Genomic DNA, 70,107 nt, shown 5'->3' with positions numbered 1-70,107 from the left:
CAGAAGGGTGGGTTGCTGACAAGATTAGGGTGTGTGTGTGGGGGGGGTCTCAGGTGGACCCTTTAATCTTGCCTCAGGTGGTTTCTGGCTGCTCCTCCCTTGATTAGCAACTGTTCAGATCTGCCCTTTGGAACTCAGGGAAGGTCCTTTGGAGGCTGGACTCTTGCCTACAAGAAATGGGCAAAAATCCTCCATGCCCAGGAGACCCACAGGGCCCTGCTCGGCATCAAAAGCATTAGAGTTCGCTTTCCTTTGCTGAAATTTGTATTTAGTGGCCTTTGAAGTGTGGGTAAGAGCCTACACAGCTTTTGGGTCTAGAGAAAGTGACTTGTGTGTGTGCCTGACCCCGCTTCAGGTAAGCCAAATATGTGGCAGGCCCTTTGGGAAGCATAGTCAAGGAGGTTTGGCCCTCTTGAGTGTTGGCCCAAGTCAAGTATCCTGGTCACTGTGCTCCTGAAGCTTATGGAATGACTTGACTGTGTGTCTCAAAGACACTTACATGGACTAGATTATGAAAGAGCTGAGTCTGATCAAGAAAATTATCTTCGACTCACCACCTGCCACCACAGCCTAATGGTTATTCCTGAGGATAAAGGAGCTTTCACAGTGGACTTGGCTTGACAAATATATTAAAAATGAAAAGGAAAACCTGTGGTTTATTTTAAGGAGGTATATATGGAGTGGGATATTCCATCCAATTTTTTTTTTTTTTTAAGATTTAAAAAACAAATTTTGGGGTTCACAGCAAAATTGAGAAAGTACAGAGGTTTCCTATATGTCCCCTACCCCCAAATATGCATAACCTCCCCCATTGTCAGCATGCCCTACCAGAGTGGTACATTTGTTAAAATTGATGAACCTACATTGACATAATCATCTGGAGTCTACATTAGGGTACACTCTTGGTGTCCATTCTATGGTTTTGGACATGTATAATGACATGTCTCCACTATTGTATACAGAGTATTCTCACTGCCCTAAAAGTCCTCTGCTCCACCTATTCACCGCTCCCTCACCCCACCCCAGTCTGTTGCATCTGAGTGAAATAATTCCTCCTCTTCTCCCTGATAGCCGGAAATGATTTTTTAGTATTTCTGTATGTGAGAAATGTCCCTGGTATTTTACTCTTTGATTAAACATCCGGTATTTTGTATAAGACTTGGAAACTAGTCAGTTGTTTAGGCTTTAACAACGAGAGTAAATGGAAGCTTCTGCTAGCTTTTCATCACCTGACAATCTCCCCACTTTTCTGAAGACCATTAATTTGTCATCTTTGGGAGGAGCCAGAAGCCAAGAGCAAATTACTTTCTTGTCTGGTCTCCTGGTGCCAGTTAACCATCCACAAATTCTGATAGGGAAGACCTGGCTCTACAAATACTGCCCACCTCTGATCTGTATGGGTGCTCCGGCTTGGTTTTTTTTTTTTTTTAGTTGATCTTTTATTATAAAATAATACTTGTAGTAAAGTCAAGCAATAAGAGATGTATACAAAAAAATGATCTCCCCCACCTTATGCCTGTGAAGTTCTGTTAATGATTTGTGGATACCTTCACAGTCATACATACCAGCACATAAAGCATGCCTTTGGTATGGTGGTCATGCTCTATCATACTTACCTCATGATCGTGAAAAGTAAATTGCCTCCCTGGGAGCAACCTAGGTTAATTTTACATGTGTCAGCACATAGGTACTCTATGTGTGTGTGTTACTCCTGGCCCCTTTACAACAAATGATAGCCGACACTGTTCTGTACATGGTTGGCACGGTATCCAAGCATCTTGGATACCGTGCCAACCAGTATGAGCTTTTAATTATTTTACAAATAACAGCAGTGAGTTGGCAAAAGTATGTTGGGCCCCTAAAGTAGCTAAATTTTAAACAGGGAGGCAAAGCGAAGTTAACTCCCAGGGTTGTTTGAGTGTGGTCATAGTTGTGCACAGCTCAACGTGGGGTGACGATCGTCTCGGCTCGCCAAGTACTTAAGGGTTTCCCAGGAAGCAGAGCTTTCAATTCTCAAACTGGGACAGTTAGTCCCCCCAGCATGGGGTTCTGTGCCTTCCTCTTGTAGGTACAGAAAGCCTTTCCCACCCTCACCAACTTGGCAGAATCGAGGCTCTGCTTTGGCTCTCATCTGAGTTTTTGGTGGAGGAGTGCCGGAGGTTGTAGCTGGATGAATCGATTCACACCTGAGTCCTAAGTCCTGTTGCTTGGACTGGTCAGCAGGAACCAGTCTGCATTGAAAAGCCTATGACTCAGGACTTCCCTGGTGGCGCAGTAGTTAAGAATCTGCCTGCCAATGCAGGGGTCATGGGTTCGATCCCTGGTCCGGGAAGATCCCATATGCCGCGGAGCAACTAAGCTCATGCGCCACAACTACTGAGCCTGTGCTCTAGAGCCCGCGAGACACAACTACTGAAGGCCGTGTACCTAGAGCCCGTGCTCTGCAACAAGAGAAGCCACCGCAGTGAGAAGCGAAGCCCGCGCACTGCAACGAAGAGTAGTCCCCGCTCGCCACAACTAGAAAAAGCCTGCGTGCAGCAACGAAGACCCAACACAGCCAAAAATAAATAAATTTATATTTTTTAAAGAAGTTTTTAAAAAAAAGCTTATGACTCTATTATTTGTAGTGAGGTGTTTGGACCTAGAATCTGTTGTACAGAGTGAAGTAAGAAAGAAAAATACTGTATGCTAACGCATGTATATGGAATCTAAAAAAAACGATACTGGTGAACCTAGTAACAGGGCAGGGATAAAGACGCAGACGCGGAGAACGGACTTGAGGACACAGTGGGGGGAAGGGGAAGCTGGGACGAAGTGACAGAGTGGCATGGACATATATACACTACCAAATGTAAAATAGTGGGAAGCAGCCACATAGCACAGGGAGATCAGCTCGGTGCTTTGTGACCACCTAGAGGGGTGGGATAGGGAGGGTGGGAGGGAGATGCAAGACCGAGGGGATATGGGGGTATATGTATGCATATAGCTGATTCACTTTGTTGTACAGCAGAAACTAACACAACATTGTAAAGCATTTATACTTCAATGAAGATGGGAAAAAAGGCCTGTGACTCTAGGGCTTGCTGACTCCCCAACATTCCAAGCCTTGTGCTTTATTGATGCTCTTGTTTTATGAGAGAATTTCAAGGCTTTCCAAGTCTTGAGGCAAAGGACAGAGATATTTGTCTAAGGGGGAGATCAGAGGTAGGAATAAATAGACAAAAATGGGAAGAAAGGGGGAAAGCAAGGATGAGTGTGTGCTGTGGGGTGGAATAAGGTATATTGATACTAGCAAGAGGGTTTCGTTCTCTCAGAGTGTAGTAAGGGGTTGCTGCCATTTGGGGGAGCATAGCAATGGGGAGTGAAACAAAAAGAGATGTTGCCATAGTGTTTGAGTAAAGCTCACGGGGTAGGTAAGCCACTGCCAAACACTAGCTGAACTGAGTGGTCTGGTAGAGTGCGGCTATTGGCTGGTTCAGGTGGTGTATCACAGGTACCTTGGGTGAGACAAGTGACAGGATGGCCTGGGCGGGCTTGGGAGCCATTTTGACTTTGTTGCAGCACCGGACTGTGTCCTATCCTCATAAGACAACTGCATGGTGAAGGAAGTGGAAGGGTATAGTGAGGACCCCGATGCTAGGTGTGTTGTCTTGGGTAACTGCAGCTTTCAAGTTTCTTCATTAGATACTTCTCAGTGTTAGGAGCCTTTTAAAATGGAACAGCATTTGAAAGGGCAAGCAGAAGGAAAGAGATTTAAACACTCATTCAGTAGTGAGTTCAGTAGTGCTTACATGTCAGGTGTTATTAGGCACAACACCAAGTGTCTATCCTTCGAAGCTGACACTTAATAAGAGACAAATATCAAAGTCAGATAGGATGCATGTGCTATGAAGAGAAATAAAGGAGACAGGAGGGTAAAAACAGGTGCCCTTTTAGCCAGAGCCTGCATATACTTTAGTGCAGGTTGTCTGTTGCACGACTCAAGTTTATGAATTAGGACAGTTTTCCTTGTACTAAGACATTTTGATGTAGTGGCTTTTAAATTTTTTGATGTAGATAAATTTTCATTAAATTTAACTGCACTGATTGGGCTAGTAATGAGGCTGGTGGTTTCTGAGGAAGTGACTGAGCTGAGACCTAAAGGATGGCAGGAACTATCCCTTCTTACCAGTCTGTATTAGACACTATCTCAAGATGACACTTATTTTAAATAAGAAAACTGCAGTGTGGTTTGTAGAGCAGCACTGCCCATGACCTGACAACATCCCCAGAAATTTCTCTCTTCACCTGCTGGGGTGGGGAGGTCGGGGGCAGCAGGAGGGAAGCTGCTGGATGGGAACCTGTTGTAGTCTAGCCTGGGATTTTCTGACCAGAGCCTGGGGCTGCACCTGAGCAGCAGGACATGGCTAGAGAAATTGACACAACTATACTGGTAGGGACCGTAGTTGCCACCAGACAATCCCCTTCGCTTCCTGAGATTTTGTTCTCAGCCATCAAAAGGACTCATGCAGGTTGCCAGCATCTCCCTTCCAGAACTCTGATGACCTTGCCTATTAACACTGCAGAGTCCAGTCAAGACAAGATCTCTCTCTTCCTTCTGCTACCACCTCCATCAACCTCTCTGTCTCGTGTTGATCTCCTCAATTGGATTATTCCCAGCAGCATAAACAAACATGGCTCCAGTATCTTCAATCCTAAAAACAAACTTCTTTGACCTCATAGCCCCCTTAAGTGTCTCCCCCTTTTCTATACTCTTCTTAGCAAAACTCCTTAAAAGAACTGTTCTCTATTCTGTCCACCTTTTCATATTACATTCCCTTCTCAGCACACCACTCCACTGAAATCATTGGCTTTATTAAGATTATTTTCATATTGCCAAGTATAGTAGATATTTTTTGAATATTAAATTCCAGTTTCTAGCATTTGAAGCAATTGACCAAAACAATTTCCTGGAAATAATTTATTCTTCCACCATTACTAGCATAGGGCAAATCTAGTGATTTGCTTGTTTTCCTCCTATCTTTTTGCTACTTCCCAGGTTCCTTTGCAATTTCTTCCTGTGCTCTAAACGTTAGGATGATTAAATGCTTAGGTTTCTGTTTCTCCTCTACCTAGGTGATTTTATCTAGTCCCATCTATATGCGGAAGAGCCCTAAATTTATATCCTCAGCCCAACTTCTCCCCTGAGCTCCAGAGTTACATTTCCAATTGCCTCCTTGATGTGACTCAATCTCTAACATACATCTCAAGCTGAATTCTGATCTCCTCCCACACCAACTCCTGGTGTTCCCTTACCTCAGTAAACAGTACCACCATTCATGCAGCTATCCCTCACATGTACTTCATTAGCTATACCTGCAAATACATCTTTCTCCTCAACTCCATTGCCCCTGCGCTAGTTCAAGCCTGCTAAAAAATCTTACAACTTCCCTTCTTTCCCCCACTACAATCCATCCTCCATATAGTCACAAGAGTGATCTTTTTGGGGCTTCCCTGGTGGCGCAGTGGTTAAGAATCCGCCTGCCAATGCCGGGGACACGGGTTGGATCGCTGGTCTGGGAAGATCCCACATGCCGCGGAGCAACTGGGCCCGTGCGCCACAACTACTGAGCCTGCGCTCTAGAGCCCGCGAGCCAGAGCTACTGAGCCCACGTGCCTCAACTACTGAGCCCACGCGCCTAGAGTCCGTGCTCTGCAACAAGAGAAGCCACTGCAATGAGAAGCCTGTGCACTGCAACGAAGAGTAGCCCCTGCTCCCTGCAGCTGGAGAAAGCCCGCGCACAGCAACGAAGACCCAACACAGCCAAAAAAAAAAAAAGTGATCTTTGTAAACTGTAGATCCCATCATGCCACTTGCTGCTTACCCTCCCTCCCCTGAGGTTGCTAAACGCAAATAGAAGAAAATCCAACTTTCTTATAATGTCTTCCCTGCAAAGCTCTTCATGTTCTGCCCCTTCTCTGCCTTCATCTCTTTGCACTCTCCCCCCATTCATTAAGCTCTAAGGATGCTGGCCTTGTTGTTCCAGGAATATGCCAAACTCAGTCTTACCTTAGAGCCTTTGCGCATGCTCTACTTGAACACTTCTCCCACTTTTTTCCATAGCTGGTACTTTCTTCAGCGGGTTTCTGCTTAAATGTATCGCTGCCCCCCCTCTCCCCAACTTCAACTCTTATTTTCTTCACAGTACTTATCTATTTAACATTCCCTTAATTGTGCTGGTCACATCTAACCCATTAGAAGAGAAACTCCCTGAGGGCAGAAATCCTTTATCTTTCTCGTTTACCACTGCCTGCTGATGACATGGGGGGGGGGGGGTGGTGGTTGAAGAGAGAGGGTACTAGATAAATACTCATTGATTAATTGACTGACACAGTCCACACACTGGCAGCTTTCTGGGCCAGTTAGTGAGTGGCTCAGTCATTGACTGAGTCAGAGATTCTCCTGGGGAAATCCTTGCTACTCAGTGGCCCCTTGGCTGACTGGCCTTCCTGCCTGGGCACTCAGTAGTCACAAACTGACACTTGCCTTGCAGGACATAATCAAGCTGCACTTGGCTTCACCTCACTGGTGCCTCCCTGCGTCTGGCTCCTGGAATGTTCAGCATCTCAGGGCCTGGCCTGGAGCTCCACAGGCAGACAGCTGGCAGGCTAGGCTACACACCTTTCGGACAGATTACCCTGCCTGGTGGTCTCTGCCCCGGTGTGCTGGCTGCAGATGTGCCACGTTGGTACTGGGGTCTTCTGATCTCCTACGGAGGCAGACAGTGGGAAGACACAGCTGGAGATTATAGGTCATACCTGTCATGGTTTTGTCATTTGCAAAAGAGCCCTCGATGCACTGCACTGCCCTGCTCCTCACTGAGCCTACTTGACTCCTGCTGCCAGGACTTCCTGTGTGTGAATTCGATTTCACAGAAGGACGCTGTGGCCCACAGGGTTGGAGTCTCCAACCACGGTGTGTGTGAAAAATCTGCACTGGCATTCATTCTCTGATGGCCAGACCAGGGATCTGGACAGGATTCTGGGTCCTGGAGAGGAGAGAGGGCAGCTTCAGGAGGCATCTCAGTGAGAGGGCAGGGCAAAGAGGGCGAACCTGGGAGGGGGAAAGCCTCCTTGGACAGCCATCTGGCCCTCTGGCACCATCTGCTGGCTAAAACCGATCAGTGTTGGTAGTTCTTGGGGATTGGCCAGGACCAACCTGTAGGGCAACCCCATACCTGTGCCTGCCTTTGCTGGGTCCATCCTGGCCACTCTGAGCCCACAGGGGGCACCCATGTATCTCCATAGACCTTCCCTCTGGGAGAGGGGGTGGAACAGAGAATAGCCCAAGTTCTTCTGGGAAGCTTTGATTCTTCTGTCAGCGACTTTGAGTCGGTCAGATCTAGGTTCAAATCCCACCTCCCCACTTCCCTGCTATGTGGCTGGGGCAGGTTGCATAACCAATCTCCATCTCGTGGGCAGGTCACTCTGGCTTGACAACCCTCCAATCTAGCCTGGGCCCACAGCTGTCTGATGGTGCTGGGTACAGATATGGGTCAGGAAGTTTTCTCCTGCACTGTTTAGGTTGGATGCCCCTTCTGCCAAGAGCTTCCATGGCAGCTTTCAGAGGGTGGGTCCATAGTCCACCAGGGGTGGGGGGTGCAGTGCACTGGCTGGCTGTGATAGAAGCAAGGAAGCTGATGAGGGGCCCTTTCTGCAGTGTTGTCTAAGGCCTCAGTTAGACTCTTCTTCCCTGAGCAGATAAGGCTCAGGGGCTTTGCAACAATACCCCGCCTTCCCTCCCAATGTCTTTCTTTACTCCTGCAGCCTTGGCTGTGGAGGGTTGGGCAGCCATGTGAAGGAGAGGCTACAGGGGCTCAAAGTTCCTTCTGGAATTGCCCCTGGAATCATGCTAATTAAGTAACATCCATTTTTACACTCCCTGCTTTTTTTTTTTTTTTTTTTTTTTTTTTTTGCAGTACGCGGGCCTCTCACTGTTGTGGCCTCTCCCGTTGCAGAGCACAGGCTCCGGACGCGCAGGCTCAGTGACCATGGCTCACGGGCCTAGCCGCTCCGCGGCATGTGGGATCTTCCCGGACCGGGGCATGAACCCGTGTCCCCTGCATCGGCAGGTGGACTCTCAACCACTGTGCCACCAGGGAAGCCCTACACTCCCTGCTTTTTAAACTGAGTTATGACTTGTAGGCAGTACACAAATATGATTATAGCTCAGTGAACTTTTATATGTGCATACACCCGTGAAACTACCACCTGGATCAAGATAGGGAATCGCCAGCATCCCAGAGCGTCCCTCTTTGATACCTGCCTCCCTGGCAAAGGGAACTATTATTCTATCTTCTCTAACCTACACTAGTTTTTGGTCTTAATTTCAATGGACTCATAAGTACTCTTGTGTCTACCTTCTTTCACTCAACATTGTGAGATACATCCATGGTCATATCCGTAGTTTCCTTTTCATTGCTGTTTAGTATGCCATTGTATGAATATATGACAATTTATTTTTTCATTTTACATTTGATGGATTTGTTACTTCTAGTTTTTTTCTCTTATGAATAAAGTTACTGGGAACATTCTTAAACATATTTTATGGACATGAGGACTTATCCCTGTTGGGGATTATTCCAGAGTTGGGATTACTGAGCCACTGGGTATATGCATGTTTAGTTTTAGTAGATACTGTCAATTTTCTGAAATATACCAATTTGTACTCCCACCAGCAACATGTGAGAGTTTCAGTTGTTCCGCATCCTTGTCAACACTTGGTATTGTCACTCTTAAGTTTAGCCAGTCTAGTGATTGAAATAATTTTCACAAAAATCCTGTGAGGTAGGTATTGCTATAAGCCCCATTCTACAGACAAAGAGACTGGGGTTAGAGAGGGGAAGCCACACATCCCACCCAGATCACACAGATGTGAGCAGCAAGTGGGCAGCAGCAGGTCTATATGATTCCTTTGCACCATGGCTGTATGAAATTTTAAAGTCAGAAAATTCGGGTGTGTGAAAATTATAGCTCTTTTACTTTCTATAGTACCTTTTCCAGATGATAGCAAAAACATAATCTGGTCACTTCAATCAAGTGGTTGTATGATCACTGTCATTTCAGGGGTACACTCAGTCAAGTTGAGGGTTTTGTCCCTCTTCTGCTATCCAGGGTCAAAACTACAGTCTGAGCTTATATGATCATGGCATGGAGTGGGAGTTGAGGGGGCTGGAGATTGTCTGGCTCTTGGTTATCATCCATCTTCCTCTACTGCTCAAGAAGGCAGGTAGACTTGACCCCTGCCAGTTGTGAACTGTCATCCTTGATTTCTGCTGTGCCCACGGATGTCCGTGTTTGTGCCATAGTCTCTGGCTTGGACTGTCCAGATTCTTCTAGGTTCATTTGGTTCCGTTTATTACATCCCACAAGCCCCTTGCTGCTTATCTAGCCCCTCTTTGAGCAACTTCCATGCTGTTTTAGGGTCTCAGGACATACTTCAATGCTCCTCACCAGCCTGAGATGCTCCCAGGCCCACTTGCCTAGGCACACCCAGGTGCCATTTCTACTTCACTGCTGCCATACTTTCTCATCATGGAAGACTTTAGACCTTATTCACAGACCAAGGCACAGATTCTCTTCACTCTCAGAGCTCCCAAACCTTTCTGGAGGTCCTAATCTCTCCGTATTCCTGGGTAGAGGGGATCGGGGGAGGGAGTGAGAGAGAGTCCCTTCTAAGAGGCCCACCGCAGTAGCAAACTGCAATGCTCACTTTGCCTTGATTTTTTTCCCCACCCCCAGTGTTTTAGAAAACTAGCTCTGGTGTCATCATACTTTCTTCCTGACTATGCTGTTGCTGATGTAAAATTTAAGATATGAGTCCTTCAGCCTCTTGGACTTTCATTGCTCAAAAAAACTTGCATTAAAAATCTTTGGGGGACCTCCCTGGTGGCGCAGTGGTTAAGAATCCGCCTGCCAATGCAGTGGACACGGGTTTGATCCCTGGTCTGGGAAGAGCCCACATGCCACGGAGCAACAAAGCCCGTGTGCCACAACTACTGAGCCTGTGTGCCATAACTACCGAAGCCCGCGCACCTAGAGCCTGTGCTCCCCAACAAGAGAAGCCACCGCAATGAGAAGCCCATGCACCGCAACGAAGAGTAGCCCCCTCTCGCCACAACTAGAGAAAGTCCGCGTGCAGCAATGAAGACCCAACGCAGCCAAGATAAATAAAATAAATAAATTTATTTTTAAAAACAAAACAGCTTTGGGTTTCAAGAGAGCATTTTGCTAATCAAGATCCAAGAATTTCACTCTTTATTCTTTGCATTCAGCACTCTCTCCTCTGGAGTAATAGGTAGTCTGATTTTAGATGGAAGGCTTTGAGTTTGACAAAAGGGAAGAAGGAGTGGCTAAGCAGAGGAACGTGAGGCTCAGAGAGGTGAAATAAGTTGCCCAAGATCATATAACAGTCACTGTGCTTACCACTGTATCAGGGGAGAAAGAGTGAGAAAGTTGACACAGCAGGAGAGTACAGCCAGGAGATCTCTGACCATGTAGACTGGACTACTTCTTAGCTTACATGCTGTCCTATGGGCTGGAACACACATCCAGAGCCTGAGGTCTTTTCCATGGGTAAGCACCTGACAAACGGAGTGTGACTGAATTCTGGGCAGCAAAGTTTGATTTTAGATCCACCGAGAGGGCCGGTCCTCATAGGAATGCTCCTGTGAGCCCTTTACATCAGTGAAACTCTATTTACAAAGGGTGATCATCTCTGGAAATGAATTCACCATAAAAACCAGATTTTCCCACCTGGACTGCTTGAATCCCAGGAGTTTAGCTCCCCTGGAGGTAGTATGCTAGGAATAGTTAATCAGAAAATATTCCTGGGCATTTGAGGGATGGGGCTAAAATCAGTATCTGGGCTGTGGTTGCAGAAGCAGAGCTGGGGCTGGAACCTCAGTCCTGCTCTGCAATGGTTTTGTGACACTGGAAAAGTCCCTTTTCTTTGGTTTTATTTTCTTCCTCTATAGCACAAGGAGTTTGATCACATGGTGTGTGGAGTGACTGAAGTAAGGATGAGACCTCAGCCTTCTTAGGGCTAGCTCCAGGATCAGTAGAACCACCGCCTCCCCACACCCTCAAAAAACACACTCACACCCACATACCAAGAGGACTCTGTCGGGGCCAGTCCTTTTTGACCTGGGCTGGTGATTACGGATAAATGAGTGGGGATGCATGTTCCCCAGCCCGCACCCTGCAGTCTTGCAACTGTCTTGTGTCTCCTGAGTGGAGGGTATGGTGGATTCAGAAAGTGTGAATCTATATGAGTCACCTTTGACAGACACTGCTGGCCCCTTCTTGGCAGTGCTTCATCAGTAAGTCCCTACTATAGTGGTTTCTCAACTTACCCTGGGTTTAAGAATCACTTGGGGGAACCTGTTCAAAGGTAGAAAAGCCTGCCCCCAGGGAGTCTGATTCATTACATCAAGAGCGGACCCGGGAATCTGTATTTTTCTTGAACTGATGCCAATTTTTTTGAAGTAAAGAAAATTTTGAATATGTAATACATACATATGGATCAAAATCCAAAAGGTAGAAAGGGTATAAAGCGAAAAATCACCCCAACCCTCTTCTCCAGTCACCTAGTTCCCCTCCCCTGTGGCCAAAAATTACTTGTGTATCTTTCCTGAGATAATCTATGCGTACAATAGCTGCATGAGTAAATAAAATGTACTTTTTAAAAACAAGAAGCTCTTGGTGACTCTAATATTGGGGGACCACAGACGTGTGGAAAAAAACATACACCTAGTTTATGCCAGGCCCCGTGCTAGATCCTCAGGCTAGATGTGTGATGTGGCACTGCTTATGATGCTCAGCCAGACTTTACAAGGTGCCACCTTGTATGCCATGGGCTGGGAAGCAAAGGGGCTCCAGTGGGTCTTGAGGAGGAGACCTGAAGCTTGAGCTGCTGAGGGCAGGGCGGTGTTGTGAGACAAAGTCTGAGAGCTGTAGGTCCTTTCATCTTCCTGTCATCAGCTGTGGCACCTGGCAGACACTGGATACCACAGCTAGTAGACAAAGACCTGGTAACCCAAGGAGCTGCTTGGCCTCCCTGCCCAGTCCCTTCCCAGAAGAGCTGTAGGCCTCTGATTTCTTTAGGGGGCCCTCTGTGGAAGTGTCTTTTGTTTCTTTGGCGTCAGGAATACCATCACGTGCCTGTTGGTTAGCTGAGCCTGGCGCCTTCGTCTCCTAGGGAGGGGTGGCGATGTTCCCTAAGCAGAGCAGGGTAGAGCTGGTCAGTCTCTGACTGGAGAGGATGGGGCGGGGGAGGGCGGGGTCGGAATTTTCAGACTAACCCCTTTCCCTTAATGGTTGGCTTCATCCTAGGGAGACTATCACACAGCCCTCAGGAAGCATCCCATACAAGAGTTCTGTGCAGGCTGGATCCTGGCTGCCTGGTTCGCTGCAGGATCTCGCCCGGTGGCTCTTCACCGCCCCGCTCCCCTCCACGCCCCCACCCCCGTCCCCAGTACACTTCTGCTGAATGAATGGATATTCACTGGCAGAGCAAGGCCTCCTCTATACACTTGGGGTTTCTCTGCAACAATGGTTACTTTGGACTGGAGGCCTCTTCAGAAGTCAACGATAGGCAATAGGGGTTAAGAATACCAAAAAATCCTTGCTCTGCCACTGAACCGTTCTGAACCTGTTCCCTTACAAATAAAAAAGGGTAACGATACTTCACCGCATGGATTATTGTGGAGAGTGAGCTAACTCCTATTAGGTTCAGGGGAGGATACTGAGACCCTGAGCAGAATCTCACAGCGCTGACTGGAAAGGCCAACTCCCATTCTTTCTCGGAGTCCCAGTTTCCCCGTCCTGAAATGGAGCCGTAGCCCCTCCCAAACACCACCCTCAACACACACGCGGGAGAACACCTCTCCCCTCCCTCCCCTCCCCCTCCCCCCTCCCCCTCCTCCCCTCCCCCTCCTCCCCCTTCCTCCTCCTCCTCCTGCGCTCGCGGCTTCCAGGCTTTTCAGGTCTGGGGTCTTTAGTTCAGCTTAGGACAGCCTCCGCCTGAAGGACCCTCGCAGGCCGTGAAGTACCACAGCCAGTCCTCCGTTCCCGCTTTGAGGAGACCGAGCCTAGCTTTCGAGGGAGGGGGTGAGAATCAAGGCCCGCCTTGCCTCGCCTTGCCTCGCCCCGCCCTGCCGCGTCTCCGCCTGGCCCGCCCGGCCTGCCTCCGCCTGTCGTCAGGCGATCTCGGCGGCCAGCCCCGCCGGCTCTGTGACGTTGACGGGCGCAAGGGTCCTCGGCGCCTGCGCCCGCTCATATATAGGTAGACGCCGCGCCGCTCCGCAGTGTTGGCCTCGTTCTCCGCTTTTCTGTGTTTTTTTTTTGCAGACGCCGCCCTGCTCTCCTCAGCCTCTGGCCCGCCATCTCCTTGAATCCTAACACTGTGAGTAGCCGCCGACGGAGCTGGGAGGGGCGGTGGCGCCGCGGGTTGCGAGCTGGTGGCAGCACCGCTGGTGCTTTGGCCCTGCTGGAGGCGGGAGGCACCTGGGCCTGGCCTTCCCTCAGGCTCTTTGGAACCCGTTGTCGGCCTTGTTCTCCCACCCCGCCCCTCGACTCGGCGAGGCCTCCTCTAGCCTCGCGTCTTCACGGCGCCCCTTGGGTGCCCGGGCGGGCGGGCGGGCGGGAGGGAGAAGGTGCGAGCCGAACCCGAGGTTAGGCCTTCTTTTCACGGGCGGCCGTCAGCCGTGGCGGAGCTCGACTGAGGGCCCAGGCTGGGGCCGGGGGCCTCGCTTGGCGTTGAGCCTGCCAGCCACTGGCACCCAGGGCGAGGGTGGCGGCGGGGCTTTTAATGGAGTTCCCGGGGCTGTCGTGAGCGTGGGCGTGTGTCCGTGTTTGTTGTTTTGGTGTCCGGAGGAAGCGTGGCGGTGGTAGTCCGGGAGCGCAGGATTCTTGGCACCCATCCTTTTCTCGCCCCTGTATCGAGCGTCGCTAGTCACCGGTCCTGGCTAACTGTGCTGGGTCCGAATCTTGGCAGAGAGCCGCCTGCTCCTTCGGAATATTTCTCTCCCATTACTTTGCCACAGCCTGGGCTTGCTGAAACCATTGTTGTAATAGCAGATGCCATAGTCATAGTGGTGTGGCTTTTAGGTGCTCTGAGTCCTAGCTCGAGGTGCCTGGTTTTTGAAGGGGTAGGACATTCACCTGCTTCGGTTTACTTTTTAGTGGAGACTTCAAGTTTAGGTTTTGGGTCATGATTTTTTTCATCAGAGCGTTACAGTAGAATGTTTTTCTGTCATAGAGCAACGCAGATTTCACTCTACCCGCTAAAAAGAGGTGTCAGAATTTCGGGTCACTTAAAACAGGTTTTTTCCTTTATGGTGTTGATAGAACCCACTCAGAGTGATTTACAAGTACTGGAGCATAAGGAATTGAAGGAATGGTCTTGAAAGCATGTCAAACAAAATTTCACCCATCATTATACGAAAAATTTGCTCTGAATTCCAGCTGTATAACACTAAAAAAGTTGTCTTTGAGTACCAAGTTTAGCGTTACAAAGTGCATCGAATTACAGATTAACCGATGGTTTCTCTGCTGTTTATTAAGATCTCAGCTCCCGTAGGAGTAACCTAATAGACGAATTTGACTATGACTAAGCAGATCTTGCTGTTTATCAAAAGTTATTTGAAATATGAAATGTTTGTCTTGCTTAAAAGTAATTTTATCAACTGTGTTGCCAGACTCTTGATTCTATAATGTTCACTCCAGTACTGTGGAACATAAAAAGATCATAGAATGTTTTGTAATTAAAAATTGAGCTCACGTTAAAATATTTCTTTTGGGGATACTTTTTGTTATTGCCTTGTCACAGAGAAGGTCCTCTGCTCTGGGTCTTTCTCCATGGAGCAGGACAACTGCATTATTGGCAAGTACTGAGCAACACGGAAAAGCAGACATATTTGTGAACTGTAAAATGAAATGTGATTCTCTCCACCCATGGATGGGTGAGAGCTGGGTATTTCAATGGCTGATTTTAAAACAGCTTTACCTTTTTGCTTCCTTGCCTTAACAACTTGTTGTTTGGGAAATGGAGACAATTGTCTGGGGAAAGCGGAATGAATATTTTAGCTGATTTAATGGGTCTTAAGTCTTGGGACCTAAAAAGGTTCGATCAGTGTTTTAAATGCCAGATTCTATGTTTTTAAGTTATAATGACATCGCAGGATTATGATGGACCTTTAAAAAATCTATATTTGAAATTTAAAGAGGTTTTGAATTTTTACAGTCAGGTATTGTTGCCATTCCCCCCTCCCCTGCGCCACTCCCCCAAGAATCTGAATATGGTAATAAATTGCTGGCTTAGAAGCTTAGAACTTTTAATTTTAAAGAGGTGTTTTTTTGTTTTTATGTTTTGTTTTTTTTTGCCAAAACTCAAGTCTTTTGAAATTAATTGCTTAATTAACTTTTATGTAAGAGGTGTCTTTTTCCTAATGACTCATAATTAATCTGAGTTAATAAATACATTTTTGGCGCAAGTAATAGGTTATTACTATGAGGACTTTGGCAGGAGATCTCAAACTTGGACACCTGGACAGTCAGTAATGAAAGGTAAAAAGGACTCTGAAATTTACTAGGTTTACAACATGTGCTTATCCTTAAAATATTTTATTCTTTTGTGTATGGTCTTGCATTGATCCAAACATAAATAAGTATATCCTGATCTACTCTTTGGATTTGAACTCATTTTTCACTGGTAAGTCTCACTGTGGGAAAATTACTATCTTATCTGGGTAGCTTTGTTTATTTTGGGCTCACCTCCCTCAGGTTTGCAGGTGGAGTAGTCAGTGTTCAGTGAGAGCAGAAAGGCAGGCAAAGAGTAAGTCCATTTTAGATACATTTTGCATCAAAAATATAAAGTGTTAATTCTAAAACTTACATTAGTAATGAATTCAGTAGGGCAGGCTTTAAAAGCTTCTGTTCCTAGGAGTTATACTTTCACAAAATTTTTATAGAAACACTTGTGTGCTAGCCTGTGAATAATCACTTAGTGTTTTATAGGGTTATATACTATAGGTCCTTAGGGTTTTACGGTTAATAAGTTGGAAGGTGTCTAACAGACTGTAGTTTGAAATGTAGTTTGTATAGAAGTAATATCTCTTAAATTTCAAATTCAATATAATACCTTTTTTTAGATGCCTTCAATTAAGTTGCAGAGTTCTGATGGAGAGATATTTGAAGTTGATGTTGAAATTGCGAAACAATCTGTGACTATTAAGACCATGTTGGAAGGTAAGTTTATTAGAAAACGTGGGTCAGAGGAAAGGGAAAGAAATGAGTAGCTTGATATAACCTGTGAACATCAAATCTACAGAAGTAACAGTGTCAGAAAACTCTCAGGGGTATGAAGGGGTAAAGTTTACTTTTTTTTCTTTAAAGTATTAACTGCATTTCTTTTGGTACAGGTCAGTTTTTTCTGCATTTTCTGAATTACTGACTTTTTTCCCTTATTAGGTAGATAATACCATAAGCTAATACTGAAATGACTTCCAAGCCTCAGACAATGGCCCATTTCTCTTTCAAGTAAATTTGCGTTCGTAATTTCTAATGACAAAAGTAAAGCCTTTGGAAAAGAGATACCTTATATATGGTAGCTAAATAGAACACCTTGTTTCAACAGCCGGAGTAAGCTGAGTAGATTGTAAACTGAGTAGATGTCTGTTTCTTTCTTTTTTTTTTTTTAACCAAGTCTTCCTTTTTGTCTGTTTTGTCATTGCTCTGAAACTGCTGCAAAGCATGTATGCAGTGCATCAAAGGAGGAAGGCAAGAAAATAGGTCCTGAAATGTTCTGGAACTTTTACTAGTTAACATGGATCTCTCTCTCCTTTTTTTTTAATTAATTAATTACTTTTTGGCTCAGTTGGGTCTTCGTTGCTGCGCGCGGGCTTTCTCTGGTTGTGGCGAGTGGGGGCTACTTTTCCTTGTGGTGCGCGGGCTTCTCATTGCGGTGGCTTCTCTTGTTGCAGAGCACAGGCTCTCGGCGCACAGGCTTCAGAAGTCGTGGCTCGTGGGCTCTAGAGCGCAGGCTCAGTGGTTGTGGCGCACGGGCTTAGTTGCTCCGCGGCATGTGGGATCTTTCTGGACCAGGACTCAAACCCACGTTCCCTGCGTTGGCAGGCGGATTCTTAACCACTGCACCACAAGGGAAGCCCTGGATCTCTAATAGTATTATCAGTGGGTTGGTAGACATTAATAGTATATGGAGACTTACAAATCAGTTTCTAGAATTGGTGGGAAAAAAACAGTAGTAATAAGAATGTTCTTCAGTACATTTGTCTCTATATCTGCAGGGGATTGGTTCCAGGACCCCCTATGGATACCAAAATCCATGGATACGCAAATAACTTACATAAAATGGTGTAGTATTTGCATATAACCTACATACATTCTCCCTTATACTTTATGTCTAGATATTTATACCTAATAACATCATAAATGCTGTGTAAATTCAAATTTTAGCTTTTTGGAACTTTCTGGAATTTAAAAATTTTTATTTTTTAATACTTTCTATCCATGGTTTGAATCCGAGGATGTGGGACCTGCAGATACGGAGGGCTGAGTGCATTCAAATATCAAAAGTTTTTGTTTATCTGTAGCTTATAGATATTTAATTAAAGAGTTGTATGCCAAGCATTAGCAGGAGATATAGTAGTCAGTGTTCAGTGAGAGCAGAAAGGCAGGCAAAGAATAAGTCCTGGTGCTGGTGAAAAGAAGGTAAGTGAGAAGTGGTCTTTGCTCTTGAAGGATTTATAAACTAGGCAGGGAGATAGACACCAAACAAGGCTAATGGTCACATGGTATAATTAGTGCATTAATAAAATTGTGCCAAGTGGGGTGCTATGGGAACTTGTTGGCTGATGTTATTCTTTAGGCTTGTGGAGAGAGTGCAGTGTGTAGTACTAGTGAGGTGATATTTCAAATCTAGTAAAATTAAGATGTTTTGGGAGATCATTCTGAGGTAAAGTAGACAGGATGTATTTAAAAAAAAATTGAGGTTTTTAGTTGGGGTTGTGATTGTGATACTTGTAGTTGATAGAGCTGAGCAACAAGTTTGAGGGGAATGGAAAGAAAATGACTTTGAGCTTGAACATGTTGTGTATGTTAGAGATTCTCTCAAAAGATCTTTGTAATAAGCTACTAGTCAGTTGAGTATGTGGATCTTGGTCCCTGAGTTGTAGGCTGCCGGGGATAGACTGACTTTGTATGGTGGGTTATAGGAGTATATATATATATATATATATATATATAATATATCTGTGGAAGTAAATGAGCTTGGCAGGTAGCCATGTTGGGGCAGGATGGGCTGTTAAGAGTGAAGTCAGAAGTAGAGAATATGTGGAGTAGGAAGCCAAGGGAAAAGGGAGGCATTTTGAAGTGACCAGAGTGATTATCAGATTCATATACTGCAGACTGGTCACTTAGGATTTCAGGGATAATAAGTTAGAAGACTTCTAACAGCAAGTATTAGGTGTGGTAGAGGCAGAAACTGAGCTGCAGGTTTGTCTTCTGTTTTCTAATAGAAAATAAAAGCTGAACATATTCTTTTCGGTTTTCTTTTTAGTTTTTTTCCTGGTTTCTAATAGAAAATAAAAGCTGAACATAAAGTTGTTTTGGGTAATTGACACCAGTTATATGGCACTTACAGTCCTGCACCCTGGTGACTTACATAGATTACTTTTATTAAGTTGTAAACCCCTTGGTACAACCCACAGTCACTGTTCATCAAGTACGTGTTGAATGAAGAACTATAGTATGGTCACTGATAAAAGAGTGTGAAAGTTATCCAGGTGTCCCTAAAGGCAGGTGAATAAGGCTTTATCTAGAAGATGTAGAAACTGATAACAAAATTGCTGCCTGAATACTTGCTTTATTTCATCTTAGTTGGTGCCTGGCACACCAGTCTCTCCTGTGCTGCTTCAAAGAAGCATTTGCCAGTGTAGGAACATAGGACTGCTTGAAGGTTTTCTGCCAACTTTGATCACTGAAGCAAGTGGATGATAGACAGCAACAATTAAAATGTTTCTTTCCTTTCATAGCTTTGGGCATCAGAGGTGAATGGCTTTATCTTAAGTACCAGTGGTTTATATAGAATTCTAGCCTCTTGAAGACTGGAGTGTATTGAAATAAAATCTTCTAATCAGTGGACAATCAGAAGTGAAAATCTTGGCATGTGTACACATGGATTGACTCATTTCTTCAGGTCCAGGTTGTGGTATCAGGATACAGGTGTCTTTCAGAAGTCCTTGAAACTAAATAGCTTAAAGGAATGACTGTTGGTACTTGTGCATTTAGTCTAAAAGCAAAAACCATTTCAAATCCTCGGTTTAAATGCTGGAGAAGTGATCCTTTACAACTGTAAGGCCCTTATTTTTAATGTGACTTAAGCCTTCTTCCAAATAACATTTGTATCTAAACAAGCTGGTCTTCTGTATTTCATTTCCTCTAATCTGTCCATTTCCCCAAACACATGTATTTTCCATAGTATAACTTCTTTTTCTCCCCTCTGAGTTAAAAATACTTCATACTAGTTCAAGAAAAGCATAAGTGGCTTGATCCAAATTGAAATATTGTCATTTTATAGTTTTACTCTCAGCAAAGATGGGATCAGGTAAAGGCATTGGTGGGGAGGAATAGAGGGGAGATGAGTGAATGTACCCATACAGGAAAATAGAATACTTTTTGAATATACTCTCATATTTACCACTCCACTGGAGAAGCTTGTTAAACTCATTGATCTCCATGTTGTCAAGTGCATTGTTTCATTTCTCATCTAGACTTATTGATAGCCTTTGACAGTAGATCAGTCCCTTCTGCATTTGGCTTTCAGGATACTTAATACTTAGCTCACTGACAACCTGTCTCCCCATCTTTAAAGCCTTCAGTTCCTGGGAGTTTGCTTAATCATTGTACCTCTTCACTGTGTCAATACTCAGTCAGTCCCTCAGCTAGACTCATAGTGTTATAAATCATTTATACATCATTTCCCAAACTTACCTACAGTTCTATTCTCTTCTTTTGATTTTTAGACTTGCATATTTAACTTCTTGGTCAACCATTGAATATCTAATAGGTATCTCAAACTTATTAAACTAGAATTGTTTTCTTTTTTTAATTTATTTTTGGCTGCATTGGGTCTTTGTTGCTGCGTGCGAGCTTTCTCTAGTTGCAGCGAGCGGGGGCTACTCTTCTTTGTGGTGCACAGGCTTCTCATTGCAATGGCTTCTCGTTGCAGAGCACGGGCTCTAGGTGCGTGGGCTTCAGTAGTTGTGGCGCGTGGGCTCAGTAGTTGTGGCACATGGGCTTAGTTGCTCCGCAGCATGTGGGATCTTCCTGGACCAGGGCTTGAACCTGTGTTCCCTGCACCGGCAGGTGGATTCTTAACCACTGTGCCACTAAGGAAGTCCCCAAACTAGAATTCTTGATTCCCTGCCCTCTAAAACAAGTTCTCTGACAACTTTCCCCATATCAATTAGTGGCAACTCCAATGGCAGCTCCATCCGTCTGGTTCCTCGTGTTATAAGCCTTAGCTGTCGCTAACTCCTTTCACATTCTGCTTTCCATCTGTTGGCAAATCCTGTTGCCTCTCACTTCAAAATGCATACAGAATTGGACTATTTCTTCTTCCATAGCTATATACCTTGTACAAGCCACTTGTACTTGCCTGGGTCATTGCTAGCCTCATAATTGGTTTCCCTCTTTCCCCTCCTGCTCTCTGCTATCTCTTACCAATATAGTAGCCAAATTGCAGAAGGCCCTATTAGGGCCCTGTCTTCTCCTTTCAACCTGGCTAACTCTGCTCTTGTAACACTAGATTCCTTAGTGTTTTTAGGACACTATCAGAAGGCCTTTGCATTTGTCATTTCCTCTGCTTAGGTGTTTTCTCCTTTAGGATTTTAATTAAAATGTCATCTTCTCTGTGAGGCATCCTGAGCAACTCTATCTAAAGTTGCAACAGTTCCTCCCATCCTCCTGTATTCATTGCTGATTCTTCCCTGCCTAGCACAGCTATATATTAGGGACTCAAATGTATGCCTCAGCACTTAACCATGTCAACATAACTGGTGCTGTGCTGCAACCAGTATAGCAATGCAGTACTTTTGACCTCTGATCTTGGTACTTCTGTTACATAAGTGTCTTTGGCAGCTCTTTTTTAGTCCTGTAGAAACTGAAGGATGGACCCATTTGGTTTGAAAAATACTCTTATTTAGAATCTTTAAGTAACATACGGATTTTAAGTTTTCTCTTTGGAGCTCAGCAACCACTTTGATAGTCTAAAAGTTAGGACTTTTTATTAGAGAAACCTATATATTCAAAATTATAAGTAGTATGTATGTGATGAATAACACTAAAGGGTATATGTTGAAACTACGTCTCTCAACCCATGTTCTCATTAATTACCTTGGACATAATATTAACAATTCCTTGTATATCCTTTTGAAGATATTTTAAATATAAATATATTCCCATTTTTATTCAGGTAACATTTATCTTTTATACTTGGCTTTTAAAAACTTTAATCTTGAAATCATACCAGTATGTATGGAGCTGCCTGCCTTGTTTTCTGTCAGTGGCTGCACGATCTGTTGTGTGTGTCTGTGTGTGTATATATACATTTTGGGGCTTCAAATTTTAATAGATTGAGATTCTGTTACTTCTGCAATACCTCACATTGTTTTATTTTCCTAAGTGCAGTCCATTTAGAGTTTGGTATAAAGAGTAAGGGTAAGTGTCTAGCTTTAATTTTTTCCCAGGTGGTTGCCCAGTTATCTCAATCCCACTTATTAAATCACTTTTCCTCCTAATTAAGAAAACCCTTTTTATATAATCCTGTATTTGTCTTCTCACACATTTTTATATAGTTTTGGGTGGTTCATGGAGCTGTTGCTAGGAACCGCCAGTTTTAAATACTTTCAAGAGAACTATTCTTAGTAAAGTACTTTTTATAGTCTTCCAGATAACATGTCTTACAAGTTACTTGTTTGAAACAGCCTGGTTGTTATAATGGGGCTAGAAAATAATGGCAACTCTCTTCTGGTTTACTTAGATTTGGGAATGGATGATGAAGGAGATGATGATCCAGTCCCCTTGCCAAATGTTAATGCAGCAATATTAAAAAAGGTAAGGTAGAAAAAAAAAAAAAAAAAAAAAGGTAAGGTAGCAACTATACCCTTTTATATATATATATATATATATATATATATATATATGTATATGTATATACCCTTTTTCTCATTAACAATATCCTGGTGATATTTCTAATTGATATATAGATAGCTTCCTTAAAAACAATAACTATATAGTAAGATTATGACTAAGATATTTATTTTAGTTTAACCAGGCCCTTTGAATGTTTAAGTTGTCTAGTCTTTTTCATTAACACATTTAAATTATTGAAATATAATGGTATGTGCTTAGCAAAAAGGGGAATTTTTTTGTATTGCTTGTCTACTGAATGGGTATGCCTTAAAAGGAGTTTGAGGGACTTCCCTGGTGGTCAGTGGTTAAGAATCCGCCTGCCAATGCAGGGGACACGGGTTCGAGCCCTGGTCCAGGAAGATCCCACACGCCACGGGGCAACTAAGCCCGTGCACCACAACTGCTGAGCCTGTGCTCTAGAGCTCGCGAGCCACAACTGCTGAGCTCACGCGCCTAGAGCGCATGCTCCGCAACAAGAGAAGCCCGCGCACCACAACGAAGAGTAGCCCCTGCTCGCCGCAAGTGGAGAAAGCCCACACACAGCTACGAAGACCCAATGTAGCCAAAAATGAAAATAATTTTAAAGAAAAGGAGTTTGAGAACAAGATATGTGCTTTTTTTGGTTTGTTTTTTTTTTTTAGTTGATCACCTTACCCTGTGTCTAAGCATAAACAGTCCTCTACATATTATTATTTTTTTGGCTGCACTGTGCGCGGCTTGCAGGGATCTTAGTTCCCCGACCAGGGATTGAACCTGGGCCCATGGCAGTGAAAGCACCGAGTCCTAACCATTGGACCACCTGGGAATTCCCCAGCCCTCTACATTGAATAGGATTTTAGTGTTTCAGAGCATATGGCTCCTTAATAGAGCCAGCTGTTTAACTGAATGCTCTTCTGAAGAAACAGCAGCCAGTTTCCACATTGTGGGGAAAACTGGCTAGGCTTAGAGATGGGAATGGTCGTTTCCAGTTGGCCCCTTCCTGAGGAATTTTCAGAGTCATTGACCATATACAGTTGCATTTTATGCTTTCTCTTGACCCTGGCATGAAATACAGCTGCATTGCATATTTTTCTATATTCTTACCATGATTGGCTATTACCAGTCTTTTTAATATCCCTAATCCGGGTAAAAAGCCCCTTGTAACCACTATTCTGTATTCTGTCTCTGTGACTTTGACTATACTGGGCTATCTTATAAAAAATGGGATCATAGGATATTCTTTTTTGTCTGGCTTATTTCGCTTAGCGTAGTGTTTTCAAGGTTCATCCATTTTGTAGTCTTAATAGGCTTTTTATAGGAGTTCTTTATGTAGTTTTTACCACTTTGCTTGTCTTAGGTCAATTCACAGCTCTATATTTTTATCTAGTTAGATGTCCTTTCTTTTTTTTTTATTATTTTTTATTTATTTTTGGCTGCGTTGGGTCTTCGTTGCTGCATGTGGGCTTTCTCTAGTTGTGATGAGCAGGGGCTACTCTTCCTTGCGGTGCATGGGCTTCTCATTGCGGTGGCTTCTCTTGTTGCAGAGCATGGGCTCCAGGCAGGCAGGCTTCGATAGTTGTGGCTCACGGGCTCAGTAGTTGTGGCTCGTGGGCTTCAGTAGGTATGGCACACGGGCTCAGTAGTTTTGGCACGCGGGCTCTAGAGTGCAGGCTGAGTAGTTGTGGCACATGAGCTTAGTTGCTCTGCAGCATGTGGGATCCTCCCGTACCAGGGCTCGAACCCATGTCCCCTGTATTGGCAGGTGGATTCTCAACCACTGAGCCACCAGGGAAGCCCAGATCTCCTTTCTGACTTCAGGGTTTTGTGTTGCAAATTAACATTCTATCTTATGCTAATATAATATGCTTCTAAAAGGACTTTTACTTGCATTCATTCAAATTCCAGGCATTTTTTAGGTGCTGGAGGTACGGCAGTGAACTAAAGAGACAAGATCTGTTCTTAGGTAGTTTACATTCTGAAGGTGTGTGGGAAGCATACAACACAAATATGTCAGATGGAAAAGCTGTGGAGTATAAATGGGATGGTGGGGGGAGTTGGCTATTTGTAAAATAAAGATGGTCAGGAAATGCCTTACTGTGAGAAGTGGATCTTTGAACAGAGACATGAATATGTGGGAGAAGAAAGCTCTGGGCAGTGGGAGTAAGTGCAGTGACCCTAAGATAAGAGCATGTCCTGTCTTTTGAGGTAAGGCAGGGAGGCTAGTGTGGTGGCTAGATCATAGTGAACAGGCAAAGAAGTAGAGGTTAGAGTTAATGGATTGTGTGATACAGGGCCACTTAGAATAATTTTTTTCCAATCTATTGCATTATTACTTATCAATATTTAAACTTAAGTATATTTACTGATTATATGACCCCCAGACTGTAAAAGTGTAAAGTAAAATTTCCCTTCCTTGTCTCTCCTCTGACCAGAAACTCCCATCAGCATTAATTTCTTACATAGCCTTTTTTTTTTTAAAGCTTTTAAAAAAATTTTTTTTTATTTAGTTTTGGCTGTGTTGGGTCTTCGTTGCAGTGTGCAGGCTTCTCATTGTGGAGGCTTCTCTTTTTGTGGAGCACGGGCTCTAGGCGTGCGGGCTTCAGTAGTTGTGGCATGCGGGCTCTCGAGTGCAGGCTCAGTAGTTGTGGCGCACCAGCTTAGTTGCTCCGCGGCATGTGGGATCTTCCTGGACCGGGGCACAAACCCGTGTTCCCCGCATCGGCAGGCGGACTCTCAACCACTGCGCCACCAGGGAAGCCCTGGTTTCTTTCTTATACTACTGGAATACTTCTTTTTTTTTTTTTTTTTTGCGGTACGCGGGCCTCTCACTGATGTGGCTTCTCCGGTTGTGGAGCACAGGCTCCAGACCTGCAGGCCTAGTGACCATGGCTCACGGGCCTATCCACTCCGCGACATGTGGGATCTTCCCGGACCGGGGCACGAACCCGTGTCCCCTGCATTGGCAGGCGAACTGTCAACCACTGCACCACCAGGGCAGCCCTGGAATACTTCTTAAAAAGCTATTTAATTAAAGCCCTTTATGCTTGGCTTTTTCTTCTAGAAGTAGTTCTTTCCCTTTTTTTGTATCCTTATAGTATAATTTCTCAATTCTCCCATTTTCTCTCAGCATTGTTTATTCCCCCAACATTATAATATTAAAAAAAAAAGTTAAATCATACAGAAAAGTTAAATTATACAGCAAACACCCATTTTCCTACCACCTAGATTCTGTAACTTAACACTTTCAGTGTAGATTGTGGTCTATATGATGGTGCACGGTCTAGCTAATCAGCTTCTGGAAACTTTAATGTGTTCATTCCATTACTAAGGGAACTTTGGACTTTTCCTGCATTGTTCTTATACTGGGTAGTGTTGTGCATGTGTCTAGGGTGTTTAGAATTGCTTGGTGATAGTGTATGCACATATTCAGCTTCCCTAGGTACTCCTAGGTTACTTTTCAAAGGGATTATACCAGTTTACACTCTATAATAGAAACGTTCATGTTATCCTCACACTGTTGCCAATGATTAGTATCGACATCTTGATTTTTATTTATCTTTTGGGGGTACAGTCTAAAGTAGTATCTGTAGTGATAATTTTGCATTTAATGAGGCTGAGTATTTCCTCCTTTTAGACTATTCATATTCAGATATATTTTGTAAATTGCCTGTTCATATCTTTAGCCCATTTCTGTGTAGAGATTGTTAAGATTTTATATTTTATAAGGTAATCCATTGCTGGCATGTATGTGTTGCAGGTATTTCCCAGTCATTGTCCTGTCTGACTTAATGTGTTTTTTTGCACAGGAGCTTTTTAGTATGGTCAAGTATAGTAATCTGTCTTCATGGTTCGCTGTTATCTAAGATCTTCCATGAACTCTAAGGGTTGTGCTTTTCAAGCTGGGCTACTAACTTTACTATTCAAGTTGACTTACAGTTAGTTCTTAGCCCCGTGTAGGAATAACCTTGCCCCAGCAGTGGAACGAAGTACCTTGTTATAAAGTGCCATATAGGAATGAACTTCTGTTGTTGTAGGTCATTCAGTGGTGCACCCACCACAAGGATGATCCTCCTCCGCCTGAGGATGATGAGAACAAAGAAAAGCGAACAGATGATATCCCTGTTTGGGATCAAGAATTCCTGAAAGTTGACCAAGGAACACTTTTTGAGCTTATACTGGTATGTTTTTAATGCATAGTATAAGATATTTCTAGTCCATACCTGTAGCACTCTTCATAGAGTTAAATTTGTTAAATTCATTGATACTGAATTTTAACTCTAAACTCTGCAATGCTATATTTAAATCCATGTATCAATAACCACGTTAAATGTAAACAGTCTATAAACACCACAATTAAAGGTTAGAGGTCATCACATTGGATAGAAAAGAGTTAGCTATTCTGTCTACAAAAAACTCACTTTAAATATAAAGACACAATTAGGTTTAAAGGGTGGAATAAGATAATATTATGCTAACAATAATAACCAAAAGAAAATTGGAGTGACTATATTAAAGTACATTTCAGAGCGAAGAATATTATCAGGATTAAAGAGGGTCATTGCATAATGATAAAGTGGTCTGTTCATTATTACGAGGACATAAGAATGCTCAATGTTTTTCTACCTAAAAGCAGAACTTCCAGAAAGTGAAGCAAAAACCAATAGAACTCTAAAGGTTAAGTAGGCAAATCCACAATCATAGTTAGAGATTTCAAAACCTGTCTCTAAATAATTGATAAAACAAGTAGACAGAGAATCATAAGGATGTAGAAGACTAATGACAGCAGAATTCATATTCTTTTCAAGTGTATACTTCCAAGATAGACATGTTGTGGGCCTTAAAACAAGTCACAGGGGAACTTCCCTGGTGGTCCAGTGGTTAAGATTCCTGCACTTCCATTGCAGGGGGTGTGGGTTCAATATCTGGTTGGGGAACTAAGATCCCACATGCTGTGTGGCACGGCCAAAGCACAACAAAACAAACAAGTCTCATTTGAAAGGATTCAAGTCACACAAAATATGTTTTCTAATCACAGTGGAATGAAATGAGAAATCAGTAACAGAATGCCATCTGGAAAATCTGCAAATATTTGAAAACTAAGTAACACATTTCTTAGTAATCAAGAATGATTACTGAAGAATGAGTCAATGAAGAAATCACAAGAAAAGTTAGTATTTTAAACTGAATGGAAATGAAACACAACATACGAAAATCTGCGATATTAAGCTAAAGTAGCATTTAGAGGGCAATTGATAGCCCTAAACACCTATATTAGAAAAGAAAGGGGCTTCCCTGGTGGCACAGTGGTTAAGAATCCGCCTGCCAATGCAGGGAACATGGGTTTGATCCCTGGTCCGGGAAGATCCCACATGCCGCAGAGCAACTAAGCCCATGCACCACAACTACTGAGCCTGTGCTCTGCAGCCCGTGAGCCACAACTACTGAGCACTCGTGCCACAGCTACTGAAGCCCACGTGCCTAGAGCCTGTGCTCGGTAACAAGAGAAGCCACCACAATGAGAAGCCCATGCACTGCAACGAAGAGTAGCTCCCACTTGCCGCAACTAGAGAAAGCCCACGTGTAGCAGCAAAGACCCAATGCAGCCAAAAATAAAATAAATAAATAAATATATTAAAAAAAAAGAAAGAAAAGAAAAGTTTCAAATCAGCAGTCTAAGCTTTTTTTTCTTTTTTTTTGTGGCACGTGGGCCTCTCACTGTTGCGGCCTCTCCCGCCATGGAGCACGCGCGCTCCCAGCGGCCCCGGCCCACGGGCCCAGCCGCTCCGCGGCATGTGGGATCCTCCTGGTCCGGGGCACAAACCCGTGTCCCCTGCATTGGCAGGCGGACTCCTAACCACTGCGCCACCAGGGAAGCCCAGCAGTCTAAGCTTTTACTTTAAGAAACTAATGAAAGATGAATTTCATCCCAAAGAAAGGGAGTAGTAAAGGTAAGAGCAGAAATCAGTAAAATAGAAAACAGGAAAACAATAGAGAAAATCAAAGAAACCAAAAGTTCAATCAGAAGGTCAGTAAAATGTAATGCTATAACTGGTTATGGGATCTTAGTTCCCCGACCAGGGATTGAACCTGGGCCCTTGGCAGTGAGATCGTAGAGTCCTAACCACTGGACCACCAGGAAAATCACTGAATTCTTTAAATATTTTTGTCAAACACAAACTTGTGTTTGTGTGTGTGCACGCGTACACAACTGCCAGTAGTGGCCATTCTTTGACATTTGAGGTAGTGTAGTTTGCTGAATGTAGTGCAAGGACTCAATATTACAGAGGTATAACAAAGAATGGGACATACAATAATCTTTCACAGAAGAATTTGTCTGATTTATTTATTCATTTAATTTCTTAACTAGTATTGTAAGCTAAGTTAGATATGGATTGTTAGTCACTGATTCTGGATTTAATTTAAAGCATCAAGTATACTTTAATGAAAACAACAATTACTTTACAGGCAGCAAACTACTTAGACATCAAAGGTCTGCTTGATGTTACCTGCAAGACTGTTGCCAATATGATCAAGGGGAAAACTCCTGAGGAGATTCGAAAGACATTCAATATCAAAAATGATTTTACTGAAGAAGAGGAAGCCCAGGTAGGTGGCTAACAGCTTGTTCTTGATCAAGTGCTTTTCAAGAGAGACTGAAACCCATAGCATGCTAGGAAAAGAGGTATTTATATCAAGGAGTCTTGACTTGACTTGAGGGAAAATAGGTACCTTCTGTATGCTAAAAATATTCTGGTCTGCCTCTTAGTCTAAGCACTTAGATGATACTGTTCTTTTATAAGCATAAGAACAATTAGTTTTCATCCAAAGGTGCTGTTTGATATTTGTTCTTTAGCAGTTACTAGTTTTGGCACCTGGGACCTTACATGTAAGCCATCAATATTTGACTTCAGAAGAGCAGGCCCTATGGATTATGTGCCAGGATACTTCAGAGCAACTTAGTGAATGGGGAAGAAATTAATAGATCAGAATGATTTTGTTGATGCAGGTCATCTCTGGTGACTAAAGCTGTAATTGCCCATTGTCTTTGCTTTTCTTGATAATTTCAGCAGGGCACAATAAAAAACTGGGGAGGGAAAGAATGGTAACCTGGAAGCGTACTGTTAACTGGGTTTTTCCGGTTTTCCATCTATTTCCTTCTGACCCACCTCACAGGCTATTGATGAATCACTAGATAGTAGTCTTAGAAAAGACTACTTAAGGTACTTCCTTATATCTGTCTCTTCTTCTAGGTACGCAAAGAGAACCAGTGGTGTGAGGAGAAGTGAAATTTTGTGTCTGATGCTGTAACACTGTAAGGATTGTTCCAAATACTAGTTGCACTGCTTTGTTTATAATTGTTAATATTAGAAAAACAGTCCACAAATGCAGCAGCAAATCAGTTGTATTAGCAGAATGTTGTCCTCATTGCATGTGTAGTTTCAGTACAGATTCCAAACTTATGGCTCAGTTTCTTCTAGTATGATCAAAAGTTCTTTATTCTTTGCTCTGAATAAAATTAAACTGTGGGTTCTCTATAGAAAGTGGCATTTTGGGCTTTCCCTCTTTTTGTAAAGCAATTTATGCCTAGTTTATTGTCCAGTTAACTTTAGTTTAGTGACTTTTAAAAGTTGGCATTGTAAATAAAACAACTTGCAAAAAATTTTCTGAAATAGAATTAACAACGTATTATCTTTTATTCATGAGTTGGAAACTGGAAAAAGGCTAATTGAGGTAAATGTTACCAGAGTGGGGTTATCAGAATGTCTTCCAGCTTCCTGGAGTCCACTGGTATTGATTAACCTGTATGTAGCAGGGCTCCCTTAATTGGATCTGAGGACTTATTTTTGCATTTTTAATCCTCTCAGCTTTGAATATGTTGGCTAGAGGCTCATTTACCACTCAGTTTGTGGTTTGGGAGGAAACAGAATTAGACAGTTTGCTGGCTTTTCTATTAAAAGAGACACTTAACCCATGTGGTGTGTCATCGTTTTATAATCAGTAATCCTATGTGGGGAAAACCATAAACACTACTTGCATGTAAAAAATAATTTAACCTTTAATGTTAAAATGTATGGCGTTACCCAGAAAGCATCAGTCATGAATGCAAGATACTTTCAATAAAAAGTAAGTTACGTGGTAGGTAGTAAATGGTTTGCTTTTTGTGTATTTAAATGTTTCTCTTCACTTAATATTAAAAGTTAAGTTTACGTATGGTTGTTCAGTTGGAAAAGACTTGCAGGCAGTTCATGTCCTAGCTCACTGGAGGCTGCAACATAACAATAAGGTTCTGGTAGACTCTGTTCTAATTGTCTTCTAATTTTTTTTCTTTCCTCCTTGTGTTCCCTTTTTACTTACCTTCCCAGTTAGAATTAACTATATTCACATGTAGTCTTAATGTGTTCTCTTCATGTTTACTGTGAGCTCTTCTGGCTCAGATTATTACTTGACAGTAGTTTGCTTTTACTTTGACTCTTATTTGTCCCAAATCTACCTTTATAATAAAGTGTGCTGTCTCACATAAATCCCCATTTGTTGTCTGTACCAGAGATAGCAAACTACAGCCTGTGTGTGGGTGAAATCTAGCCTACAACCTGTTTTTGCAGTCTGTGAGTTAAAAATGGTTTTTACATTTTTAAAGGATTGTTAAAAAATAGACACACAAAGAGTGTATTTGACCAAAAAGCCTAAAATATTTACTCTGGCTCTTCACAGAAAAAGATTGCAAACCCTTCGACTACTTCTGAATCCCTGATTCCCTTTACTCAGGAAGTAAGCTTGTTTTTCCATTTGTTCTGGTTTTAGTGGGGAAGGTAGCAGCATTCACTCCTAGCTGGAGTGTCTCTTTTCTGCTATTTCCCAATGGTCAACTCTTGCCAAAAGTTTAACTACCTCAAGTATATCCCTAGCAATATCATAACAAACAAATCTTTCCTAAAAGTTCAGGATTGTTAGCATATGCTCTATTTAGTTTGGAAAGGAAGTATCAGCTTATAGGAAGCAGGAGCCTATTATTATTAGCTGTTGATCTGTAACCTCCAAGAATTGTTACAATTACAGGACTAAATATCATCACTACCCATATTTAAAGGATACTGGGATCTTTCTGAATATGTAAGATTGAGTGGACAGACAATATAGTAGTTTAAAATTTTGTTCTCTTCTTGACTTTCTGTAGACCTTGGCCCTTGTCTTTAAACAAACAAAAAATCCTGATAATCTGAAACTCTCATGTTTAATAGAAATCTGACAGCTCATCCAAGAGAAAATAGGCAATTTGTGGACATTATATACACAAATAAATCATAGGCATATTAAGAGGCCCTTCAAACTGGCTGTAACACTTTCCTACCCTTTTCCCTCTTCCCTGTTATATTCTATTTCTTTAATATGTCTACCAAGAGTTTTCTAGGTTCTCACCTTGTCCAAGGAAAGTGAGTGGCCCTTTCCCATTATCCATAATAGCAAACCTGTCTTCAAAGACACACTCTCTCCTGTCTGCCCTCTCATTTCCCAGTTATTCTGAGCTAATGCTGTAGCATGAAGTCAAACTGAGGCTGGAGTCCTGCCTCTGCCTCTTAGTGCCTACCTCGTCTTGGGTAAGTTGGAAATCGTAGCTACCTGCAGTGTGGTGCTCTTGGTGGTGAAGACTCCTCTGTGACAGTCCTTTGGCTTCTCAGCTTTTCATTGATTCTCTGGGTCACTTGTGATCGAAAGTAAACCAGCCGCCTTCTGAATGTTAGCTTATTACTTTCTCCCTAACATTGTCACGGATTAAGGATGTGTGCTCTCAAACAGTTTCTAATAATTCTTAACCTCTTTTGAGGTGCTGTTATATTTTATTAGCTCACCTTCATAAATCTACTTTTAATATACAAAGTAGATATTGCTTTACAGTTTTTATATTTTTCCAAAGATTCACAGGCATCCCTTTAGGTTACAGATCCCTGAAGTGGCATTATAGCTGTGATTTATTCTACAACTGTTTGAACACATCAGCTGCTGGAATTGATCAAGCAAGATCTATATTGTAATTTGGTAGACTGCTAGGACTGCAGCTCTGTAACATGGTGTCATGGTAATTCTGAGCTTAGTCTGGAACTAGCTGGAGAAGGAGGAGAGTAGCAGTGAGTCACTATAGGCACATGACTCAGGGCAGGCAGATACTCCAAACCACGTGATTTTTTTTTTTTTTTTTTTTGTGGCTGCGTTGGGTCTTCGTTGCATTGTGCGAGCTTTCTCTGGTTGCAGCTTGCGGGGGCTACTCCTTGTTGTGGTGCGTGGGCTTCTCCTTGTGGTGGCTTCTCTTGTTGCGGAGCACGGGCTCTAGGCACGCGTGCTTCAGTAGTTGTGGCGCGCGGGCTCTAGAGCACGGGCTCAGTAGTTGTGGTGCATGGGCTTGGTTGCTCCACGGCATGTGGGATCTTCCCGGACCAGGGATTGAACCCGTTTCCTCTGCATTGGCAGGCGGATTCTTATCTACTGTGCCACCGGGGAAGTCCTGCCCAGGCTCTTAATACGGCAGTTTGAACAGGGAGACAAAGTGGTTTCCCCAGGGAAAGAGAGCAGCAGACCCTTTGATCTGAGCACAGCCTTTACCTTATCCACATCCATCAGAATCTCATCTTTCAAAGCTTAACTTTTGGTTGCCACCAGTTCCATTTGAAGATGTTTCTGATTATTTTTATAAAGCTCAGTATACATTGAAATGGGAAGGTACCAAATAAATGTTCTCCTATGAGTTGCTTGTGCTTTAAAAAGGTGATAATCTTCAATTGTTTGGATTTGTATGAAAACCAGGAGGGAATAAGGGAGAAGATTGCAAGTAAAGGGTAAGCACATGAAATGGTTAAATCCCTGAAGTGTAGCTCCTGGCTTCTTTGTAGGAAGTATGAGACGTGGTTGCCTTCTTAGGAGATTTTGGTGTAGCTTAGGAGGCAGAGATAAATACTGCTGGGAGGAAATGAATAATAAAAATGTTCTGAGACAGAACATTAGTGAGCAAATTGGGGCTGCAGAGCTGGAAGGGTCTAGGAAAGGTTCCATGAAGAACTTGGTTTCAGAGGTCAAGTTGGATTTGGTTGGGGTGGAGGGATGCCAAGGTGAGGGAGAAAGCAGTGTGCTCAGTCTGGAACTAGTAGCAGAAGTTGGGTGTCATTAGGCCTGCTAGAGAATATAGTCTGGAAAGAGATATTAAAGCTGGATTGGTGAAAGAATTTTGGTGACATTGTAGGAAGAGTATTCATCAGACTCATGTTAGGCAGTGCAGTTCTTGAGTGAACCAGAATGTTTTTATTATCATTAAAGTATTCTGAATATTGAGGACTTTACAACTAGAGTCTTGATGCCTTTTTCTTGGTTACTATTGTTAAAAGTCACTACCTTCAAAAAACAGAATGAGTAAGAACTGTATGTGTACACAAGATGAAGAATGATATAAGTTTATAACATGTCCCTTAGCCCAAGATTTAGCCATTTGAACACCTAAGCAGGTAGGCTGAATGCTACCCTTCCTGTTGAATTGTCAGTGGATATCAGCATTGTTGGTGGCATAATGGTGTTGGTGAAGGGGCTCTTGTTTGAGCGATTTCCAGTATGGGACTTCTTTGGGGTGACAGTTTAACTTATGGATAACATACTTGATTCCTTGCAGTATTTTGCACTGCTGGCTATATCTGGTCTCTGTGCCAATACTGAGAGGCATTTTGTAGGAGGAATATAGTTGCTCACAACAATACCTGCTTCCATGTCTCTAGTTCTCATGACCTTCTGACACTGCTGAACTTGACATGTTCAGGAGTCATTTGCTGAACTTATTAACCTGCTATATGCCGGCCTCTTCTTTCACTCTGAGGATCAGCCTGTTCCATAAAAGTACTCTCACCTTCAGAACCTTCCACCTGTATGTGTTGCAGATTGGTATTTTTCCTTTTGAGTGCTGAATGTGCCATTTCACATCCTCTAACTTTTACCTGCTTCAGATGCTTTGCAGATATTTCTGTCGTAGGAGGCTTATAGGAAGGGTGGGGAAACAGAAGAAACTCAGAGATATATATTCAAGAGGAGTTTTCACTGTGTGTGTGTGTGTCTAGAACCTAATTTCTACTCCTCCATTCCCCCCCCCCCCCGCTCCGCCATTGACTGCACATGCCTGAAACAACAAGACTTCAGATAAAGGAATGTGAGAACACCTGAATAAAAAAGGAACATCTGGTCCAGAGCCCCGGGTGAACTTTAAAGAAGTGTCAGCCTGAACTAGTAACTGTCTCCCTTATAATTCATAGCTGCTGAAATATCCCTTACTTTAGGTTGCTAGTGACCTAACTCATGGGGACTGCTAGGGATAGGATAGTTCCTACCCCTACCCTAGGACAGAATTATGCCCTTTCCAGTTAACTCTTTGTCCAGTCCCATACTGTTCTTAACAACTTCAAAATGTCTCTTGATCTAAGGTGGGCTTTTATTCGAGGGAATTGACTATGGGAATATCCCCATCTATAGTCTCTGTTGTAAAACTCCCTGCTGTACTCCCTGAGTACATTCAGTTATAGCTCCTCTCAGACCCCCACTGCCCAGTGTGGACAAGCAGACCAGTACAGACTTTGGGAGCCTGAGTTAAAAAGAAGCCCATGGTGATTTGAGATCTGAAACAGAAGGTGATCGCAGTAGTTGGGGTTGGGGGAGTTGACACAACCTAGGAACCACGTTCTGCTTTGGTTGCCAGCTCTGTTTCAAGGACCCTTGGTGGACTCTTAAACTCTCAAGAGACCTGAGAAACAGGCATGCTAAAGCAGCTTTTCTAACCTCACAGAAAAGCCAACTCAGCTTTAATATAATGAATTAGTTTTTGGTCTCAAATCTTATAGGCCTGGCAAGTCTGTGTTACCCTTGCTCCTTCTACGCTGTTCCCCCCCCCCCCCCATAGAAATGCATGCAGGAACTGATTCCTTTCTTATTCTTTGGAACAATGTAAAGAACCATTCTGCTTCACTGCACATGTGGCCTTCCCAGCCAGGCTTATGGTACACTGAATAGAGCTTGGGCAGCTTCTGGGCCATCCAGAATGTAGTTACAGTTCAGAAGAGAGTCTAGCCACAGAGCTTCCTGTAAAGGGGGAACACCCTCAAATTGGGAGACCTGGGAAGGCCCTGCTAGCTTGTTGGGCTGAGCCCTCACCGTCTTCTGACTTGAGGGCAGGGAGAGCAGCTGTAACAGGAGGGATCAAGATCTGCATTTCAAGCAAATCTGCCAGTTGTCTAGGAATGTGTAAGGGAGGTTGGGATGTCTTATGTCTCAGAAAACAGCATGTTTTTGGCTGGAAATCAGGTGGGACTGCTGTGGTATTTGAAGTTGAATTTGGGGCTACACTCTCAAGTCACCCCATGCCCTCACAGGAATGTGCTGGTATGATCTAGGAAGATTTGAGTTTCCTCTTTGAAGTCAGTTTCTTTTAAAAGGCTGGTTTGATTTTAACAAGGTTGCCAAAGCCCCCCTCTTTACCCTCACATACACAAAGAGTGCATTGTTCATGTACCCCCTGTGCTGTAAATAAGACACCAGATCAGATGCAGCAACCCAGTCTTGCATAAGCCTTGGTTAAAATGTTTTTTGAAACAACTAGGCCAGTAGCCAGAGCGGAATTCTTTAAATGGGACAGATGTCAAGAGAATGGCTGGTCTCCTCTAGCACCCTTGCAGAAAAAAGCAAGTCTAGGATTACAACTTTCAGTGGCCTACTTTAAATAGACACTACTCTGGAAGATGACTTTCTTTATATTTTTAAACGTAAAATCCAAAAAACTAACTCTGTTAAGCGAAAATTACAATACATTATGGTGACCCAGCAGCTGGCTGTTGTAATACTTCTTGCCGACCATTTGTACCTAATGGTTGACTGACCTTTTGAGATGGCTTTGTGACACCTTTTACATTCATGATGGGTCTCAAGAAGTTTATACTTAAACATGATGGAAACTGCTGTGGAAAAAGATTGTAGATTTATCAGTCTTCAGTTTTGTATAAGAATATGACTACCTCAAGAAATACTTCATGTACCTTACGGTCTTTGGGAGGAAAGAGTGCTCTTAAAATACCCATCTTTTGGATTTTATGATGATACCAGGTTATAAAAGATCCCTGTGTGTTCATGTTTTCCTCAAAATAGGCTATGTGCTTCTGTCTTTTCTCTCTGCCTTCAGAGGAAAATGGAGCCCAGTGATGATACGTGCCTATTTCTGGCTGGGTTTTCTTAGGGGCTGTGGCGGCAGTTTCCAGCCCATTCGCCTATGAGCAGTGGGGTAGGTTGGCCTGTGCCTGCATCAGGGGTGAGCTCAGAGGACTGGGGGGTTAAGATCAAGGCTTGCAATGGGAACTTATACCTAGCATGAGACCCGCTCTCTGGGTTGGAGCAGGGCCCAAGGCCCTTAAGGAGAGATGACAAGTCAATCCCTGGCTGGTGTAGGTTCAAGGTCTTGAGAACATGTGTACCATAATAGAGAATAAACTTTGTGGCTGTGGAAAAGAAAAGGAAAGAGTGTTATACTCTGTCACTGAAACAGCTTATTCCTCAGAGTCAAGCTTTGAAAAAGAAACCCAGTAAAAAGTATCTTTATTCTCATATCAGAAAAGTTTTTCTGTAATATGCATTAACAATACAAAAATATTTTGAATACTACAATGGTCCTTTTTTCTCTCAAGACTTCTTGCAACACTACACCAGAACATACGATCTTTGGATTCTGAGAAGCCAGTGGCTAAAGTAGGAACTAAAGGCTTTTGTTGAGGGTGTGTGTGGGTACAGGGGTATAGCCCTTTCTCTTTGGACTCAGGCTATGTACAGTGAAGAGGAGGCAAAAAACCCAACTAAGTTAAATTAAAGATTTGTTTTTTAAGGCTCGGGGTTGAAGCTTGGCTCAGAAATCGGTTAAAGTAGGTTGTGGTGCAAACCCGATGTCCACCACTAGAGGTTTTCTGGGCTCCTTGCTTTGGTTGTAATAGTCTTTCTTCCTGCAGCCCCATAGGGAAACTGAAGCTGGCCTACTTTCACCCTGGAAGATAGGCACTGGTTGTCCTGAGGTTTGGCTTGCCCTCTTACAACTGTCTGAGAGCTGGCTAGAATGATGTGGATAGGCTGGAACTGGCTCTGTGAAAAAGGCTCTCAAGAGCAGGTAGGGATGCACACTGGATTTTGAGCCATGACTTACTTGAACCGTTGACTGCAGCCACTAGTGGCTGAGGCATTTGGTATCAGGGCTTCTTAGGTGGTTGAGTTCCTTAGGAAACATTTCTGAGTAATTTGAACTAGAGCCACATACCCTCACCACCCACACTTGCCTTTAAGGTGGTGTCAGGTTATTCCTGTTGGCTAGGGTGATAGGCCTAAATTTAACCTATTCCATTCACTCCTCTTCTTGTAAGCTCCAAAGAACGTGGCAAGAAGCTTCCTTTGGTCCAGCTTACAGATAGCAGCTGGTTTTCTGTAAACAGGGCTTCTCCAGGCCCTTAAGAGAGAAACACTTGTCTTGAGCTTTGTGGTTGTGACCATGCTTACTTATTGTTTGGTAAACCAGCTTGTTCTTGGTCCATGAAGTATCTTGTATGGGGAGAGTGTGGCAGTGGTGGGGTTGGGTGGGGGAAGTAGGGAAAGCAGTTGGGCTCAGTCCAGTCCATCTATGACCTATAGCAGAAAAGCAAGGGAGGCAGGGAGGGGCATCTGGCTAGCAAGATAGATGGTAAAAAGAATAGATCCAGTCTGCCATAGGCATGAGGGGATGCCCTTAATCAAATGACACAACGCAGATCTAATTCCCACCACTTGGAGCAGTTTGAATTGATGGCCCCATGTTCAGGCAGAAGATGTGCAGCCTCTGAAATCTCCAGGGCCTGGACTCTGAGAGGGAGCCAACAGGGCCCCTGGCCGGTTTCCACGTGCTTTGGGGCTCTGTCGTCTCCTCTCAGAGGGTGGGCCCCTGGAGGAAGCCATGTGTCCTGTGCATGCTAGGCTGCCTGTCTCTGAGATTCCTGTTGCTGTACCTGTGTACTCTGCAGGTTGCTGTGAGGAGCCTGAGGGGGCCCAGGGGGCTGGGAGGCTGAGAGTGGCCGAGAGACCTGGTGATGTAGGCGCCGGTTCCGCAGGGCTAGCAAGCAGTTCTGTGGGGAAGTGGGGCAGCAGGAGGTACGAGGGTGAGTCCTGGGGAGCTGGGGACCCGGGGCAGCCTAGAGCACTGTCATCGGAAGGAACGGGGCTGGGGCAGCGGCCTTCTCCGGGTAAGTACCGAATGCATTTCTTTTTCCTCCTAGGAATAGTGAAGAGAGTTATCTGTAAACAGAGGGTGAATTCATAGTCATACTCCACAACCAGAAAATGCTGTCCTTGCATTGGCCTAGCTCCCCATGACTTAGGTGATATGTCTGTGCCTTCATGCTTAGCGCTACAACTGCTGAGCCTGGCCCAGACCTAGGGACAGGTGCAGCTCCCAGCAGAACCACAAGGTGGCACAGGGACCTTTTGTAGCTTGGCCTGTGGGCTGCCTGCCATCTTCCAGGGCAGCTATCTCCTAGTCAAGGCTGTTGAGGCTCTGCTTCACATTTGTGGGGCTCAGATCTGATTAAGGAAGCGGCGGGGGTTGGGGGGGCTGCAGTGGGCTTGTGGCTTCTAAGGCTGAGCAATCCAAATGCTCAGAGCTAGGCTAGGGGCAGAGAAGGGAAAGAACTGGACAGTGACTTGTCTACCATCTTATTCTCTGGACAACACTTTGTTTCTGAGTAGCGTGGAATGGATGGAATAGGGCCTCCTCTGAGAACAGGGTTGCCTCCCATCATGTGTACATACACACACATACTTATTTTCCCCAAATTCCTCTTTGCCCTTGGACAGGGAGTATGGTGGGCAATCATAGGGGCTTGACAAGTATTCCCTAGAGTCAGTGAACTTACTGCCTGGAGCAGCCTGAGCCTTGGCCCTAGCAGGCCTGGCCTGAACCTCAACTAGGCAACTTTAACCATTTGGTAGGTATACTTTCTTTTCCCATACACAAATATTTCTCTGTTGTATGGTGAAACATACAGGTTTAATGCCATTGGGTCTGAGTATGGCTACCAGGGGTACCTCTGTTCATCTCCCTACCTCTCTGAGCCCGCTGGTCTCAGCAGGTACGTGATATAAGTCACATGGCCACTGGGCATTTAGGTTATTCAGGTTTTTCTCTACTACAGTCACTTCGTTATTCTTAGGGCTCCGTATGGTACAGCAGGGATCCCAACTGGAAGAAGTGAGGGAGCTGGTGGACCATGATGACTTTGAGGCCTGGGAACAGGGGCTCAGGCCATTTAAATGCTGTGTGTGTGATTTGTCTGCTGAGGACCTGCTAGGCCTGATAAGCACCAGACCAACATTACCAGGGAACCCTGGGCACCAGGTACCAGAAATACCTTCTAAGTCTGCCTTTCCTTTGCTCCTAGAGCATTGTCTCTCCTCCTTCCTCCTAGACCCAAGTGGTCTTCCCCACGAGCTGTTGTGTTCACTCCCATTCTTAGGAGGCATGGGCTCCCCAGTCTGCGGGTATGTTGGGGGCTAGGGGCCAAAGGAGGGCAGCAGGCCCAGCAGAACATGTGCAGAGAGTAAGGGAAGCAGCTTGAAGCAAAGGGAGGACAGTGGTGGGGACAAACCCACCTGCACGGACCACACCAATCCGTCTGCTGCTTGAGGCCAAAGCGAGCACGGCATTTCTTAGGCGAGCCAGGGTCTGCTCACAGCCATGCCAGAGGGGCAGAGCAGGGCAGAGGGCGAGCAGGCAGGCAGCAGGGCAGAGCAGGGCCCAGAAAGAAGAGGTAACATCAGTGTTAGCCAGTCACAGATACCCCACAGTCCCTACAGGCAAGGGCTTCTCCATGGCACAGCCAGCCCTAGTGGGAGCCCCAGGGCCCAAAGCCAAGGTATCAGGAAAGGGTGGCACCCAGCTGGCAGTGTAGAGGCAATGGGAAGAATGGCGGGGGTGGGGAGGAAGGGGACCCTATCAGACTGGCTCCTCTCTGTGGCTTGTGGGGCCCCTTGCAGCAAGGGAGCTCAGAGAAGAACCTGGGGGGCCCGTGGGGATCAAGCCTCTTCTGCCTTAGGGCCCCCCCACCCCTGCCAACTCCCTGCCCATTTTATCCAGTTTTTCATCTTTGCCAGTGTGCAATCTGCCTGACCCATATCCCCTGCAGCTGTAGCTTAAGCCTATGCTACATACTTTTCCAGAAGGAAAGTAAAGCCCATTCTTCAACCTTAGAAAAAGGACTGAGGACTCTCCCGTGCCCCAGTCCTAGCTTCCAGCTTCCCTGTGTGGGGCAGCACAGCTGAGAAAGTCGCTCGTGGATGCGGAGTGTGAAGTATCAGAGTTGGGACAGGAATTCACCCAGAGGAAGACTTGAGGCAGGGTGCGGCCTCCTGAGTCCTCTATACAGAGCACTTTGCGCCTCCGTGAGAACTGGGGGTGGGGCGATAGAGAAATTGCTAGGGACCAGCCAAATAGGCTGTGTGACTGCTGGGCTCAAGCATGGGGCCTGGCTCAGCCTCCACCCAGACAGCCTGCTGCTCACCTCCGCAGAGCTAACCAGGATGCAGTATTTGGGTTTAGTCTTAAACAGTTCCTCACTAGCTTCTCTAGCAGAGGCTGGCCACTAGCAGGGCTTGCAAGGGTGTGTGTGTGGCAGGTCACAAAGCACTGCTCTAAGAATTGGCTTCTGCAGGTCTTCCCTGGGACTTAGTGTAGCTGTTCCTCCTGTGGGGGGTTGACTTGTGAGATGCAGGCCTCGTTTCCAGAGGGCCCAGGCCCTAAAGGTTCATGGCTCAGTACTCTGCCCCTCTCCTGGGCCAGAGCAGGGCCGCTCGTGAGCTGGGGACCCGAGAGGAGCCTCCACTACTGCTGAGGGAAGGCCTCACCTGTGTTGGATTCTTGGTGCTTTTCCCGTGACCGCCTCTTCTTCTTCCCCTGCAGGGAGCAAAGTGGAGGATGCTCAGAGGATGCTGGGAGGTGGACACTGTAACCCCAGTGAGCGAGTGGTTGGGACACCTGCAGTCTGCTGCCTAGTCTGGCTGCCGCTGGGATTCCAGGTCCACAGTTCCCTCTGACTTGGGGGCCCTGGTGTTTCTTGATTGCACTTTTTGCTAGGTTATCACGGAGCAGTTGGGGCCTCCTCCCTTTCCCACACTGGTCTCCTTTCTGAATGCAGGAGGTGACTTCCTGGCCCCTTCCTCCGCTTGTGCTGATGTAGCCCAGTCAAGTGCTGGACAACAGCCCTGTGTGGAAGTACATCCTGGGGAAAACGAACCTGCCTTTAGGGGCAGCTCCCCTCATCTGATCCTCTTCTGAGCCAGCCATGGGAGGCCTTGGACCCTCTATTCTACCACCTCCCCTCCTCCTCTGTGCCTTCAGGACAGTAGTCCCAACTTCCCTGGTGAGACTGTGGCCTGGCATCTTGAAGGTTCCCCTACTGTGTGTGGGCCACTCACGTAGTTGTCCCGCGCCGACCAGCCTGGGTAGAGCTGCATGTGCAGCTGCCTCTCCTTGCGGGCCAGCTCATAATACTTGGCTTGCTCTTCCCGGGACAGTGCGTGCCACTGCAGAGGGGAAGGGGAGCAGATGGAGGTGCATCAGGGAGTCAGCAGGCTGCACCGGGGTGAAGGTAGTCAGGGCCCACCCCTACCAGCCCACCTGCCCCGTGGCCTCACCCTACGGCCCAGGATCTGGTTGATGGCAGCGCTCTCCTTGAGTGTGCATTCTGCAATGACCTTTGCTCTCATCTCCTTCATGTACAGCATGAAGGCGTTGAGAGGCTTCTTGATGGTTGGCTTCTTGGCTTCCTTCTCTGCCTTGGATTCTGCCTGCGTCTTCCTGAAGGACACATGAACAGATCACTCAGGGGCCCCCACGGTGTCCTGATGCTACCACTCTCCTCTAGTGTGTCCAGTGCATGTGTAAGTGCCTGGATACTAGGGTTTTTTAAATGGGATCTTTTTTTTAGCTGCCCCAAAGTAGGTGAGCAGAGCTAGGTAACTGTTCCTTATAGGAATTTTGCAGCTAAGTAAGGAGAGCCCCTCCCCTCTTGGCTCAAACTAAATCCACCCACTCCCCTCCTGCTTCTGAGGATCAAAAAACTGGTCAGTGGCAATTGCCAAAGGACGGCTTGGCCAGAGGCCTCCTGGCAGTCCCTGGAGCTTCCAGGCAGCAGGCTTGGGCCTGGGGGGAGGAATGTGTATCTTGAGGTCTGCTTACCTGTCCCACCCCCAGTCCCCATTGAGTGTCTTTTCACTCACAGGCTGCGGTCATAGGGCTGCAGCTCCTGCTTCCCTGAAGGGGGCACAATGGCTGGGTGGGGGATGGCTGCGGGGTGACCAGGTACACCGGAACCTAGCATCAGGGGTGGATGGGTGAACCTAAAGGCAGAAGAAGAGTTAACATTGAGCCAGGTATGTACGGGCCAGATCTTTGGACACAGAGAGGCCCCTGCACAGTACAAGAGGGTGAACAGATACCCACCTCCACTGGCCTGCATACAAGTACACAGAAATACATACAAATACCTGCTCCCAACACACTGCACAGACACGATACAAAAATCTACATGTATGTCAAATTCAGGTGGTTACTGAAGTCCTGAATAGCTTTTGAATCTGTCCCCTTCTTACCTCCTGCCCTCACCAGCTCAGCCTCAGCCTGTGGCTGCCCTTACTTTCCTCCTTGACCCCTCAAGGCCTCTCTCTATATAACAGCCAGAGTGACCTTTTAAAAACACCTGAATGCTCTTGGCCACTTCTGTTGAAATTCCCCCACTGCCCACAGAATAAAACCCAGGCTCCTCCCTAGGGCTTGCACAGCCCTGTATGGCCATCTCTGCTGACATTTCTGGCCCCACCCCCCCGCCCCATTTCCCATCACTTCCTACCCCCAGCCATCTCCAGTTACTGATGTTCCCTTTGTTTCCCTCACTCAAGAGATGTTATCCTCTCCATGAAGCCTTCCCTGACCCATCAGACATGGCTGGGGTCTCCTCGGGGCTTCCCCATCACCCAGCTAGCCCATTCAACTGCTGCTGCTGCTGTGTCTGTACCTCCCACCCTGGGCTGTGGGCTAGAGATGTCTGTTGAATTCCTTGTTCCATACCTGCGCACAAGCCTGTCACTGAGGGACTGAGCCAAGTGAAAGGACACACGTATACACATAGCTCCCACTTTACCTTCTTGATGTTCTATGGGTACCAATCTGTCCCTTACTGCTTGCACAGGTATGGAATAACTGAGCAGGTGGCCCCTAAGGGCCATGTAAAAGGTCTGCCTCGGCTTGGGCAGAGCTCGGGGGTTGCTGTCCTGACTCGTCCTTTGCTCAGCAGGATGCACAGCAGAGGTGAGTGCACACACACCTGCACATTGTACATGCACTGTCTCTGGCTGCTCTGTCGTGCTTTGCACTGTATGGCCTGGGCTTAGGCCTCCTGCACTCCCACTGGCTTCATTCTCAGGTATAGGGCAGCGTGGGGCTGGAGAATGACAGACGGACGGATGGACAGACAATTGACACAGGGCAAGCACTGGCCTGGGCGTGGCCTCTTGTGGGCACTGAAGCCTGGGCAACAGGAAGCAGGAGCCTAGCTGCAGGGTAGGGGACTCACCTGGGGTAGGGGGCGCCAGGGGCTGCGGTGGGGGCGGGGAAGTGCTGTCTATATCCGCAGGAAGGGGACAGGGGGTAGAGAGGAGGGCTGGGCCTGTGGTTGGGAGAGATAGCTGTTAGCAGTCTGGCTACTTGCCACATGTGGGGAACGACTTCCCCACCTTGCTTGGGCCTGACCCCTAGTGTAATAAGGCAAATTGGCTTCTGCTTGGACCACTCTAGTGTATATTTTAAACACGTGCCACCAGAGGGCAACCTTTTCCTCTACAGCGGCGGTCCCCAACCTTTCTGGCACCAGGGACCGGTTTTGTGGAAGACAGTTTTTCCACGGACTGGGGCTCGCCCTGCCGCTCACCTCCTGCTGTGCGGCCCGGTTCCTGACCCCTGCTCTACAGGCTTACCTTCCCTCTACTCGTGTATAAGGGGTAGAAATGGCAGCATTCTCCTGGGACCCAGATTTGTAGGTCCCTGGGGTCCCTCCAGCCTCACCTCCTGAAATTCGGGCTTGATACCTGCATACCTGCCTTAAGGCCTTTGCACTCACTATTGACACTGTTAGGACTGTTCTTCTGTCCCACTTTGCTTCAAACTCCTGGTCATCTGTCAAGGTCTTGCTTGGCCAATACACCCTTTCTCCTGAAAGCCCTTGAGATCCCAAACTGGATGAGGTGTCCCTCCAGGCTTCTACAGTCCTCAAAGCACTGCCAACAGTGCTCTGTAATTGGCCTCTTGCCTGACTTGTGCACTAGGTGGACTGAGTTCTGAGAGGCCAGGGACCGGAGGATCAACCAGCTTCAGCAGTGCTGCTCTGGTTCCCAGAACCTGCCCGGTGCGCTTAAATCCTGCGGGGACTCGTAAGGGTAGTCCTGATTTGTGTTCAAGGTGGAGCTTTATCCAGAGACAATCTGGACATGGAAGAGTGAGCTGAACGTGGATAAAGGGCAAGTAGGAAGGGGCAGGTGGGCCCCAGGTTGGGCTTCTGGCCTGCTCTGCCTTCCTGGGAAGCCAAGCTCTCCTGCCTTTGGGTAACTGCCCCAACCTAGAGAGGCTAGAGACCTGCCTAGGTCAAACTGTGCATGATGAACAAAGGGTCACGTACTCTGCCGAGGCCCAGCTCCAGCTGAAGACGGGCCCTTTGGCTCACAGTTGGGCCTGCCGAATGAGATCCAGGCTGTCTTTCCCTGGCCCAGCCTTAGTAGACTCTCCAAGCAGAATGCCAGGGGCTTGGACTGAAGCAGGCACCATAGGGGCAAGAAGGACCCTGCCCTTCAAGCAGCTCAGCCAAGGAAGGGACCAGCCGGCAGTAGACACTGAGGCAAGTGGGAATATCCCGCTGTCCACCAGGCCACTGAGAAGCAAGAGCTTCTCTTGTGGCCATGCATGCTGCCGCATCCCTGGTCAGGCCTACTTTTTCTTCCTCACATACTCATGTGGCCCTAAACAGTCCCGTTCAAGTCTTAGACGTTACGACAGAGTGTGATAGGGCTAGGACCAGGGGCTAGGTCTCCTGCCTTCCCAAAGGGAGTATGTCTGGCTAGCTGAGGCATGGAGAGAGCTGCTGGCCAGCCCCTGGTACCTGTACAGAGCTGGCATCTGGGTGCTCAGCACAGAAGGGTGGAGGAGGAAAATGGAAGGGCAGGTATGGGTCCAACCAGCGCAAGGTGCCCCTTTCCCACTGGGCCCTCACTCACCAGCTTACAGTGTGCGGGAGCTGTCCCATGCTGCCTGAGGTCAGAGAGTAGAAGCCAGAGAGGTCAGGGGTCTGCAGAGGCCTGTGAACTCCTGCAGTGGAGAGGGGCCGAGTAAGTGAGCCAGCCTGACCTGGAGGCCACTTCAGCTAGTTACTGCATCCTGGAGCCTCCTGTGGGGCCCTCCGAGGACCCCATCTCCGTGTGCTAGAGGGAGGACCAGACATACTGGTTTGTTCAGGACTATCCCAGTGTGATAACAGTGCCCCATTTACAGGCTAGGGAAATCAAGGGCAGAGGGTTTGGGTGACTTGCCTACGGGACAGTGGCTGGACAGTGGCAGAGTTGGAGTCATTCAGGAGTGGGAGGCCAGACCTTGCCACACCCTGGTCCAACGCTGGTCTGTAACTGGGGCCTCTCTGCTGGGGGCTCTAGCCTGGCTTTCCGGGCAGGGGGCAGACCCCCTGGCCTGGGGAGCCAGGGCTCTACCCATCCCCCCGTGCCCCCTCCTCCCCAGGGTTGAGTCAGCAGGTTTCCCACAGCCGACAATGGCTGATTTCAGAATGACTCTCTGCCCGAGGCTGAGGTGAATCAGCCATCACAACCACCACTTTCCATTTTCTCACTGGGGGAGGGAAAGACTACAAGTTTTATATTTATCAGTTTTACACAGAGGCCTACTCCCATACTGGTATTGGGTAGTCACGCAGGATTTAGGCTCCTACCTCAACCTGAAGCCTTCAGATTTTGACCAGGTACCACCTTTCCCAACCTTTGGTGCCCTCAGGCTCCTCAGTCTGTTGGGCATGTTCGAGGGGCCCTGAGTTTGCACAGCCCCAGGTTCTCCACTTACAAAAAAGGGTCTAGCCACCTGGTCTCAGAAGGCTGGGACTTGATCTCCCCACTCCCCGGCTCTGGGTCTTGTTGGGCCCTTCCCATCCAGGATCCATACCTTGCTTCTGGCTGATGTCGGCTGGAGCAGGTGTGGGGTGTGGGCTGCTGAAATGGTCATAGAGAGGAGAGAGTTGGGGAACGCCGTGGGAAGGCTGACTGGCCTTGTTGTGCTGAAAAACGAGGAGGGTGGGTGAATGTGGGGGACCTGAGAGAGGAAGGCACGAGACCGGGGTGCACATACGGGAAGAGCCCCAATTAGCTGTGTGGCGGCAGCCCAACCACCAGAGGAAAGTGGAGGTGATCAAAACCACAGGCTTCACTGGACAGGACCCCACTCAGGCCACCTGGTGTCCAGGGGCCCTGCCCCCCCACCCAACTTTGCCCAAGCAGTCCAGTCTCCTACTAGAGAGCCTCTCGGTCTTTCTTGGCCCTCAGTTCTAGGAGGCGTTTCCCCTGCCCAGGAAAATTCTTCCTGCCTCCTGGTTTCAGAGATCCCCCAGTTTCTCTGAGGCCCTATGGCTTGTCTGGGGAGCTGCTCGCAAGCCTCCAGCCCTAAGCCTGGAGCTTGCTGTCCCCCTCCTCTAGCCCCCAGACTGAGGGGCTTGAGTCTGACCCTCTGGAACCACCTCAGGCTTAAGAGAATTTATTGACATAGGGAAGGGGCCCCCTCAGCTCTCTAACTCAGGGGAGGTAGGGCAAGGTGGTGCCAGCTGTGGCCAGGCTCCCCCCAGGGCCAACCCACCCAGCCTCCACACTTCCTGTTTCCTCAGCACCGCAGGACTCTTACTTTTCACGCTAGTCACATGGATTTGTCATGAGTTGACTCATATTCAGACTGGGACGGGGGCTCCCCTGAGACCCAACCACAGGGAGTTTGCGGCTCAGGGCCAAGGCCTAGCTCTGCATATCCTCGGTGCACACCTTTGCAGGCCAGGGCCCTGGAGACATCATCTAAAACTGAAGGTCAGCTTCCACTTGGAAAAGTCCACCTGTGGGGATGCTGCTGGCTGGGAGCACAGATGAGTGACTTCTAACCCACCACACAGAAGAAATGGGACATCTCTGGGGCAACAGTCATGAGAGATGGTAGTCTGGGCTCCTTCCCACCCTGCAGGTGAAATTTCTCACTGGCTGAATTTAGCCAGACTCCTTAACATCTCTGGGCTTCCTCTCCTGTGTAGTGGATGGGGTTCATGATCCCTTCATCACCAGGTTTGAGGAAGGTGAAGGTAGCTCTTGGTGAGGAGGCCTGGCACCGGTCCTTCGGCACTGGCTGTTGGGGGTCCAGAGTGAGGCTAGAGGGAAGGGCAGGTATGAGCCACACTGTAGCCATGGCATGAGGCTCCCGGGTGGGCACAGGATCCCACACCCCCCAGCAACAGTCCTGGCCACCAGCCTTCCCACGTTCCTGCCTCCAGGGGAGCTTCCGGCTGGGCTACAAGCTGTGCCCTTCCCCTCAGGGCTTGGTAAATTGCTTACACTGCCACCGGTCAGTCCCCTGCTCGTCCATCCGCCCACCAGGAGGAGTCCTGGATACCAGGGATGACGAGCCTGCCTTCTGTCCTCAGGCAGACAGGAGTTAATGCTCTAATAGTCGTGGCTCCTTCTTTGCGGTTGGCATGGATCTGGCATCACAGCCATTTCCTGAGGCCGATGCCTCACCTCTGACCAGAGGCCTCTCCTGGCCTCCTGGGGCAGCGCAGGAGAGCTTCCGAGGACTCGCCACTGTGAGCTTGAGGAAGAGTCTGCCAACCACGTTCAGTTCCTGGATCTAATTTACTACAATACCTGAGCACCTATTACCTTGTCTCAAATGGCTCCTGTGAGGATAAAGCCAGGAGCTCAAGTAGTCAAGTGTCAGGTAATGAGGAAGGGACATGTAAGAAGCCCTTCATTCACCCTGAAGAGTGAGGAGGAAACGTTACTTAGAGTGCTTCCCTAGCCCCCTGGTGCCAGGCCTCACATGGGCCAGACACTTTGATCTTATTATGCCAAAGGAGGTCTGCCTGGAGATGGCAGACACGCCTGGCAGCCCACTGGCAGCATCACTTGTGAAGAGTGGAGACAGGGCCATGCTGTTCAAGGCTTTGGTTGCTGGGACCTTCCTGTTGCTGTGTGAAGGCTGGGCTTCCTGAGCAAGCTGGGGGAAGCTCCTGTCATTCCCAGGCCTTCTTTTATCCCCAGCACGGACCCAGACACACCTGTGACAGGTTGGGATCGTGCGGGGGAATGGAAGGTGGAAATCAGGACCCTCAGGCCTGCAGGTGACTGGCAAGAGAGAGAGGAGTAGACTGGGACAGTAGGTGTGGGGTATGGGGTGTGGGGGAATATGACCCCTTCATGTACTGAGTACTTGCCACATGCCAGGCACTGTGCCCAGCACTTTGCAAGCCCAGTCTTATTCCCACCAGGGTACCAGCAGGTTGCTATTTCTCGCGTCTGTAAGTCCTCCAGCTGCCACCTCATGTCTTGCTCCCCTTTATTGCAGACCTCAGCAGAGCTGTCCCCATTTGCTGCCTCTAGTCTTCAGCTCTCATTATCTCTTCATCCAGGCCAGTCTCTTGCCCCATCACTTCCCTAGGTGACTCGTCAAGGTCCCTAGGGACTTCCATGTTGCTGAACTCAGCGGTCAATTCTCAGTCTGCATTTTACCTGACTTCTCAGCACACTGAACACAACTGATTTCTCCCTCCTCCTTGTGGTAGTTTCTTCACTTCGATTCCAGAATGCCACACTTCCCTGATTTTCCTCTAACCTCAGAGACCACTCCTTCTCAGCCTTGTTTCTGGCTCTTTATCTTCTTCCTGACCTGACCCAAGCTTGGCCCTCAGTTCTCTATCAATCCTCCCCTCCCAGGCTGCTCTTATCCAGGCTTACGGCTTTAAACGTCTTCATCTGATGACTCCACATCTCCAGCCCCCACTTCTCCTAGGAACTCCACTCTCCAAATGCTCCCCAAATTCAACATGTCCAAAGTAGAACCTTTGACTCCCTGCCCCAAACATTCCTCTCCACCTTCCTCAGTTAATGGTAACTCCCTCCCTTCCAGTGGCTGAGACCAAAGAGCTTGGAGTCACCTTTGACGCTTCTTTTTCTCACACTCCACCTCCAATTTGTCAGCAAATCCTAATGGCTCTACTTTAAAAATGTAACAGAATCCAACCACTTCTTTCTTCCTCCCTTTCCCCACCCAGTCCAAGCCACAGTCACGTCTCACCTGGCGACTGCAGCAGCCTCCTGCTTGCTCAGTCCTCCATCCAGCAGCGACAGAAATCAGATTACGTCGCTCCTCAGCCCAGGCCTATGGAGCTCCAGGATCAGGCCCCCAACTACCTCTCTAACCCCATTACCATCCTCTCTCCTTGCTCACTATGCCCAGCACTTCTCATGGTGGTTTCAGCCTCCAGCCTCTTCCTCCAGTTACTCCAGTGGTCATTTTTAACTGTGCCAGGATGGGAAGTGGGTTGGGAAGTACAGCTCTAGGCTTGCTGACCTTTTTCATTGACCTTTCCTCTGTAGGACCCTGGGCCAGTATGCCCCTTGTAAAATGAGCATGATCATATCAACCCTGCCTACCTCCTTGGTCATGGATGCAAAAAACCCTGCTTTATCCTAGAATTTTTGGGAGCAGGAGCCAAGGGCCTATGAAGGTGGAAAGCTTTCTGGAAACCTCGGGGGCCTTTTTACCCTGGTAAGTTCCTAGGACAGGGATTAGCCAGATCCCAGGCCTTGTGGCACACACGGAGATGAGCCTCAGGGCCCACTCCCTCAGGAACCTGGGATCCTGGTGGAAGGCATTCCACTATTCGCCATCTAAGGGCACAAACGCCTGGAGCCCTGGTGCAATGGGTGGAATGAACACCCTCCACAGGGCGCTGCGGACCACAGAGCTTTCAAGTCTAAACTTCTGCTTCAGAGAAGGCCCTGCCGTTCAGCCTTGGCTCTGGCTTTTCAGCGCTCAGAGTTATAAGCCTGGCTGGTGGAATAGGCAGCTCTGACCCTGGGAAATCTTAGGAGCAGAGCCTGGGGTCCAAGATGCCAGCTCTAGGAAGACAGTCCCGGAGTCCCACTCTGCCCAGGGCAGGGAGAGGGTGGCTCCACAGCAGGTTTCGCAGCACACCACCTTCCCTGGGGAAGGCTCGTTTGGGCCAGGAAGCCCTGTCACCTGAGGGACAGCTAGAGCTGACCCTCCTTGGCCAGGTTGTTTAAGCTCCATGTTGGAACACAGCTCATTCTAGGTCTAGGAAACCTCAGAATCCAGCTCAGCCTGTAGCCTCTGGCCTGGTTATGTATGTGTGTGACAGGAGCAGATGGACAGAGGGGCTCATCCTGTCCCCCAGCCTTCCCTGGGAACTGGGGAAAAGCCTCATTAAATGGGAGTCTGTAGCCAGGCCACAGGAGAAGTGCCAGGTGGGTGGAGGTGGGGCTGAGAACCTGCCAGCAGGTGGAGGCCCTGAGGTGCCAGGGCTCCAGGGCAGAGCACCGAGGGCCTGGCCAGTCCTTCCCACGTTCGTGCAGGCTGCCTCTCAGCCTCACTCCCCAGCCCCCTGCATGCCCGGTGGTGGCAGCCAGGGGAAACTGTCTGGCTTAGGACCTGCTGCCCCACGCCCCTCTCAGCCAAATGGAACGTCCCGCTCCACGGCCTCAGCACAAGGCTGTCCCAGGGCTAGGCTGCCCAGCCAGCAGGGTGGAGTTGCCTGGGGCCTGGCCTGTGTCTGGGGAGCCCAGTGACTGGAGCTCTGCTCCTCTCCTCCCCTGATGGTGACTGTGCCCTGCCTCCGAGGGAAGGAGGCAGGCCTGGGTTGATCGTCCCCACCGGTCCCTGAGTATCTCGACGGCACAACCTCATCTCTTACCTCTGAGGGCAGAGTGCCAGGCATAGCGCTGGGCACTCAGTAAGCGCTCCCAGCATGGTGGGATGTATAAACAAATGAAAGACCTAACAGCAGACCATACTCCTTGATCAGCACACTCCCAAGACCCCTGTTCTTGGCCTTTGCATACAGCCCCATTCCCCTCTCCCCCTCCAGACTGCAGCACTCCAGGACGAGTCTAGACTCTGAGACCCTTGGACTGGGAACAGCCTTAGCAGAGGCGGTCCTTCCTGCCACAGCATTGCTCTTACTGTTCTTCCCCAGGCCGGTTCAAAACCTATCGTCCCGAAGGCGGTCCTCATCCTTCTGGGATCTTTTCGTTGGCCCATGGCTGGAAATTCCTCACTCTGGTGCCCCAGCATGCCCTCCTCTTGCTGAGCAGGCTGGAGCCAAGAAGGGGCCCTAGGGCAGGGCCAGGCAGGAGGAGGTGGAAATGAGGGACTCCTGAGGTCGGTCTCCTCTGCTCTGAAGTCGGGCTTGGGCCTGGCCGGGCTGCTCCCGCCTCCCTCTTCCCCAACCCCCAACTTCCTGCAGGCTCAGGTGAAAAATAAACACGGTCGGCATTTTCCCTGCAGACCGCAGAGGTCGGCTTACAGGCTGTGTGCACCCTGAGAGCCCTTGCCACTGCCAGCAGAGAAGCTCCCTCGCCTCTAACGGTTGACTCTGAAAACCCCCAAACGCTTAAGAAGCCGCACAACACTTTCTCAGTGAAGAAAGCTGCTGCTTCCTCTGGTCTCAAGCCTGGAGGGTGGAAGCGTGTGAGGCCGACAAGGCCCTCCCAAGAAGGCCTCCCCTTGGCAGGGACTGTGCCAGGAGGAGCACCACCCCGCAACACACACATACACACACTGCACCAGAATTCGCAGTTGACCACTATCAGCAGACACAGTGAGTCAGGATGTATTTACTAAGCTCCTACAATGTGGCAGGCAAAAGAACGTTTCAGACCAGGAGATCGGCATCTGCTAATGACAGCTGACGGTTTATACCCTGTGCGAGGCATAGTTCTGAGCACCTTATAGAGTTTAACTCATGTACTCCTAAAACCTATGAAATAGGTACAATTATTATCCCCATTTAATAAACGAGGAAACTGAGATGGAGACATTACACAGCTTGCCCAAGGTCACACAGCTTGTAAGTGGCAGAGCTGAGATTCCACCAACTGTACTGCAAAGGCCCTACGGTCATCAAGGACAGAACAAGGGGGGCCAGGGGAAGGAGTCCCAGTCCTAAACTCAGTCTCTCCCTTCTTCAGCCTAGTTGGTCAGAGTCACCTAAGCCAGTGCTCCCCTGACCCTAAAGATGCTCCAGTAAGTTCTGGGACCCTGGGATTGGGGTTCTAGCTATACCCCATGCCTGCTTGCCTGCCAGGGCTGTCGGCACAGGGAGCTTGCCTGATGGCAATAGTTGGGACATGACCCCAGGTCCCCAGCCCACATCTCCCCGACTCACTCTCGCACAGCCACACCCCAGCCACACCCAACCACGCAGGCCTGCCTCTCTCTTACCCAGGTGTCCAGCTCTTCGCCTCTGCACCTTTACCCACCCCTTACGCCCTCCCCTCCCAGCTTTCCACACTTCCTCCTACTCTGCCATACTGATTCCTTCTCATCCTGACCTCAGTCTAAGGGCCACTTCCTTAGGACTGTGGCCTGGGTGGGGTTCCACCAGCCCAGCAGGCAGAGCTGCCCACTTGCTGCAGGGGTTGTTGGCCTAGGGGTCCTGGAGGGCAGAATCGGCTTGTTAGTCATCTCTGCCTCTCCAGGGTCTGTACTTGGCATGTTCATTAAGATTTGCTGAATGAAGGCCTCTAGAACACCTGATGCCCCAGAACCCCTGCATGCCTACCCACTCATCCAACCATGGACCTGACTTCAGTCTCTTGGCTCCTAGAAGGGGGAGGGGGGGGTATTCCTGATGCCCGCTCTGGAGCTGCGGAACGGCCCTTGGGATGAGTCCACAGAAGGAGGGCAGATCCACACCTCGAACTAGACAGAAGGGTGGGCTACTGACATATTGTTCTCTCTGCCAAGTGCACAGATGTGAAAAATTCAGTATTGTAAATGCCACACGTGACAGCTGATTTGAGGCAGGCATTACCCTTCCCGTTTTACCCACGAGGGACGTGGGGCTCAGTGGCGCTGAGAAAATTGCAAGTCAGTGCTGGGGGCCCCTTTAAGGCCTCTCAGGGCCTTCAGGCAACACCAGGCAGCCACATTCTCATCTCACCTCCTCTCCCTCTGTGCTCCAGCCACTCTGGCCTCAGGGCCACGCTGTTGCCTCTGCCTGGAGAGCTCTCCCCGCACTTGTTGGGCTCTCCAGTTAGGTCTCTAGCAGTAGGAGTAGGTAGGGCCCAGTGTGAGCCAGTGTTTAGGGAGCATGTGGCAGCACTGGACAAAGCACCCTGGCTGGGGCTGGGCACGGTCACAGCAGCACACAGGAGGCTGGGAGGAGCTGGGGCCACTGCCGGGAGTCAGGGACATCCTGCCTGGCAACTGAGACCCTGTGCCTCCTTCTACCCCATCTCCTCCTTCCTGCAACACCCTGGGAGTCAGAATTCACCAGACAGTCAAAGCCAGGGCTACCACTAGTTCATATGGTGCCTTTGTGCTAACTAGAAAAAGTACCCTTTCCTCTGGAGAGACAGCCGGGCCCACACCAGGGCACGTGGCTTGTGGAGCATAGTGCAGGCTAGATTTCAGCTCCTCGGCCCAGATTCCCTGCATAACCCCACACAGTGGCCCTGCTCAAAAGGTCCTCTCCGGTTCTCACTTCTCTTCCCTGCATTGCCAGAAACCAGGCCACGCTCCATCCAGGGTCTGCCGCTCGACTTCTGCTCTGGCCTTGATCAGTTCCTCTGGACTCCTCTCCCAGCTCCAGGGCCCACTAGTGCCCACCACACACAGCTCCCCCAGTCCTCTAGGTCTGGAGCTGGGGATCCACTGTCCAGCACCCACGGTGCTTAAGCACCAAGGAGTCTGGCCAGTTTCTGAGTGGGAAGCTGCCCCACGGCCTGGGACCACGAGAATGAACTTCCCAGAAGGAAGCAGGTCCTCCAAAGGAGGCTCGCCTGCACATCAGCCAAGCCGTGATGTGCAGGCTCCCCAGACCCCACGTCTGCAGATATGCCCTGGCTGGGCTCATGCCCTTTTATTGCCAGCCCCCGCTGCCCAGGACATGGTGCTCTCCAGAGGACGGCCCTCAAGCACCCCGCCCACAGCGTGCTGGACGCCTTGTGCTAGACGCCCACCGCAGAGCATGGAGCCGCGGCCGTGTGGCCAGCTGAGCTGGAGGCCTGGGGTATGGCTGGGCTATACACCCTTGCGGACCAGGAGGCTTTAGTCCCGCCTGCCAGCACAGGACTGTGGCCAGGGATGCACAGAGCCCTCCCAGGTCCACGTGGCCAGTCCACCAGCTGCCTGGCCTCGACATCAGATAGGGGGTCCTGCCACAGCAGAGGCAAGGACTTGAGACCCTGCCTACAGGCTTGGCAAACCACAGGCCTGCTCTAGACCCAGCCTGGCCCCGAGGCACCCCCGGAGCTAGCGGAACCTCACTTAGCTGAGAGGCCTGGCCCACAGCCTCCAGCGGTTTCTATGCATTCGTTTACTTTTGTTTTCCTTCTTCCTCTCTGAGGTAAACGCCCCTCAGGACAGGATGTTTTCAGAGGAAAATATAAGCTTCCGGGAGCTGCTGCAGCCGAGCTGCTAGTTGATGCTACCGACACACTGTCTGGGGACTCTGCAGCAGCCTGGGGGCTGGGCGTCCCCTGTCCAGGCAGTCGCCCTCCCAGCTCCTCAAGGCCCAACCCTCCGGGAGCCCATGAGCCTGAGGCAGAGGCCAGGGCACAACCTCGGCTCAGGCTGTCTTTGGCAGTAGGGAAAGCCAGGCTCTGGGAAGAAGGCATTTGAGGAGTTCAGAGGTTTTGTTCCCCTGGGAGCAAAACAAAAAGGCTTTGTAGAAAAGGCATGAAGAAAGCAGCGGAGGTGCAGATTTAGACACGGCAGCCGCCACTAGTGGCAGCCTCCTGTGTGCCTAGCACCCTGCAGGGTTCGCCCCCCGACCCCCGAATCCCACCAGTCTCCCCAACCACTTTGTGACGTGTGTACAGATTGTGCGGATGAGGAAAGGGTAGCTGAGAGAGGTTAAATGACTTGCCCAAGGTCTCAGAGCAAGTAATGACAGATCGGGATTTGAATCCAGCCCTTTGGGGTTCCTGGCCAGAGATCTTTACCACTCGGTGAGAGGCCTCCCAGGCCAGCTGGTAGCGCACAGCAATGGAGACCACACGTGTGAGGCGCAGGAGCCGAGTGGTTGCCAGGTTCTCCCCGCTACACTGGGTCTCCTCACTAAGACCTCCACCCACCCGGGACCCGCTGGATTTTGCCAGCAACACCCTGCCCTCATAGGAGGTGATGTGGGTCCTCAGTCGTAAATGACTAAAGGAACCGTGAGAAGTCATTCTTCCCACCAGGTCTGGCCTCTTTTCCCAGTCCACGTGCACGCGGGGTGGGATGGCCACCCGCAGAAGAGTTAGTGTGCTGCCTAGGAGCGAGAGCTGGGGCGGCCTGGCGCAGGGCCCAGAGAGGCGGAGGCTGATGGTCAGCGACTGCTCAAGGGTGGGAGGCAGAGGAGACCTGGAGATCTCATCCCCAGCCTTGGCACTGCATTCCTGCCCCGATTAATTCCAGCCAGCTTCTGAGGAGCAAAGATAAGATGGGGGTCTCTGAGTTACCTGGTCTGTTCAGCTGCCTGTACCAGCCCGGAGGACAGTTCTGCCCTGGGGCCACAGTCAGGAAGCTCACTTGGGTCTAACCCTTGCAGCTACTGCCAGTTAAGGAAGGCCCTTGGGGCTCTGCCTGGACTCAGTCCAGCGGTTTATCCCAAGTGAACAAGGCAAGGAGTGGAAAGGAGTTGCTGGAGGCTTCAGGCCCCAGGATGCTCCCACCCAAGCCCCTCATGCCAAGTGTAAGCAGACGGAGGAGGGCAGGGCTGCTGCAACTGCCACAGGGGCCCTCTTGGGGTGGAGCCCTCTAATGAGGTTGAGTTAGGGGGTTCCAAAAACCACACCAAACAGCTTTTACAGATACACACCTGGGTCTAACACTATAAAAATACAGGGAGAGGGTGAAACACTAAATTCCTGGCGGGGGTGAGGAGTGGAGATGGATGGGATGGGGGAGCCAAGGCGACCCAGCTGTAGCTATAAAACCCAACTTTTCAAAAATGAGTGGATAGATATGTTGTCTAAGAGGCAAGGTAGCAGGTGGAAAGGGCAGGGAACACAGAGGTAGATGCCTGAATTCACATCTCTCCTCCAGCACTTGCAAAGTGTGTCTCTCTGTGCTTCGGGTTCCCCATCTGTACAATATCCATATCTCATAGGGATTAAATGAAGTAATATTTGTGTCTGCTAATATTTTTTAAAATTAATGAAGAAGAAAACAAAAGACAAAGGCGAGCATGTTCCTAGACCAAGGCTTTTCAGGAAAGCCGGCTTTTGTGCCAGGCCAGGGCTGCTGGCCCTCGATCTCCTTTGGACTACTGCCAGATTGCTGTTGGGCCAGACTCCTGAGCTCCTGACTAGCCCTCAGTGACCAGAGCCAGGGCAGGGGCGGGGGGAGGCGTGGGGGGTGGCACGGGAGGAGCAGAGGAGGGCAGTGGTAGAAGAAGAAACCCTCAAAATGCCGCAGCAGGGTTGGGAGGTGGATCTGGTTCCCAAGGGGTTTGGGGAGGGGACACCCATGTGCAGGGGTGCCCTCAGATTCCTCAGTCCAGCCATTCCCATTGTCTCCGAGCCTAGGACACCCTCTAGGTGTGTCTGGACCACACAGAGGAGGGCACCTGGGCCAGAGAAGTCCAACAGTGAGCTCCAAGCTAAGCCAGGACCAGGACCAAAGTTAGAAAGGAGGAATCAACCTATACACAGTTCTTAACTGTCCTTGCCTCATGCATCAAACCTGATGTAATCTTTTTTTGAAAATTTAATTTTTGGCTGCGCTGCGAGGCTTGCGGGATCTTAGTTCCCCATCCAGGGATTGAACCCATGCCCTCGGCAGTGGAAGTGCAGAGTCCTAACCACTGGACCACCAGGGAATTCCCAAACCTGATGTCATCTTAAATGTCATTTATAAACACTTTTCCAGGTAATATTTATTCTGGAAGCCCTGAGGTCCTGCTTTTAACCAAGAAACAACCCTTTTGGCCCCCGATAGCATGTGGTCCAGCCCTGACCCAGGTCCAGAGCTCTGAGGTCACGCCCAGAAGGGGAAGTAAGGGCCAAGTCTTTCCTTGAGGCCAGAGGAATTCAGCTCATAAACTCAACAGGAGTGGGTTCAGCTTTGCAGCCTGCAATGCTCCCAGTGAGCTCCACACAATCGAGACCAAAGGGACAGAGCAGAGCCTGGGCTTTGGGGTAAAACAGACCTGAGTCCAAGTCCTGACTCTGACAAGTACTAGCAAGTTCTTAACCTCTCTGAGCCTCAGTTTCCCCATCTGTAAAATGAGAGCAATAATAGTATCTACTTTCTTGGCTTCTTGTAAGGATCTTGCTATTAGGATTAAGTCCCCAGCACAGGTCTGGCACTTGGGAAGTTCTTGACACATGCACTATTACTGTGGCTGTTGTTATTTTTGCGACAGTTTATGAGCACCTACTATGGGTCATGCGCTATGCTGGCCGCTAAGATTCTAGCAGTGAAGAAGACAGATGTGGCCTTGGCCCTGTAGATCCTCTCCAGCCCTTTTGATCCCAACCACCATCCCTTAAACCCCACCTCAACACGGCCATCAACGCTTGTGGCCTCTGCAATCCCAGCTTCATCTGGCCCCACACCCTTTGGTCTATGTTCACCCCCCAGCCCCACCCATGGGGTTGCCGACCACAGCTGGGGGGCTCCCAGGCTGTAGCCTGCTTCAAAGCCTGTCGGCAAGCTCTGGGGTGGCTGCTGCAGCCCGGCGCACACTCGGGGCCGCCCCGCCTGGACCCTGGCTATAGCCGCAGAGACCTCACTGCCGCTGCTGCAGAGCTCTCCACAGGCTGCTTCTCAGCATCCCTAAGTGCCCACCCACCCCCTGCCTGCCTGGCCACCGGGCCAGCCACAGAGCCATCTGATTTGAATGAAACTTCAAACTTAATGACTTTCATGCTGGTTATTTAAAACGCAATGTAATTTTCTTAAACACCCTATTATTTCCTTTGATAGCTACAAAGCTTCCCCCAATCCCATAAGCATGTTTATTTTTAGGGAAAAGAGTGGTTTTGCAGTTGGTCATAGAGACTATAGGGAAAAGGAGCCTGCAGAAAGTAGGGCAAAGAGTCAACCGTAGCAGCCTGGAGACCCACAGCTGCCGTGCCTTCGTGCTGGGGCCGACTCCACCGACACCACGGGGTCCAGGGCAGGACCCTGCCCTTCTCATACCAGCACATCCACCAGCGGCCCTCCTGTCTACCATCTGACAGTGGCCAAGTCCCCCTTCCTGTGCTTCCCCTCCACAGGGCCCCAGTGTCCTCATCTGTAAGATGGTTCCACTGGCTTCCCACAGACATGCCAGGCATCTATGGTCTGGGGAAGGGGTCCTGCGGCCACCGACATGCTCTCAGCTGCCTCCTCCAGACATTCTGCCCTAGTTAAGGCCTTGAGGCCTGCAGCTTTGACCAGCTGGACGAGATCTGTGCCCAGATAAAGTGGCCTCCGGCAGTGGCTGCCCACACTGGGAGGGTGGGTGGGTGTGGCCCTGCCAGTCGGGGGCCCCCTGGCAAGGGAGGTGGCCTAGTGGTGGGTGTGCGTGCAGAGGTCAGCTGAGCCCCGCCAGTGCGGGGTGTCCTCTGGGAATGGCTATTTTTAGACCCCAGGCTTTCATGTGGCCGAATGATGTGCAGTTTGCAAGGCACTGGTAATGCGCTTCAGATGGCGGCCCAGCAGACCGGGAGGCTGGGCCTCCTGCCACCAGGGCCAGGTCAGAGTTAGTCAGAATACCCTCAACTGGACTTCTGTCACCTGCCTCTCCCTCCCTACAATTCCTTCTTGCCTGACAGGGAGACTAGGCCTGGAGCAGCTCTTGCAATGCCCAACAAAGCCCCACCTGAGACCCACCCGAGCAGCAGGCCTCTCCAGCTGACACTTGTCTGAACTTCAGAAATCCTCACGTCCAGAGCTCCCCATCCCCGTTGACAGAAGGAAACTGAGACCCAGAGAGGTTAACAGATTTGCTTGAGGTCACACACCCAGGGAAGGAGGTGGCCTTGGTCCCTGGCTTCCTTACCCATCATAGCCCCCTCCCCTCATGGGCAAATTGGGCTTCCTGGGAGGGGTGATTGGCCAGCCCTGGCTAGGCCACCCAGACACGGTGGGCTGGGGCAGCTGTAACCATGCACCCCCAGAACGCACTGTTCCCTGGGGCCACATCCTGCCCATGCACGCCTGCAGCCCCAGCCGCACACTCGCCATCAGCTGAAAGCAGAGTGTGTGGAGCCCAGACACCTCTCCGGTCCGTGGAGAGAGAGAGAGATGGTTGTTTTAATGGGAGGGGTAAAGGGGTTGGCAAAGCATCTGCTTCCTCTCATCTCCAAGGAGCTTTTGGCTGTGGAGCTGGCTGTGACATGAAGGCTGTGTGTCACCATCTCCCTCTGGGCTCTAAAGCCATATCTGCTGGCACAGCCCAGGCAGGCAGGCAGGCTCCATGGGTGGGACAGGCTACATGGCTGCCTCCCCACAAGAGAGGGCCAAACTCACCAAACTACTACCTTGGGCCAGGGACCCTATCCAGCAGGGGACAGTCCCTCTACCCACCAGGGGACTGAGCCAACGGGAGCCCCATGTTCTGCAGGACCAGAAGGGGCCAAACCCTCTGACCAGGACAAACCCTCCCGGGCTGCAGCTCAGAGACTACACATGCCAAGGCTGATGTGGGCCACACCTCTTTAAGGGAGGGAGGCGGCACCCACGTCCAAACCCCAAGCATCAAAGGTCTGCGAGCTGAGACAGCAAACTGCCTGAAAGAAGAAGCTAACAATGTCCTGGGTTCTCAGAGACCCTCCGTTGACTCCTGGGGCCTTGGAGTCCTGCTACAGACAGTGCTGATGAGACGTGCTCTCCACACCCTGGCTAAAGCACCAATGGGATGCACAACCTGACCTCTGGGGTTCAGCTCCCCTCAGGAAACAGTGGACAAGACCCTGGACTCATGACCCTGGAGTGAGACTGAGAGTCAAAAGAAGTAACACAAAACTTCCACCTCTGAGGCACTCCTGCCTTGCATGTGCCAGTCCGCTCGGGTCTGCCCTGCCCAAACCCCACCCCCTCCCTGCATCCCAGCATCCACCTGCCCCAGCTGCCGGCTCTGCCCGCCTCACCCTCTATGTTCAACTCAAACCATCTCCTGTGGGCACCACACTGCCCTTCCTGCTGCCAACACACTGCAGGTACCCACCAGCCCCTCCTGGGCTCTCGAACCAGCACCCCCGGGTATTAAGGTCACGTGCTGGGCCTTCAGTGCTGGCCCTTCTCCAGCCTCACAGACCCTGGGCTTCGGGTGGCTCTTCCAATGACCAAGAACATACTAATTTCTGCCTCTCCTCCTCTGCTTGAGCTGTGCCCCCGACCTAGAGCATTCTCCCACTCTCACCTTCACAGGTTCTGGGCCAGCCAGAACTCTCCCCTGTCAGGAAGCCTTCCTGGCTGCCCCCACTGGCCTCCCTCCCTCCTCAGTGCCCTTTATCCAACACGGCCGACTCTGAGCCCCAAGGAGAGTCTCTTTGCCTTGCCAGAACTGAGCTCTGCGGGGTGGGGCAGAGGCAGCCGTCCCCTCTGTGCTGAGCCAAGGCCAAGTGGGGCTCAGTAAATACCGGTTAAGAGTCGGACCAGGATTCTAGATACAGCTGGCACTATGTCGTCGACCAGCTGAGGGCCCGAGGGCTGGCTGGGCCGGACAGCTGTCCTCTTTGCTCTGCCCCAGGGGAACTGGCTGCTGAGCTGAGGACGGAGAGGATCAGGGGCTTCAGTCCAGCCGCACCTTCAGGAGCACTGCACCTACTGGCCCCGCGTCCTTTACAAGGGCCATTCCCACACAGTGTTAACAATCCCTCCCACAGTGGCTTCCACTCATGAAGCACCTACTATGTGCCGGGAACTCCACATACACTATCTCGTTCCATTCCACAGTAACCCAAGGAGGTAGGAACCTTCGCTATCCTCATTTTTAGATGAGAAAGCTAAGGCCCACAGGAGTTAACTTACCCAAGGCCACTCAGCCAAGGAGTGGAAGATATGGTATTTGAGGGTGGAGCTTCCCAACTCAGGCCTTCCCCCTTCACTCCTCTAAGGGGCCTTGGATAAGTCCCTTCCCTGACCTGGCCTTACTGTCCCCACCTGCAGAGGAGGGTTGTTACCCAAGGATCTGTGCACTGTACCGTTCGGGGAGGGGGAGCCCTGTGACCTGATAAAACACCTGTTTCCTCCAACAGAGTCTTGTTTGTACACAGTGGCAGGAAGCAGCCAGTCACAAGGTATGAGGGAGTGTGACTGTATGGCTTCGGAACCGCAGGTGCCCGAGGAGGCTCAGAGGGAGGCTGTGGCTCCCCTCGTCCCCTCCATGTGGCTCTGTGCCCACCCTGATCCAGCCTGACCTCAGCAGTTATGCGACTTGAAACCAGTGCCCCTGCAGCCCATTCTTGCAGCTCCGCTAAACCTCCCTTCATGCAGGAACGGGGGTTGGGTGTGATCTTAGGAGACCCAGGAGGGCCTGGTCTGCCAACTGGCCATGAGAGGGGACCACCAAGGCCCCCCCTTTTCAACTCCACTCACGCCTAAGTCTTGGAGCACTTGGGGAAGTAGGCAGAACTTGTATGGATATCCCTGTTTGCGGGCTATGGAAGCTGGCTCGTGAAACCCTGCTGGGGCCGGGGAGAATACCTGGGTCCTGGTGACCAACTCAGGGCTCTCTGTCAGCCCCTCTACCCTGCTAAGCTGGAGGAGTGGATGGCAGCCCTAAAACAGCAGCCCCTGGTGACAGGGTGGGGCAGGGGTCTGCAGGATAGGCCTCCTTCAGGGTGCTTTCCTGGCCCTGAAATGCATCAGGGAAGCCCCCAAAACGAAGTTTCACCTTGGGAGCAGCTGGCGGTGAGGGGGTTGCTGCAGATTTTCCAAATACCACACAGCCTTCCAAGTCAGGAAGGAATGCAAGTCAAAGTTACTTTTAAGTCTCACTGCCCACCATGAACCTATAAAATGAACAACAAAAAAGGGGAAACTCCACGTCAGCTATGCTTGGGCACCGCAAGGAACCCTCAGTGAACTGGGGCCTTGGCTCTTCCTACCTCTTGAACCCATAATTCTCTTTGAACATTATGCTCCAGAAAAATAATCAAAATGGAAACTAAGGAGTGATTTGTATAGAGCATCATTCCCACTGGTAAAGAAGGCAAGCTGCGAGCAAACCAGAAGCCACATGAGGGAGAGATGAATAATAAACATGAGGGAAAACAAGCAAAGAAGCCGTGCATGGGCACTGCCTGGGGGCCTGCACACCAGGGAAGCGTCGGAGCAAGACACAGGGGTGTTGCACACGGGGCACCACGTGAGAAAAGCTCTGGGAGTGGTTCAGAGGCTAATGGCCATGAAAGTCTTTTCCCTTTTTTTTCTTACAAAATAGCTTAAGCCCCTAACATCTTGTGTAAAGGGCTTCTATATGGCTGGGGAAGGGGAGCCTCTTTCCGAAAAATCTCTGGGCGGTGGGAGAGGATTCTCAGGATGGAATGACTGGCTATGGCTCCCAGTCTGGCCCCAGGAATAACACTTTTCCTCCCAAGAATGCCTGGGTGAGGCAGGCATTGAGGAGGGGGCCTGTACACCTGAGTCCCACCTGAGGGCTGGTCCCCAGGGTTCAAACCCCCAAACCCCGTGGCCCAAAGTGGAGATATAGTCCTCCAGACAGAAGTGCACATGGAGCCTACCACTGAGCCACCCCTGGTCCCAGAGGAGCCAGGACAGCAAGGGCAAGGGATCACTTGTGGCCAAACCCCGACCCCCAAGCCCAGGGCACGCTGGCACCTTCCTGGGCACGTCCCTGGTACTGCTGCCTCCAGTCCTCAGTCCAACTCTGGGAGGAGGGCTTGCCACTCCCATTGTGCAGATGAGGAAACTAAGGCTCAGACATACTTCTGCCACATGGGCTGCCTCTGGACTAAGCATGGCACGTGCATCATAAACCAGTGCCAGCCACCTTGGCCTGAAGAGCTGCTGGGGTGGGCAAGGCAGCCGAGGCCCGGTGGGGATGACGGAAGGCCCCACTTGGATGGTCAGAGCAAGTCTCTCTGAGGAGGTGACATCTGAATAAGCCCTGAGTGAGGAATGAGAAGTGGCAGCTAGGTGAAGAGCTAGAGAAGAGAATGCCGAACTGCGGGAACGAGCACAAAGGTCTTGAGATGGAAAGAACTTGGTGGTTGTAAAACCTATCAGGCCACTGAGGTGGCTGCTTTTTAGGGAGAAAGGAAGAGTATGGTGCAGACGAGGAGGGGCGGTCAGCAGGGGCTGGCCACCCAGGCATTCAGGCCGTGGTGAGTGGCTTAGATTTTACTTCAAGAGCAACGGGAGCCTCTACAGGGCTTCATCAGGCGAGAGGTGGGATCTGACTTATGTTTGGCTGCTCTGTGGATCCTGGATTGAGGGTGAGGGTTAGGGTACGGTTGTGGGGAGGGACCCAGGTCCACTGCAGGGACCCTAGTGGAGGCTGCCTTCCTGGGGGAGGGATGGTGATGGTTGGGGCTTGGAGGTAGCGAATGAAGTAGAGACGTGGAAGATTTGGGATGTCTGGAGGGAGCCCAGATGCCTGCCAGCCCCCTATTTGTCTTCATCTGGCAGACAACTCTACTCCTTCAGGAAGCTGCTCAGCAGACCCTCCTCACAGCCTAGGCAGGGGCCAGGTCTTCCCAGGAAATGCCAGCAGGACCTTTTGTGACAGTACTCCTCTGGCCAGGGATTCAGGTCTATTCATCTGTCTCCTCCACTCAGCTGGGCACTCCAGGGGCAAAGGCTGGTTCTGCTCTGTCTGGTGGCCAGGCTGGTGCCAAACTCTCTCCTAACAGGCTTCATCCCAACCAGGGCTGGTGACCAACCATCACTACCCCTCCTCCGCGAGGCCCCACTGCTCACCCTCTGAGGGGTGTGGAGGGTTGGGTGGGTGCATCTCTGCAGAGCACCCCCGGACCGGCTAGCCACGCGTCAGCAGCACTTCCTTCCTCTGCTCAAGTCTTGCTCATACCCTCACCTCCTGCTCCCCCAGGGCTCGCTCCCCTCACCTGGACCTCAGACCTTGGAGTCAGAGAACATGAGCCCGATGGCCAGAAGCCCACTGCTTCAAGTGGGCTCCTTCACATCAGATGTCTCTGGGCATGCCCAGACACCAGGACGGCACAGGGAAACAGCCCCAAGTCCCTGTAAGAGCCAAAAGGCTCAGCTCAGCTATTTATTTTTTAAATTGAGATGTAATTCACATACCTTAAAATTGACCATTTTAAAGTATACAATTCAGCGGCTTTTAATATATTCCCAAGATTGTGCAACCATCACCACTACCTAATTCCAGAACATATTCACCACCCAAAAAAGGAAACCCCATACCCATTAGCAGTCACTCCCCATTCTCCTCTTCCCTCAGTCCTCGGCAACCACTCCTCTACTTTCTGTCTCTATGGATTTGCCTATTCTGGGCATTTCCTCTAAATGGCAAAAGGCTCAGCAGCCTTCCAGGCCACAGATACCAAGCAGAGCCCATAGAAGGGGTCGGAAGAGTGACATGGCCTCATATCCTTTTTGAGATGGGGATTTGCACCAGACTGTCAGTTCTGCACTAAGACTCTGAGTTTCCCTAAGGAGTGATGCCTTACTCATCCCAGAAATCCCTCAAAGTCTGGCGCAGGACCAGTCATTGCCCCTCCCCACCTCAATCCCAGAGCGGAGCAAACAAAACAAAACAATAGTGGCTACTGGTCTAGGCCAGTAACTGTCTGCAAGCCTACATTAGATGCCTCAAAGACATCAGCTATGAAATTAACTTTGACCTAATTTCCACTTCCAAAAACAGAGTTTGCAAGAAACCAAGTACCAAAAAGAAGGAACCTTTTGGGAAAAAAGTCCCTCTGCCCCCCTGGCAGTTGTCTGTGAGGTGGTCATTTGGCCCATTGCTCCTGACAACGTTCAAGTCTGCCTGCTTTAAGGTGTCCAGTGTAGCAGCCGCGTGGGTATTCCACCTACACAAGGGCAGATGAGGTCCCTGGCATGGGTTTTCCCGAAACACTGTCAGGGGAGGTCAAGTGTTCGGCCCTGAGCTCCCCCGCACAACTGTTGACCACTTGGATTCTCTCAGAGAGTGCAAAGAGCAAGAGGGGCCAAGTTCTAAGGCTCAAGGGGAGGGGCTGGGCAGTGTGTCATCTGTCCCCTGAAGAGGGGCTCAGGAAAGCAGAGCTTTGGAAAAAAACTTCCAAAGGTGATTTTCCTCAGGTCTCCTACAAGGGACTCCTAACCCATCGTAAGAGTTTCTTTTCTCATTCCAGACACATGAACCTTGGATCACATGATAAATGTGCTCCCAAAACATGGGGTCAATTAATTTTGCTTTTTAAATCCTCACCATATTTTATATGTCCACACAGCTCTGAGTAACACAAAGAACTACTACTCTTATTTGCTATTTGGTTGTAAGTATCAGATTTGCTTAAAGGAGGCTCCCCTATATTCACGTACATCTTCCTCACCCAGCATCTCCCCACCTTAGGCCCTTGCCTCTGTCCTTGTCCCCAGCCCCACGGAGCAGCCGATGCCAGGGCACAGCAAGTCAGCTCCAGAGCCTGCTCTCCTCCTGTGTTCCCATAAGCCAGGCTGCGGGAGGCTACAGCTGTGTGGGGAGGAGGACAAAGGGATCTGCCCCTGTAAGAGAGGGTGCGACACATAGAAATGCATCTGCTGTACCTTGAGAAAGAGCCCAAAGTTGAAAAAATGAATGATCCAGGCCAGGGGAGTGATGGTGTGCCTGCCCTAGTTCCTACTCCCCCCACAATCCTGACTGCTAGAGGCAGCCATCCATCTGCCTACACTTTGACCAGTGTAAGCGAAAGGACACCAAATGGTCCCATCACCACACCCTTACAAAGAACGAGGCACTCCCACTCTGGGCACTCTCCTACCACTTGCCCGGGCTGTGAAAGGAACTCAGAAACACCGCCTTTTCCCCGCACCTCTGTGTAATCATAAGATGCTGGAGGGAATCTGCTGCTAGGTCTGCTTTGGGTCCTAGGCCTTTTGTTTAGTCGTGATTATCAGGGACGCCAGCCCCTGTCAGCAGCTCACGTGCCTGTGGTTTGCCAGTGGTGGGTCATGTCCCACCACTTGGCCCCAAATCTAAGAGTTTACACCTTGTAGGGGGCCCCCAAAGCATCCTTCAGTATCAGCTCATGGAGGGTAGAGGTCTCTGGGGAGAGCTGCTGCGTCAGGTGGCAAGGTCAGAAGGTGAGCCCCTTGCCCCACAGACTTGGAAGGAAGCGAGTACCTCACAGATGGAGCCACCCCAGAGCAGAAAGCCAGACAGACCACTCAACCAACATGTTCCTTCACAGATGAAAGAATGGGGGTCCAAAGGGCAAGGAGCTTATTTCTAGTCAGCTGCCTGCCACCAGGTTTTCCATCCTGGGTTTCTGGAGAGAAGGCTCAATCTACTTTCTTATGTCCCACCAGCTGCAGCATGAAACAGCTTTCAGAACCAACCCTCCTCACTCCTGATCTGACACAGCCTGGCAGTCACTCTCCGCCCTCTGGGTGGCCCCCACCACTAGCCATGTGAGCCTCCTACTGCTGGCCTGACCTGCCCTGGGTCTATTTGCACCCAACACCCACCCACCACAAACCCCAAACCCTTACATGAACTCTAGAAGCTCTAATCTCACCCCTGACTTCGGCCAGCTGAGCACACTCTGAAACACTAATCTGAATCTTTCGTAAGTGCAGCTTTACGGCTGCTCCACAGCACTCAGAAAAGGCTCTTCACACCTTAGGTCATCTGCACCAGTGGGCAAAAAGCATGGTTTGTAATGATCATGGAATCTTCTCAAAGCACTGGGTACTTAAATTTAATTTGCAAATTCATTAAACAGGCCGCTTACTGACACTACTGATTTGAAACACCTTTGCAAACCCTTCCTGGTGCATTTGAGACCAAGCCAGCTTCATAAAAACCCACTTTCCACACATCGTGTTCGGGTTGTTTCTCTGGTAAGGCCACATTCATGCCAATAAGGACAGAGCGAGCAGAGCATGTTTCTCCTGTACAACCAGGAGACCTGAAGCAGACCAGCTTTTCTGCCCGTTCCTCCAAACACTGAGGATTGGGGCTTAGTGGGAGAAGGCTAACAGCAAAGCTCACAACTCTGAGCACACCACATACACCACCGTCGGGAGGGGTGGGTGGTCTCAGCTTAACCGTTCTCCAAGCCGACTCCATCCCAGCACCACCTAGCACCAGGACAGGGCCCACGCCTGCTAGTGAGCAAGCTGGAAGACAAAAGCCGACCGCTGGAGGCAGGTGGGGTGCCTAGGGCAGCCCTCCTTACTTCAGGAAAGTTCTCTTTCTGGTTCAGATCCCGCTGGGTGTGGATGGGGAAAGAGACAAGAACAGAGTTCTGTATCCATTTTGTTCTAGGCAAAAGTCACTTCTTGCCCATGCCTCACATACCTGATCAAGAAGGTAGCAGGCACAAGGCGGGCTGGGCTGCTGGGGCCACTTACCAGCGAGGGCTGCGGCTGGGGGTGCTGCCCTGCTCCCGAGGGGGGTGGGTAGTGCATGAGCAGATTGAAGGCGGAGTAGACGGTGTCTTTGTACATGCCGCTGGCGCACTCCGGGGTCTTCAGGCCTGGAAAAACCACAGCCGGTCAGAAGCGCCAGCCCGGGCGTCTCGGGCTGAAGGCTGTCTGCTCGCTCGAGAGAAAGTCGTAATTGCCAAGGGGTCCCCTTCAAGTTCGTGACTTGAAGGGCTGGGGGTGCCCGCAGTACCAAGTTTCGACGAAGGACCCCGAGTTCGGGCCTCCCTTTCTCGGCCCCCACTCCGCCCTCCCGCCAAGGAACCTTGGCCAACGTTTTCTCCTCAAGTCGGGGGATTAGTCAGTCACCTGGGCAGGAGGGGAGGCGGAGATGGCGGGGGTCTGTTTACTCCTATAAAGGTCAGGGCACCGGAAGTGACTCGAGCCCGGCGGCGCCCGGGAAACCCGGCCCCCACTCCCCCACCCCCTCGGTTTTACCGCCTCCTAGAGCTGCAGTTGCGGGGAGGCACCCCATCGGCTCCCTCCCGTCCTCAAAGGCCCCGCTCTCCCACCGAGGCCGGGCCTTAGCGGGAGGAGGGGAGCCAGGCCGGCAGAAACTCACCGTCTTCCAGAGACTCTGGAAGTTTGTCGGGGAAAAGTCTCTGCGAAGTGTGTTCCCGCCCGAGAGCCTGCGGGGAGATCCAGAGGGGCCTTGAGAGGGCTGGGAAAGCTGGGGGCTCGGGGCCCGGGGCAGGAGGGGTCTGAGGGATGCGGACCCCCGAGGGCCGCGGGAGGGAGGGGTGGGGTAGCGCGAGCCGACCGCCGGGGCCGGCGGAGCGTGGCGGCTGCGGGGGAGAAGCGGGGCGCGGGCCGGCGCTCACCTCGGCCCCGACCTCGGCCTCGCCGCGGGCACCGGCGCCCGCCCCCGGGACCCCCGCGTCGCCGGCCGCGCCCTCGGACTCATTGACGAGCGACGACTTGAGCTCGGCCAGGTCGCGCTCGGGGCCCGCAGCGCTGTCGCGGCTCTTGTCGTCCTGCTCCTCGCCCTCGTCCTGGAAGGCCAGCAGCTCGTCGGGCGCGCCGAGGTCGTCGCCGCCGCCCGCGCCGCCCCCGCCCGAGTCCAGCTGAGGCATGGTGCGCTCCTCCCTCGGGGGCGCGGGGCGCGGAGCCGGCCCGGGAGGCAGCGAGCCCGGAGTCCGGACCTCCGAGCCCGGAGCGCGGCGGGCGGAGCGCGGGCTGACTCCGCCTGGGCGGGCTGCGGGCGCGGGGCGCGGACGCAGGGCTGAGAGGCTCGGGGAGCTGGCGGGTCCGAACATCAAAGGCGCCGCCGGCTGAGTGCCGGGGGCGGGGCGGGGACGCCGGGGGCGGGCCCTGTCGATGGGCGGAGCCATATCGCCCCGCCCCTCCTCTCCCGGGAGAGGCCGGACGTGCCCAGTGGGTAGAGACTTAAAGGGCTCGCTCTGCCAGGCATAACCTGAGTGAGGCGTCGGAGGAGCCCGAAAAGCATCACACTTCTGCTGAAATGCGGGGACTCTAAAGGAGATTCTTGACCTTGTTTCCTCACCTACAACAAGGGAGTCCCTTCCTGCGCCCAGGTTTCTCCCCCAGCTGCGGAGGGCACGGAGTTTGTGGGTGCCTTGGAACGGGAGCCAAGGTGTGAGCAGAGTCTGTGCCCCGGGCCCAGTATGTCCTGGGCTTGAAACTGGGGGCTTCCTAGAGCTCGGGGGCTGCTCGAGGCTGTGCTCGAACACCGGGACGGCAGAGTTAGGACTCCTCAAAACTCCATTCTCTGAAGCATCTTGCAGCCTTCTGCCAATCTGGGCCCTCCTTCCAGGTCGCCCGCACACAGTGCTAACGCAAGCATATACCCCTCACACATTTACTGAGTGCCTGTTGTATGAGGGACTCATACATTACACATGTGATGGGCCTCTCAGCCATGTGGCGGCTCCGAGGCACGAACAGCCAAGAGGGCAGGGAGGAAATAT

The 70,107-nt window shown here is 49.5% G+C and overlaps 2 protein-coding genes across 6 annotated transcripts; one reads left to right on the top strand and one right to left on the bottom strand.

The window, feature by feature from the left end:
* Positions 1 to 13,333: 13,333 nt before the first annotated feature.
* SKP1 (S-phase kinase associated protein 1) lies at positions 13,334 to 30,373 on the top strand. The gene is made up of 6 exons (XM_065873953.1): positions 13,334 to 13,444; positions 16,191 to 16,287; positions 22,100 to 22,173; positions 26,265 to 26,408; positions 28,696 to 28,836; positions 29,481 to 30,373. Exons 2-6 carry the CDS (start codon positions 16,191 to 16,193, stop codon positions 29,514 to 29,516), a joined length of 492 nt encoding a protein of 163 aa, XP_065730025.1. The 5' UTR covers positions 13,334 to 13,444; the 3' UTR covers positions 29,517 to 30,373.
* Positions 30,374 to 38,441: 8,068 nt separating this feature from the next.
* Positions 38,442 to 69,252, bottom strand: TCF7 (transcription factor 7). Of its 5 annotated transcripts, none has more exons than XM_065873337.1 (11): positions 69,001 to 69,252; positions 68,742 to 68,808; positions 68,108 to 68,232; positions 46,514 to 46,625; positions 45,565 to 45,655; positions 43,875 to 43,967; positions 42,523 to 42,642; positions 41,938 to 42,100; positions 41,719 to 41,826; positions 41,149 to 41,197; positions 38,442 to 38,521 (listed from the first exon to the last, which is right to left on the bottom strand). In XM_065873337.1, the coding sequence occupies exons 1-11, from the start codon at positions 69,250 to 69,252 to the stop codon at positions 38,442 to 38,444; spliced, it is 1,260 nt and encodes a 419-aa protein (XP_065729409.1). The 5 variants fall into 5 exon arrangements, with proteins under 5 accessions (XP_065729409.1, XP_065729411.1, XP_065729412.1 ...); XM_065873339.1 differs by having other exon boundaries at positions 45,565 to 45,652; positions 69,013 to 69,252; XM_065873340.1 differs by lacking the exon at positions 43,875 to 43,967.
* Between the last annotated feature and the right edge of the window lie 855 nt (positions 69,253 to 70,107).

This window comes from Phocoena phocoena, chromosome 3 (assembly GCF_963924675.1).
Source record: "Phocoena phocoena chromosome 3, mPhoPho1.1, whole genome shotgun sequence".
NCBI classification, from domain to species: Eukaryota; Metazoa; Chordata; class Mammalia; order Artiodactyla; family Phocoenidae; genus Phocoena; species Phocoena phocoena.
The sequence above is the reverse complement of the archived record's forward strand: the minus strand, read 5'-3'. Positions and strand labels throughout refer to the sequence as shown.

Bases quoted from the DNA above. Each gene is read 5' to 3' on its own strand.
- SKP1 (XM_065873953.1), top strand. From the start codon at position 16,191: ATGCCTTCAATTAAGTTGCAGAGTTCTGATGGAGAGATATTTGAAGTT. The intron at 26,409-28,695 runs GTATGTTTTTAA...ATTACTTTACAG, and splicing joins CACTTTTTGAGCTTATACTG to GCAGCAAACTACTTAGACAT. The intron at 28,837-29,480 runs GTAGGTGGCTAA...CTCTTCTTCTAG, and splicing joins CTGAAGAAGAGGAAGCCCAG to GTACGCAAAGAGAACCAGTG.
- TCF7 (XM_065873337.1), bottom strand. From the start codon at position 69,252: ATGCCTCAGCTGGACTCGGGCGGGGGCGGCGCGGGCGGCGGCGACGAC. The intron at 68,233-68,741 runs GTGAGTTTCTGC...TGGTTTTTCCAG, and splicing joins TCCAGAGTCTCTGGAAGACG to GCCTGAAGACCCCGGAGTGC. The intron at 38,522-41,148 runs GTGAGGCCTTCC...CACTATTCCTAG, and splicing joins GCACCAAGAATCCAACACAG to GAGGAAAAAGAAATGCATTC.